This window comes from Muscardinus avellanarius, assembly GCF_963383645.1.
Source record: "Muscardinus avellanarius genome assembly, chromosome: 13".
Taxonomy (NCBI): Eukaryota; Metazoa; Chordata; class Mammalia; order Rodentia; family Gliridae; genus Muscardinus; species Muscardinus avellanarius.
The window spans coordinates 3,872,937-3,944,225 of NC_137799.1; the positions used below are offsets into that span (position 1 = coordinate 3,872,937).

The 71,289-nt window shown below is 51.2% G+C and overlaps 1 protein-coding gene across 1 annotated transcript; it reads left to right on the forward strand.

Annotated features, from left to right (window-relative positions):
• Positions 1–28,656: 28,656 nt before the first annotated feature.
• On the forward strand, positions 28,657–31,010 carry LOC308272067 (odorant-binding protein 2b-like; the record flags this gene model as incomplete). The annotated part of the gene is made up of 6 exons (XM_080708857.1): positions 28,657–28,752; positions 29,255–29,388; positions 29,615–29,685; positions 30,100–30,204; positions 30,757–30,858; positions 30,973–31,010. The coding sequence occupies 6 exons, from the start codon at positions 28,657–28,659 to the stop codon at positions 31,008–31,010; spliced, it is 546 nt and encodes a 181-aa protein (XP_080564983.1).
• Positions 31,011–71,289: the final 40,279 nt, after the last annotated feature.

Here is a 71,289-nt window from a genome sequence, read left to right on the forward strand (position 1 = left end):
AGGTCCAATTGCAGAGTCTCTGAGCAGCGCAGTACCACATCCCAGTAAGAAGAAACAAAGTACTGGAACCTTCAGCACTGTGGATTGCTCAAAGGCGTCTGCTGAAGGGCTGAGCCAGGGCACAGGCCGCGTGCTGGTGGGCTGCGAGGATGCTGGCAGCCCCTTCCCACCGGGAGGCAGGTGCCACTCAGCAGTTCTGCCACCCGGGGCCACCGGGGCCAGAGAGACACAGGACGCCATTGTGAGACCGTAGCGTCCTCTGTGGCCCCTAGCCAGCTGCGGGGCGAGCCCTGGGTCCCAGGACTGTCCCCCAAGCCCAGGAGCTGCACCAGCCCAGGGGGAAAATAGGAGCCACTAGCTTGGGGCCTCTCATCCATGGGGCCGGCCTCAGGGTCGGCACCCACCTCCTTGGAATGAGAGAGGAGGGGGAGGCCAGGAGGGGGCCCTGTTATGCGCATGCTCAGGGGGCAGAGGACAAGCCCCTCTTTCAGTAGCCTAAACACTAACAGGCAAGACAGAGACAGCAATGGGCCCCAATATGAAGACGTGAGCAGGTCATTCCAGAGAAGGATTCTTTTCTGTTTTTTTTGTTTTGTTTTGTTTTGTTTTGTTTTTTTGTGGTACTGGGGATGGAGCCCAGGGCCAGTCTACCTTTGAGCAATACCCCAGCCCTATCTTTTATTCTTTATTTGAAACATGACGGCATGGGTGAGCGGTGGCCCCCAAGACTCGTCACTGGAGCCTGTGCGTGAGAGCGCATTGGGAAAAGGATCTTTGCTGATGTCCTTAAGGATCTTGAGCAGCCTGGGCCAGGGAGGCCCTAAATCCCCTGACCAGTGTCCTTATTCCAAAGGCAGAGGGAGACCTGGGCACGGGGAAGAGGCAAGGCAGGGATGGGAGCAGGAGGGCGCCTCCAGAGGCCTCCGGAAGCACAGCTCGGCCCACACCTCCGGACTCCTGGCCTCCACCAGAGACCAACGTCAGTGCTTTTAAGACCTTGCTTGTGATCTAGGCTGCCTCAGGAAACTCTCCATGGGTCTGCAGAAATAAAGCGGGGAATGTGAGCTCGTGGGAGAGGGGCTGACGATGGTCCCTGAGTACATCTGGGGAGGACCCCAGGATAAGAAAGGGCGCCCTGCACAGGATCCTGGAGCAGCATCCCAGGCCCAGGGAGGCAGGAACCAGGCCAACCCTCAGGTCAAGTGGTATGGCCAAGGTCCAACTAGACTCACCTCCATCCCAGCCCAACTTTGCCATCACCTGTTGGGGAGACTTCTAGTTTTCAACGGAGCTGCTGAGCTGAGGCCAGCTGTGGGAGGGCCAGATGGGGGAAGAGGTCAGTTCCCTAGGGGAGCGCCAGGCAGACCAGGCTGGCAACCGGCATCATGGGAAAATGGTGGCCTGTCCAGCCCTTGAAGCTTAAAAGCTATTATTAAAGATGACGACATTTCCTGGTCATGGGTTACTGCCGGTTCAGAACTGGACAGTCGTCTGTGCCAAGTTCCCAGAGCCCTGTGCTGAGCCTTATAACGGGCAGCGGAGTGGAGGCCGGCACAGCCTCCCCAGGCCGTGAGTGACCAGCCCAGCGACCGCGCTCAGAGCCCAGACATGAAGGCCCTGCTGCTGAGCTGGGGCCTCGGCCTCTTAGCCGCCCTGCAGGCCCAGGCCCTGCCGACCCCGGCCTTGGGGGAGCAGGAGGTGAGGCTGGGCGGGGGCAGGGTGGGCTGCTCAGCGTGGGATGGCAGAGGCTGAGCCCTCTTCCCTCAAGGAGTCCAACACGTTATGGTCACAGATAGGCCCATTTTAGGGCCCTGGCTCTGACCACGAGCTATGGCCAGAGAGTAGCGAGCTGTGGAGCCAGAGGACTTTATCTTGTGTCCTCGGGCCGCTCTTAAGCACAGAGGTGGAGAATGTTCTAGAACACGGACCTGGGAGGGAGCAGGTCTCATCATGGTGGGCATGGCGGGTCCTGGCATTGGCTGCAAGGAAACGTGTCCTCCAGATTTTGGGGAAGTGGTACGTGAATTCCGTCGCGCTGAAGGCAGGGGTCCCGGTGGAGAAGGTCTCCCCCTTGACGATCTCCATGCTGGACAGCGGGGACCTGCTGGCCTCGGTGGAGCACACGTGAGTGCCGCCTGGCTTTCCGAGACCCCTCTTTTGTCCACTCGGCTCGGCCTGGGGGTCACTAGACACCCACTGACTGTGAAGGGGAAGGGTCCCGGGGTGGCACGGCTGGGATGAGGAGGCCCCAGTCAGAGTCGGGGTCCCTGCGCTATTCTGAGATCTGGTGCAGGGACCTGGTGTATCTCAAGACGGCATCTGATTTCCAGGGCCCCTGGCCATTGTCTGAAAGTGGAAAATGTTCTGAAGAGAACAGACGTCCCAGACCAGTACCTCATCTGTGAGTCGCCCAGCTCAGGGAGGCATCGAGGCTGACCTCCAGGGTGGGGCCTTCCTCAGATCCCCCTGTCCCATTGCCCTGTGCCTGAGAGAGGCTGTCCTGAGACTTGTGTGCCCGGATGTGGGGGCTCAGGCCAGCCAGGTGCAGCTGCGTCCCCGGGCAGCATGGAGGTGGGAGCCAGCACCCAGCCAGGGCCTAGAGTCGGATGAGACCTGTCTTTCTCTGTGGCCTCCACAGCTGGCGGCATGGGCTACCTGCAGGTGGAGGGCTCGTCTGTGAAGGACCACTGCCTGTTCTACGCTGAAGGAGTGTTTGAGGGGGAGAAGTTCCAAGTAGCCAAGCTCATGGGTACGTTTCCAGCCGCCTGCCATCTCTGCCCCGGGCTCTAGTGCTCTCTGGCTGTAGGGCCCACAGCTCGGGAAGGCGCAGTGCTGGTCCCCAGGGACAGACAGAGACCTCACCAGGGGACAGCCCAGTACCTCCCAGACTTGGGGTCCTTCCAGGTTAGGCCTGCTCAGGAGTCACCGAGTCCCAGTGGCTCAGGCTGTCCCCAGCCCAGAGCTCCTCACCCACTCCAGGGCAGAGCCTCCCTTCCCGGAGCCCGCGGGCCAGGGGGTGGCCATGGCTGAGAGGCACTGGCTCCTTGCAGGGAGGGATGTGAACCATCCTCCCTTCTGCTCACCTGGCCCCTCCCCACAGGGAGGAGCCCTGAGGAGAACCCAGAGGCCCTGGAAGAATTCAAGAGATTCATACAGCGCAAGGGATTGCCACAGAAAAACATATACAAGCCTGAGCACATTGGTGAGTAGATGCTCTGCCCACACCCCCATGTCACAGGAGGGTCAGCACTGTGGGTGAGACGGGGCTGGGCCTTGTCTGGGCGCCTCTCACCCTGGGTTTTTCTCGTTTCCTACAGAGAGCTGCAATCCCGGGCATGACTAGGGTAAGAGTGGCCCTCGAGGAAGACAGAAGCCTGGGTTGATGAGGCATCGAGGTCCAATGGCTGCCCAGGCGCACACAGGAGGGCCTGTCCTTTGCAGGAAGCCCTGTCTGCCCTGGTCCTTGTCCTCTGCAGGGGCCCTGTCTGCCCTGGTCCTTGTCCTCTGCAGGGGCCCTGTCTGCCCTGGTCCTTGTCCTCTGCAGGGGCCCTGTCTGCCCTGGTCCTTGTCCTCTGCAGGGGCCCTGTCTTCCCTGGTCCTTGTCCTCTGCAGGGTCCCTGTCAGTCTAGGTCCTTGTCCTCTGCAGGGGCCCTGTCTGCCCTGGTCCTTGTCCTCTGCAGGGGCCCTGTCTTCCCTGGTCCTTGTCCTCTGCAGGGTCCCTGTCAGTCTAGGTCCTTGTCCTCTGCAGGGGCCCTGTCTGCCCTGGTCCTTGTCCTCTGCAGGGGGCCCTTCCTGCCCTGGTCCTAGTCCTCTGCAGGAAGCCCTGTCTGCCATGGTCCTTGTCCTCTGCAGGGGCTCTGTCTGTCCTGGGTGTTGCCCTATCTGTCCCTGCATTTTAACTGGGACCCACTCTCTTTCCTTTAGTCATGGGCTGGGGGATCCGCTGTTTATATAACTCAGGGCAACAGGTCCGTCCAGCAGCACTGTGTCCCTCTCGCCCTCCCTGACTCCTGGGGGACCCTGGCCAGTGCACACTGCCTGGGCTCCCTGTTGTCCCACGTGTCCAGTCTCCCGGGTCCTGAGGCCCCATCCTGCAGCACTTGGGTCCACGCCCTGGGGCTGGAGCAGGGTAAGGCAGAGCCAGCTTTCCAGGGCCCTCATGGCTGCACCTCTCAGCCGCACCCTCGCCCTCTGCATAGACAGAACTGTGATGGTGGGGAGACACCAGACAGGACCCCTCTGCTCAGGCAGCCCGAGGGCCCAGCTCCCCACAGGGCAGACCTCTTGCCTCCCCCGCCTTACCAGCCCTCCCTCCACTCCAGGGCCAAGGACACCGAGGTCCGCAGCAGCCCAGGGAGGCACCCAAAACCCTGTCCTGCAGGACACTGAAGAGAACCCGCTTGGTCCTGCCAGTACCGGGCTACCCCCCTCCCCATCTCCTTCCCTGGCTTCCCTGTCCTAATAAAGAGCTTCAGCAGTGCTCCGGCCTCTCCCTGTCTGTGGGTTCCTCGGTGGCTGCCCTGGGTTTCCTTGGGGTCTGCCAGGGATTTGGGGTGGGGAGTGGGCAGGGAGGACGAGAGGGTCCAGCCCTGGCCTGGTGTTCACGGTGGGTGCTGCTGGCCAAGGACAGCACAGGTGCAGGGTGGGAGCAGCGGTTCCGCCTGAGGGTCCCGGGCGCTTTCCACTGGTGCCACCACAGTGCCAGGTTCTGGGTGGGGGTGAGGACGACAGGTGGGGCTCAGGCCCAGGGTGAGGACCCTGCACAGCAAGTGGGCGGCACTGCTTTATCCCCATCCACCTGGGGGCTTGGCAGGAGGGAGGGAGGGATGGGGGCACGTGGCCAGGCCTCCTGAGTCCATCAGAAGAGCAGCTGCAGGACACTGGGAGCCCCTAGGGACTGGGACTGTGTCCACCCGGTACAGCTCCAGCAGGGCCTGTCCCAGGGTTCTGATGGCGTGAGCACAGCTCCCCAGGCTCCTGGGCTGGGCCCATGTTGCCTCGGATCAGCCAGCAGAGGCCAGGGTCTGTGTCCTGGTGGGAGGGCGGGTCCTGCTCCGCTTCCTTGGAGACAGGTGGGGTGTCTTCTCCTGGAACTTCCCACTGGGGCAGGGTCTGTGTCCTGGTGGGAGGGTGAGCCCTGGCTGGCTTCCTTGGAGACAGGGTGGGATGTCTTCTCCTGGAACTTCCCACTGGGGCAGGGTTTCTGTTCTCCTGGTATGAGGAGGGAGCCCAACCCACTCCCTTGGAGATCAGGGGAGGAGAGAGGGGAACCCAGTAATGGAACGTCCATGTCCCAGGCATATGGGTAACAGCAGGAGCAGCCCACATCCAGGGACTTTCCTGGACACAAGAGGCCCAAACCCAGAGTACTGGGACTGGCAGACTCAATATCTTCTCTGATGAGGGTGCTGGGGTTTCTTCTGGCAGGGTCCTCAGCCAGGGAGGGGTGTGGGTGCTGGGCCATCGCTCCTTGCCCCTGTTCCCTGCAGTGTTGGCTATCAAGCTGGACACCCAGCTGGTCCCGCAGGTGGACATCCCCTGGCCTGGGAATCCTGGCCCAGTACACTTTGCCCACAGGACCCTTCCTGCCCCTAAGCAGCAGGGTCTCTGATGTGCTTCTGTCCCGGGACCTTTGGGACCCAGGGCTGAGCTGGCCAGAGCCAGGGTCCAGGGCCCCTCGTGCGGTTCGATGGCCTTGCCATAGTGGTGCCTGTCTCTGTGCTGGTCATCCATGCAGGGGACTGGACCCAGGGCAGGGCTTTAAGTTGGCATGGGCAAGAGGGATAGAACCAGAAGATTCTTAATAACATCCTGAAGGCAGAGGCCCAATGGGACAGGCTCCCTCCCCAACCCCCAGAAATTGCCGACTCTCTGACGTGCAGCTCAGGAAGGGGCTCTAGCAGCGCCCAGTGCCCCAGTCCACCTGCCTGGCTCAGATGGGCCAGTCCCCTGAGTGGACGCTCAGCAGGGGGCGTCAGTGGTGGCAATAGCCCTTCCCTGACTGCAGCTGGTGTGGGGTGAGACAGACCCTCCCACGTGCCCTCTAGGGTCCCCCTTGGGCCTTCCCCAAGACCTGAAGAAGGCTCCCTCCTGGGAGACCTCTGCAGCAAGAACTCACACTTGGGTTTGGGTCTCATGAGCCCTGGATCCCACTCAGAGGAAGGAAATGACCACAGCTGTCCTGCCGGGGCTCTCTGCCTCTCCCCTGCTCCTTCTGGGGTCAGCCTTGAGGGCCCCATCCCACAGTGGGGAGGTCCAGGCCACTTCGGCAGGTGTTGGGCACTGACCTCTGCACCCCGTCCATGCTGGGGCTCAGGAACCTTCCCCTTTCCCTTCAGGGAGGTGCAGCCCCACCCCAGGCCCTGTGGTCAGTGCGGCCCACACCCTGGCCTGGACACCTCCCTACACTTAGCATCCGATGCTCCAACCACCTTCCCAGGGAGTGAGGTGGTGCAGTGACCAGCTTCACCCTCTGCAGAAGCCAGGCCCTCAGGCTCCACTGGACACTGGACGGCCTGCCAGCCTGAGCCTCGGCAAGGAGGGCCAGGGACACGCTTGCTCTGCCCAGCGGTGGCCAAGGGTCTGAGCGCCTCAGAGCGTCTGCACTGGGAGAAATGGCCTCACAGGTAGCACTGCAGATGCACCAGCGAGCATCTCCCACGGCCAATGCCTTCCAACTCCACGCCCTGGACCCTGTCCTCTGTTTCTTTCCTTTTTTTCTTTTTAATCTTTTTAAAAATATATGAATACAGTGCACCAATAAAAATAAATTAAAATTAAATATATATATATATATATATGTTTAATGGTGCACTAATGTCTCCCTTCATATATAGTTCAGAATGAGGGGACATACCTGCACACCGCACCTGGGAGCTTCCCGGCTCCCTCTCCTTCCTTACACATGACACTGAGGTTCGTCATTGATAACTCCACGCACGTGCAGAGCATCAGTGGAAGTGTGTCCCTCACTGCTCCTCCTCCCCACCCTCCTCCCTCGCCCCTCGCTGCCCTCCACACAGGTGCAGAGCATCAGTGGAAGTGTGTCCCTCACTGCTCCTCCTCCCCACCCTCCTCCCTCGCCCCTCGTTGCCCACTAGAATGTCCCCTCCATTTCCTAAAGTTTCCCAGTTACTCTCTGACTCCGCCTTGAGAGAAAACCTGTGACCCTTCACTTTCTGTGCCCAGCTAATCTCTAAATGTAAAGTTCTCCAGGATCATCCATTTTCCTGAATTTTGTCTTTTTATTGCTGAGTAGAATGTCCTTGTGTGTTTATCTCATAATTTTATAATCCATCCATCTGTTGATGGATACCTAGGTTGGTTCCATGATTTGGCTACTGTGAATTATGCTGTTGTAACATGAATATGCCTGCATTTCTTTAATATTCTGATTTTAGCCCTTTAGAAGAGTTACCCAGGAGTGTAGAGCTGAATCTTATGATGGATCCACTTCGGTTTTCTGAGGACCCTTCACACTGATCTCCATATTGGCTGCATCAATTTGCAGTCCCACCACAATGTATAAGAACTCCTATTTCCCCACATCCACAGCAGCATCTGTTATTGTGTGTATTCTTGATGTTGCCGTTTTAATTGGGGTTACAGAGCATCTTGGTGCCGTTTTGATTTCCATCTCCCTGGCTGCTAATAATGTTGAACATTGTTTCATCTATTCATTGGCCATTTGTGTATTTTCTTTGTGAAATGTCTGTTTTATTCAGTTGCCTGTTTCTTGATTATTCTTGGTGTTGTCTCTGCAGTTTGGGTATATTCTCTGCAGTCAGTTTGTTTGTTTATTGTGGTACTGAGGATGGAACCCAGGGGCTTTCTACCTCTGGACTACACTCCCAGACCTATTTTATATTTTATTTGGAAACAGGGTCTCACTAAGTTACTGAGAGCCTCACTAAGTAGCTGAGGCTGGCTTCGAACCTGTGCGATCCTGTCTCAGTGGTGTGTGCCACTACTCCTGGCTTGACACGTTGTATATTATTATATACACATCCTGATGTAGTTCAGAATGAAAGGGACATGCGTGCACACAGCACTTGTGAGCTTCTTCCGCTCCCTCTCCATCCTTACACATGATATTGACACCGTGTATTTCATTATACACAACGAAATACATAATTTATAGCACTTTGCATTGAGATATAAATTATATATACTGTATTAGCATATGTGGGTAATACATATAATATATAATACATTGTATTAGTTAATAGTATTGTATATTCTACATATTATTATATAACAGAAGTGGCTGGCAAAGATCTCCCAGTCTGTAGGCTCTCTCTTTAGACTCTTGATGGTTTCCTTTGCTGCACAGTAACTTTTTAGTTTGTTTGTTTATTTATTTATTTATTTGTTTATTGTGGTACTGAGGGTGGAACCCAGGGGCTTTCTACCTCTGGACTACACTCCCAGACCTATTTTATATTTTATTTGGAAACAGGGTCTCACTAAGTTGCTGAGAGCCTCACTAAGTAGCTGAGGCTGGCTTCGAACCTGTGCGATCCTGTCTCAGTGGTGTGCGCCACTACTCCTGGCTTGACACGTTTTAGTTTAATGCCATCCCATTTATTACTTCTTGTTTTAATTTCCTGAGATTTGAGGGTCTGATTGAGGAATTTTCTGTAAGCGAGTATATGTTGGAGTGTTGGACCTAGGTTCTCCTCAAATAATTTCAAAGTCTCTGGTCTAATTTTCAGGTCTTTGATCCATCTCGAGTTGACTCTTGTGCAGGGTGAAGGGTTGGGGTTTAATTCCATTTGTCCACAAATGGATAGCCAATTTTCCCAACACCATTTGTTGAAAAAGCTGCTTTCTTCAGTGTATGTTTTCGGTAGCATTGGCAAAAGTCAGTTGACTAAAGTGTGTGAATTTATTTATATCTTCTATTGTGTTGCCTCTACATATTTTTAGGGATGAAATCTTTAATTGTCTCTAGAGCTCTTAAGGTTAAAGGGCTTAATTTCCTTTACATTTTTACTATAGGTTAGTCATTAGAACAAAAGGCAGGAGAGAGGAGCTCTGCAGGGGAACAGCTGCTTCCCCACCCCACAGAGTGCTTGTGTAGCACCCAGACTCTGACTGCTTTTTACATTTTGGAAATTAAAATGAGCAATTGTTCAATTGGAAGTTAAAATTAGCAATTGTTCAGTTAGCACACTGAATTCTAGGAAAGTTTTTATTTCTCCATTTCTTGTATGATCCAGTCCTCATTTAAAAGTGTATCATTCAGCCAGGCATAGTGGTGCACGTTTGTAATCACAGCCTCTGGGAGGCTGAGACAGGTAGATCACAGTTCACAGACAGCCTCAGCAACTTAGTGAGGCCCTTTGCAACTCAGTGAGACCCTATTTCAAAATGAAGAATAAAATATAGAGCTGGGAGTGTAGCTCGGAGGTAGACTGCCCCTGGGTTCAATCTCCAGTACTGCATAAAAAGTGTATCATTCAATTTCCATGTATTTCTGTAGTGACTTTGAGTTTCTATTGCTGATTTCTACTTTTATCCATTATGATCTGAAAAGATGCAAGAAATTATATTACTTTTTTGAGCTTGTGAGCACTTTTTTTTTTTTTTTGGTGGTATTGGGATTGAACCCTTCTACCTCCAGGCTACACTCCCAGACCTATCCTATATTTTATTTGGGAACAGAGTCTCTTAAGCCAGTGAGGCTGGTTTTGAACCTGCACAATCCTCCTGTCTCTGCCTCCCAAGCATGGGGGGGATTACAAGCGTGCGCCACCACGACAGGCACTAGCCCTTGTTTTGTGGCCAAGAATATGGTCTATTTTGGAAAAGCTTCCATGAGCAGCTAAAAAGAATGTGTATTCATCTGTTGTTGGACAGAGTATTTTGTGTATGTCTATCAGGTCCCTTTGGTTTTTAGTGTTATTTAGGTCTAAAGAATCCTTACTGATCTTTTGTCTGGAAGATCAGTCTAGTGTGTAAAGTGTGTTGAAGTCTCCCAAGATTATGTGTTGGGGTCTGAGATTTAATGTCATGAAGTGTTTGTTTCATTAAAAAGACTGTGCCCATGTTTGGGGCATATATGCTTACTATCATAATATCTTTGTTTTTAACTGTTCCTTTTATCAGTAAGAAATGAACCATTTTGTTTCTTCTGGTAAATTTTGGCTTTAAGTCCACTTGTCAGATATGAGCGTTGCTACCCCTGCTTGTTTTCAGTCTCCATTTGCATGGAATATATTTTTTCATTTTTTCATCTTTAGTTTATGAATATCTTTCTGTAAAAGGTGAGTATCTTGCAAGTAGCATATAGATAGATTGTAGTCTTTTCTCCAAATTGCCAATGTCTGCCTTTCAGTAGGAGGAGTGTAACCAGAGACAGCACAGGCCTACAGGAAGGAATCCCCACATCAGAAGTCTTACCCCAGAGAAGGGCCTGATCTAGTCAGGTCAGAAGATGACTGGGTAAGCAAAGATACAGGATAAAACTCTTTATAAAAATTGCGCTATAGCCGGGCGTGGTGGCACATGCTTGTAATCCCCGCGCTTGGGAGGCAGAGACAGGAGGATCGCGCAGGTTCAAAGCCAACTGCACTGGTATATATAGGTCTGAGAGTGTAACCCTGAAGTAGAAGGGTTTCCAGGAAACCCAGTACCACCAAAAATATATTGCACTGTATTCAGAAACTTCAGTCACTTATTTTCAAGTTACTCCACTGCATTTGATCCTGTAATGCAGTGCTTTAACTCTGATCTATCTTTCTTTCTTTGAAATAATAAAATTGCTTAACTTTACAGCAAAAGAAAGTTCAGGCTATTCTTTTCTAAGATGGCTAAGAACAAAAACCCATGCTGCATCTCACACTGTTACAGTTCAGAGCCCAACAGGGCCACCGTGACAGTTTCACCATACCACTGTACACAGACAAATTGCCCTGAGCTTTAAAGACATTAATAGTAATAAGAACATTAGTTGATATCAGTGAAGTCACATTTTTGAAATTTAATGTAAACTAATATATGCAAAGTGACTTAAAACATTGTCAGAAATTCTGGTTCCAAATTTCTCAATGATGGTAAGCATGCTGCTCTTGTTTATAGAGCCCACAGATCCTTAATCTCTAGTAAGCTCAGCACCATTCAGGTATTTGAAGTCAGTCTGGGGATTCACTTTCTCATCTTTACTGACTTTGGACTGAGACACAATTAGTGTTTATGGGACCTAAGGAGGTTTATTTCAAGCTGTAAGCTGCAGAAAATAGACCCTGACAAAGTCATGTTGAAGAAGAACACATTTTTCTCTAATTGCTGAATGATACTGATATTTGAATCTGAGTCAAAGTTCATACAGTAGTTTGTACAATTGATAAAACAATTTTACTGTAACTGGAGGTTTCTATCAGGCCAAACTGTCATGTAATTTGATATGATTTGGTTTGACACAGGGTCTTGGCAAGTTGCTGAGGCTAGCTTCAACTTGCAATCCTCCTGCCTCAGTTTCCCAGTAGCTTGGATTGCCCTATTTTTTGGTGGTACTGGGGTTTTCAGGAACCCCAGTACCACACAAAAAAATAGGGCAGGAGGTATAGCTTGGAGGTTGAATGCCCCTGGGTTCCATCTCCAGACCCACAAAAAAAATTAAAAAATTAAAAAATAAGGTCTGGGGGATTATATTTCCTGATGTAGAATATATTAATAGTGTACAATTGAGGGCTATGGAAAGGTATGTCAACATCACTTTGAACAATTTATGTGAGCTGGCAACAGCACAGTCCTGTGAGGAGAAATTGATGGGTGACACGTGGCCCATCTCCCTTGAGAGGATTGCTGGATTCTCAGGGCATGACTGCCCTTTGGAGGCCTGCTAAAGCATCTTGTGCAGACCTTGAGCAAAAGCTCGGCTGGGGGACACACAAAGGCTGAAGTCCCCGAGAGAAAAACTAGCCCTTCCCCCTTCAAAAGAATTATTTTAAAATTATTTGAATTAATATGTGTAATTGGAATTTTATGTATATGCATTATAACTAAAATAGATGGGCAACAACATGTGAGAGACTGAGTCAGCAAAGATCTTTTATTTCCCAAGGATAAAGTCTGGGCCAAAGATTAAGTTCAAGCTGACCTTAGTTTGGTCCAATATATAAGATTAAGTTCAAGCTGGCCTTGTGATGAGACAAAGCATACTTTCTATGATTTATTAAATGTCTGGCACCCTGTCCTGAAGTCTGTTAAAGACTTTTTCTGTCCTCGAAGTTTCTGCTTGCATGACTGTGGTTTTGTCTACTCTGCCAAGAAAAGAAAGTATAAAGTTTGTAACGAATCCTGAATAAAGTCGGAGACGCTACCATCTGGTCCTGTGTGTGAGAGTCCTTTCTCACTCAAAGAGTCCTGGACTCTTCTCTCACCAAAACATGACCCCAACTCCTGCTAGGGCTGGACCCTGGCAGAGGCCCAGCCTCCTGAGGATGGAGAGAACTCCAGTCACCTTGGCCCACTGAAGCCTGGATGCTTCTTGCGACCCATTGCCAGGAGGCCCCCTTGGCCCAAGGTGCAGACTGCCTGCCCCTTGGCGACTCTCCTCCCTGTCCTTCCTCCTCTCTTGAGCCTTACCCCCTGTGTCCTTGGGGCAAGGACGAGGGAGGTGACCAGATGGCACAGGGTGCAGAGCTGGGTCCTCCTGTGTTGATTATGACGGTGACAAGATGGGTCTGCACTGGAAACGCTGGATCCTACCAGTCCCGTAGTGTCTCAACATGCATGAGTGGCCAGTGGACACTGTGGGCATCATGTGGGGGTTACCCAGGACATGCAGGGGAATAGCCTCTTGGAGTCCTTCGAGGTCTTTGGGAGCTGGAGCAAGACTCTGTTGTGGCCAGCTGGTGGAAGCCCACGGCAGGGGTCCTGGTGGCAGAGCCTGCACCGAGGGCGGGTGGCTGGACTGGAGCAGGGCAGGGGCAGGGGCAGCAGGGCATTCCCGCTCAGCAGCAGGAAGGAGCATGGCGGGCCAGGGCACAGGGAGGGTGGTAGAGGCGGAGCAGCGAGGGCGCCCACCTAGAAAGTTGCCCCTTCAGAGCTCGGTAGAGCCTGATCCCAGGAGTGGAGGAGCTCGAGAGACCAAGAGCGCTCTCCTTCATCCCACTCCTTGGGACCAATGAGCAGAGTGGACCTGGCCTTGTGATGTCATCCTCGGGACACGTGGTGCGCATAGGGCGGGACTTCACAGTGCAGGTTCACGTGTCATCAAAGTCCTGTGTGTGTGTGTGTGTGTGTGTGTGTGTGTGTGTGTGTGTGTGTGTAGAGAAAGAACCAACAGATGATAGGGAAGACCTGTGCATAAAATAAAATCAAAGTTTTAAAACTTCTACTTACTAGTCGAATTTAAGATGTCATTTTTTTCTATTCTTTGTACGTAAAAATGTTATTACAAAGTAAGAATACCACCTGAAATCAAGTAGAATGTAACTAATTCCATGATTGACATGTGGCACATACTTTCTAGGAGAAATTCATTTATACTTTAAAATCCTCAAATGAACACATCTTTGGCTCTGCAATTCTGCTTTAGATTGAAGAGACTATGGACATCCATAAGAGAGATAACTTTCAGTTATTAAAGTCTGGGAATAATATTTCCTAATGTAGAAGATATTCATAGTATACAACTAAGGGTTGTGGGAAAGGTGCCACCATCACTTTAAAGTATCCTATGATGTGAGACTAAAACGCACAAACAAATGTATGAAACTAAAGGAAAGGAAAACTGCAGAAAAGAAACTACGTGTTCTTATGTAAGTACAAACATGAGTAAAACAAATCTGGGTTGATAGCACTAATAATATAGCCTTGGAAACAATATAATTGTGTGGGAATTATAGAAGACTAATTTTTTATTTCACTATCTAGAGTTTTCTAGTTTCATAAAGTCAACCTGCACTATTTTGGGTAATAAGGATTAAGAAAAACAAAGTCCTAGGCGTGGTGGTGCACACTTGTAATCCCAGCACTTGGGAGGCTGAGACAGGAGGATCACATAGGTTCAAAGCCAGGCTCAGCTACTTAGTGAGGCTCTCAGCAACTTAGTGAGACCCTGGGTCCCATCATCAGTGCTTCAAAAAAAAAGTTAAAACTCAAATGGCAGCAATTAAAAAACATCTCTCAATTATCACACTGAACACAAATGGCCTCAACTCCCCAATAAGAAGACATAAGGCGGCAAAATGGATTAAAAACTCAATCTGTCTATCTCTGCCTGAAAGAAACATACCTTTAAGAGAAAGAATGGGATAAACTGAAGGTGAAGGGCTGGAGCAAGGTGATCCATGCCAAGGGAACTCGAAGACAAGTAGGAGTAGCAGCTATGACACCAAACAAGTTAGACTTCAAGCCCAAGCTTATTAGAAGACACAAAGCAGATCATTTTTTACTGGTAAAAGGATCAATCCAGCAAGAGGAAATAACGACAGTCAATTTTTATGCCCCAAACACAGGTCCAGCTACTTTCATAAAACAAACTCTTTGTGACAGTAAGTCACACAAAAGTCCCAATACAATAATACTTGAAGGCTCATGGCATCCTCTCACATCCTTGGGGAAGTTTGTTTATCTTTAAAATGTAAAAGACCCTGGACATCCTCTCTTCTCTTGCTAATCACCCTTGGTGCCTGGGACTCTGCAGCACTTTCCCAATACCAGCACATTAATACATTTTGAAGCCCTTTCCCAATACTGGTACAAGTTTGATGTTTTTACCCCATGTTTGGGCCTCCTGTCCATTCTGAGGCAATGTTTGCAGTGGCCCAAGGACTGACTTCACTCTCTCACAGATAGATGCCGGTTGCCCCAGATCAGTTTGCTGAAGCTGGCTCTTCTCCACTGGCTAGACTTGGCCTTTGCACTAATTCTCCCCCTGTGCTTCTGGGTGTGGTTTCCTCTGTGGCCCAGGAATTGCTCTTTACCTCAGATCATCTTCCCTGGTCTTTGGAGTTCCACTCTGACCTGCGGCTAGGCATTTTGCCAGGTGCTCACGGCACCATGTGAGTTTCTGAGGCTTGTCCGCTCCATGGCACTCTCCTGTGTGGTGTCTGCCTCACACACTCTGTCCTCCCTGCGCACCCCAAGCCCATCTTCCTCTCGTCATTCAGTGAGGCTGTCTTGCCAGGTCAGGTTGCTCTCTGCAGGGTGTGACAATATCTTCCAGGCTTGGAGCTGCCTTTCTTCCTTTGTTCCTTTCCTTCTCTCTTTCTTTCATCTCTTTTTTAATACTGAAATGGAACCCAGGGTCATTCTACCTCTGAGCTACAATCCCATCCCTCCTTATTTTTTTTTTATATTTTGAAACAGGGTCTCAGTCGGTTGCAGAGGACCTTGGTACGTTGCTGGAGCTGGCTGGGAACCTTGATCCTCCTGTCAGTCTCTCAGGTGCTGAGATTACCAATGAGTGCCACCATGCCCAGACTGGAGTTGCTTTGCTAATGACTGACCTCCTTCACTTCCCTTGCTCAGGGATCACAGTCTACACTACCTGTGGCCCAACGTCCAAACACAGTCCTTGCACATGTTCTATTCTAATACCCTGTGACCCCTGATGTGAGGTACATGTGATTGCACCACCGTTCTGACCTGGGCTGTGGCAGTATCTTTCCAAATGGTTTCTCTGCTTTTATACTTAGACTTCAAAATCTTAAGGAGTCTTCTGAGAACATGGAAGACAATGTCCATAGACCCCTTGCATACAGGGAGAATATGGACATGCGGGTCAGCTTGCCACCTGGTATATCTTGAACCCACATCCTGTTATGCTCAGAAAAAGTCTACATTAGGAATTCTAATAAGTAATAGTCTAATATTGCCTTGCTTTAGGTGCAGACTGAGTTGCTTATTAACCTCCTCAAACCCTGACTCTCTTTGTTTAATTCACCTGATAAAAGTAACAGTGGGTGGAGTTTGGGGGTGTTGAGACCTCAACTCTGAATGAAACCTCATTCCTGTGTTTGTGAATTTTTCAGTTCTGACTCCAACAAAAAATCTGTCTCCAATGCTAGAGGGACCATTTAAAAGTGGAAGTCACATCCTGAGTCTTCAGAGTCCTCCAGGGTCTCTTCATCCCACTGGGATAAAGGCTAAAGTCCTGCAATGGCCCACAGCCCTCCGTGGTCACTCCCGCCTCTCTCTGACCTGTCATTGGCCAGCCCTCCCATGTCTGCCACTTCAACCCCCGGGCTGTTCCTGGCACATGCAGGCGCTCTCTCCCCACCTGCACTGGAGGTTCCTGCCCCTGCCATCTTCTTCCAGCTGACTGGTTCAGGGCTCTTTTCCTCCAGTGTCTTCCACTTTGTGTTCAAATGTCACCTTGGAGAGGCTGGCTCTTACCCTTCCCTTGAAACACAGACACCCCTTGTCCTCATGCCCATGGCCAACGTGTTCCATTTGCTTTTTCCCAAAAGCACCTATCACCTTTAAAATAATATATAATTACATGAAACACCATTCAGTCAGGAGGCAGGACCATACAAACAGGGCCAGTTTGTGTAAAGAACAATTAACAATAAAAGTGCTAGGAGACTAGAAACAGCTCTGGGTTGCAAGAGAGCAGCTAAGGGAGAAATCAGCTGGGCTGTGGCCCTTTGCACTAATGACTGGCAATTCTGAGGATCTTTTATGTGCTTACTAGACACCAGTGTATCCTCTATAGGGAAACATTCCTTCAGGCTTTGGCCATTTTCTAGTGGTTTTTAAACTGTTGCATTTTTAAAGCCTTTTATAAAGTCTAAAATCTAGTGGGGTTTTTTTGCCATAAAGGTGGTTTGTAAAAATGCAGATCTTTTTTATGTATTTTTTTATTTTTTAATTTATTTTTTTTATTGGTGCACTGTATTCATACATCATAATGGGATAAAAAAAAAAAAAACTTTTGTAGACATATATGCACACATCGCCCAATTAGCCCCTACCCGATCCCCACCCAGTTCCCTCCCCATCCTTCCTTCCCATGCTTGGCTTAGTGGTTGACATCTAGTATTATAGCAATTTATCCAAAATTAAAAATGATAATCTCACATAACAGTTTCATTTGTCTGATACCAAGTTTTTGATAACTTAAAGATAACATTTCAATATTTCTTTTTGCTTTCTTTCTTACCAGAGAATATTTTTAGGTGAAACTATCATATATTTATATATTTATTTTTCAGAAAAAAATCTATCCTAATATGGAATATGGATTCTAGATACCCAAAACGATCTTGAAAAAGAACAAAGCTAGAAGATATATATTTTCTGATTTTAAACCATATAAAGCTACAATAATTGAAACAGTGTAGTACTATTCTAAAGGCAGATATATAAAACATTGGAGTTAAATACAAGCCTAGAGCTAAATTCTTCCCTATATTATCAAGTTATTTTTGACAAGGTTTCCACGAACATTTGGTGGTGGAAATAATAATCTTTTAACTAAATATTGTTGAAAAATAATAATTACATGGAAAAGAATAAAATTGGACCCTTACCTAATCCCATATACAAATATTAACTCAAAATAGATAAAAGACCTAAATATAAATCTTAAGACTATAAACTTTTAGAAGAAAATGTGGGTCATAAAACCTCACAACATTGAAATTGGCAGTGATTTCTTGGTTATGATTTCAATGGCACAGGCAACAGAAGAGTATAAGTATACAAACTCCCTAAAAATAAAAAAAATTGTATATCCAAAGACAATGTAAACAGAGTTAAGTTACTAATAGAATTGGATAAAATATTTCCAAATGCTATATCTGAAGGTATATTAATATTCCAACTAGAAATCCTAAAAATTAACAACAATAAAGGCAAACAATACAATTTAGAAATAGGTAAAAGACTAACATAAATAATGAATCTCCTCAGATAACCAGTCTTAGTTGTCTGTTGGATAGAAAATCTTGTTTCTCTGGTTCTGGTGAGTGTTACCTATTTCTTCTTTGTAGTTAATCTCTTTGAGTATTTTCTCTAGTGCTGGTTTTGAAGACATAAATTCCTTCAGTTTGTGTTTGTCATGGAAGCTTCTTATTTCTCCATCTAATTTGATAGAAAGTTTTGCTGGGTATGGCATCGGAGCCTGCCGTGAGGCAAGGCCAGTACTGGGGCCTCCGAGGCCAGGACAAGAGCCTGCCGAGGGGTTAGGCCGCTGCTGGGGCCAGCGAGGCCGGCATCGGAGCCTGCCGTGAGGCAAGGCCGGTACTGGGGCCTCCGAGGCCAGGATAAGAGCTTGCCGAGGGGTTAGGCCGGTGCTGGAGCCAACGAGGCCGGCAGCGGAGCCTCCCGTGAGGCATGACCAGTGCTGGGGCCTCCGAGGCCGGGATCGGAGCATGCCGAGGGGTTAGGCCGGTGCTGGGGCCAGCGAGGCCGGCATCGGAGCCTGCCGTGAGGCAAGGCCAGTACTGGGGCCTCCGAGGCCAGGATAAGAGCCTGCCAAGGGGTTAGGCCGGTGCTGGGGCCAGCGAGGCCGGCATCGGAGCCTGCCGTGAGGCAAGGCCGGTACTGGGGCCTCCGAGGCCAGGACAAGAGCCTGCCGAGGGTTTAGGCCAGTGCTGGGGCCAGCGAGGCCGGCATCGGAGCCTGCCTTGAGGCAAGGCCGGTACTGGGGCCTCTGAGGCCGGGATCGGAGCCTGCCGAGGGGTTAGGCCGGTGCTGGGGCCAGCGAGGCCGGCATCGGAGCCTGCCGTGAGGCAAGGCCAGTACTGGGGCCTCCGAGGCCAGGATAAGAGCCTGCCAAGGGGTTAGGCCGGTGCTGGGGCCAGCGAGGCCGGCATCGGAGCCTGCCGTGAGGCAAGGCCGGTACTGGGGCCTCCGAGGCCAGGACAAGAGCCTGCCGAGGGTTTAGGCCAGTGCTGGGGCCAGCAAGGCCGGCATCGGAGCCTGCCTTGAGGCAAGGCCGGTACTGGGGCCTCTGAGGCCGGGATCGGAGCCTGCCGAGGGGTTAGGCCGCTGCTGGGGCCAGTGAGGCCGGCATCGGAGCCTGCCGTGAGGCAAGGCCGGTACTGGTGCCTCCGAGGCCAGGATAAGAGCCTGCTGAGGGGTTAGGCCGGTGCTGGGGCCAGCGAGGCCGGCATCGGAGCCTGCCTTGAGGCAAGGCCGGTACTGGGGCCTCCGAGGCCAGGATAAGAGCTTGCCGAGAGGTTAGGCCGGTGCTGGGGCCAACGAGGCCGGCAGCGGAGCCTGCCGTGAGGCATGACCAGTCCTGGGGCCTCCGAGGCCGGGATCGGAGCATGCCGAGGGGTTAGGCCGGTGCTGGGGCCAGCGAGGCCGGCATCGGAGCCTGCCGTGAGGCAAGGCCGGTACTGGGGCCTCCGAGGCCAGGATAAGAGCCTGCCGTGAGGCAAGGCCGGTACTGGGGCCTCCGAGGCCAGGATAAGAGCCTGCCGAGGGGTTAGGCCGGTGCTGGGGCCAGTGAGGCCGGCATCGGAGCCTGCCATGAGGCAAGGCCGGTACTGGGGCCTCTGAGGCCAGGATAAGAGCCTGTCAAGGGGTTAGGCCGGTGCTGGGGCCAGTGAGGCCGGCATCGGAGCCTGCCTTGAGGCATTACCAGTGCTGGGGCCTCCGAGACCGGGATTGGAATCCTGCCAAGGGGTTAGACCGGTGCAGGGGCCAATGGCCAGCATCGGAGCCTGGCGTTAGGCAAGTTCACTCCTGCGGCCTCCAAGGTCGGGACCAAAGCCAGCTTAGGGGTTTGACCGGTTCAGGGGCCAGCGAGACCAGAACTGGGTCCTCCCATGAGGCAAGGCCGCTGCGTGAGCCAGCGAGGTCTGGATCAGTCCACTGAGTAGCCAGGCCACTACTGGGACCATCAAGAGTGGGATTGGTACTTGCAACGCAGCATGCACAGAGAAATATCGCAGAAAATATAAATCAGACGCTTCTCTTAATCAGCAATAACTAGGAGGAAAAGGGCAACAGGAAGAGGTTGAGCTATAGAAAGGGCCCTATAGTGAAGCAACTAATGTGATCAATCAGAGGGTATGTAATACTGGAGGACGGAGCCTCTTTAAAATGCAGGAGGTACATAAACAAATGTATCAAAGTAAATCACCAAAGAAGTGTGGGATGGAGGGAGGGGGAGGGAATGGGACGGGGGCTGGAGGAGGGCTGATTGGATGATGTGTGCTTGTATATCCTCTCAAGTCTTGTACTCCAATGTGATTGATATATGACTACAATGCACCAATTTAAAAAATAAATTAATTAAAAAAAAAAAAAAAAAAAAGAAAGTTTTGCTGGGTAGGAAATTTTTGGCTGGAAGTTGTTTTCTTTCAGAGTTTGGAATATGTTACTCCAAGCCCTTCTGGCTCTCATGACTTGGTTTGGGAAGTCTGGAGTGATTCTAATTGGTTTGCCTCTGAATGTCACTTGGCCCTTTGTTTTTGTTGCCTTTAAGATTCTCTGCTTGGCTTCCACATTGGTCATTTTGACAATTATGTGGTGTGGGGATCCTCTTCTCCGATCCTGTCTAAAGGGAGTTCTATAAGCTTCCTGGATCTGTGTATCAACCTCTTGCTCTATGTTTGGAAAATTTTCTGCTATTACTTCCTTGAAGAGATTGTTGATCCCTTTGGTATCACTTTCTTTTCCCTCCTCTATTCCAATTATTCTTAGGTTAGCTCTCTTAAAATGGGCCCATATTTCTTCAATATCAGATTCCTGCTGTCGGATATTTTTTTCTAGATAGAAACTATGCGTTCATTTTTGGAATGATCATCTTCTAAGAGTGAGATTCTGTTCTCCATGTGGTCTAATCGGTTGTTTGTGCTTTGAATTGAGGCCTTTACTTCATTAATTGCATCATTTATCTCTTTTTGGCTCTCTCTGAGTTCTTTTCGAAGCACCTCTATTATTTCTACAGTTATTTTCCTGATTTGATCTTCTAGAAATCTCTGATTTTCTGTTTTATTGGGTTCTGATGTTGTGGGGTTGTGGGCATTCATTGCTCCAGTATTATTCCTCTTTCCCATGATTTCAGAAGTTTGTGCCTTCTCTGGGTTCTTCCCTTGGGTCACTATGACTTCACTTAAGGTGTTCTGGATCTCGAGTCTGTATTATCTCAGACCCCACTACTCCTTTACTGGGTTGTATCACAGAGTCTCCCACCCAGAGAGTCGATAGAGGCTGCTTTAGACTGTGGGGGGTGCCAGGTTGCACGTTCTCCTATGGTGTGATATCTCTGCCACCGCCCCTCCCCCACTGGGTCAAGTCCCAGGAAGTACAGTACTGGGATTTCTCCTCTGTGGCCCGCAATTTGACTCACTGTTCTTGAGTACGCAGATGTAGCTGTACTGGACTCGTTGAATTCGCTGCTGCTGCGCCGGTGGCAATATGGCGCCGCTGTTACGCCCTTGGCTGTAAGGTTGGCTTATTTCTTCTTGGTTTTGAATTCCACTCTGAGTTCTTGCAGCGTGTGCTGAGCTCAGCCACTGGGAGCTTTAGATGTTCCCTGCACTGAAAAATCCCGCCTGGCTGTTCCGCAGCGGCTCACCTCGCCTTGTTGTAGCCGTCCGGTGAAGTCGCCGCTGCCGCCGGCAGTATGGCGCTGCTGCCGTGTCCTCGGGCGTGAGGCCGGTGTATCTCCTCTGTGGCTCTGAGCTCTGTTCTCAGACCACTTTCTCTCTGGAGCCTGATGATTTTTTTGTTTCTCTGGTGATGGTGTTTTTGGCTATGAAAGGCGCTGATTTTGTGGTAATGGAGATTGGTTGTTAGCGAGGCTCTTAAGCCCCACTTTTCTCGGTCGCCATCTTCCCGGAAGTCTAGCGCTGGTTTTGAAGACATAAATTCCTTCAGTTTCTGTTTGTCATGAAAGCTTCTTATTTCCCCATCTAATTTGATAGAAAGTTTTGCTGGGTAGGAAATTTTTGGCTGGAAGTTGTTTTCTTTCAGAGTTTGGAATATGTTACTCCAAGCCCTTCTGGCTTTCATGGCTTGGTTTGGGAAGTCTGGAGTGATTCTAACTGGTTTGCCTCTGCATGTCACTTGGCCCTTTGTTTTTGTTGCCTTTAAGATTTTCTGCTTGGCTTCCACATTGGCCATTTTGACAATTATGTGGCATGGGGATCTCTTCTCTGATCCTCTCTAAAGGGGGTTCTATAAGTTTCCTGGACCTGTGTATCGACCTCATGCTCTAAGTTTGGAAAATTTTCTGCTATTACTTCCTTGAAGAGATTGTTGATCCCTTTGGTTTCACCTTCTTTTCCTTCCTCTATTCCAATTATTCTTAGGTTAGTTCTCTTAAAATGGGCCCATATTTCTTCAATGTCAGATTCCTGTTGTCAGATTTTTTTTTCTAATTTAGAAACTATGCCTTCATTTTTGGAGTGATCATCTTCTAAGAGCGAGATTCTATTCTCCATGTGGTCTAATCTGTTGTTTGTACTTTGAATTGAGGCCTTTACTTCATTAATTGCATCCTTTAACTCTTTTTGGCTCTCTCTGAATTCTTTTCGAAACACCTCTATTATTTCTACAGTTATTTTCCTGATTTGATCTTCTAGAAATCTCTGAATTTCTGTTTTATCGGGTTCTGATGTTGTGTGTTGTGGGCATTCATTGCTCCATTGTTATTCCTCTTTCCCACGATTTCAGAAGTTTGTGCCTTCTCTGAGTTCTTCCCTTGGGTCACTAAGACTTCACTTCAGATGCTCTGGATCTCGAGTCTGTGGTATCTCAGTACCCACTACTCCTTTACTAAGTTGTATTGCAGAGTCTCAGACCTAGGGAGTCGATCAAGGCTGCTTTAGACCATGGGGGGGTGCCAGGTTGGGTGTTCTCCTATGGTGTGATATCTCTGCCACCACCACTTCCCCACTGGGTCAAGTCCCTGGGAGTTCTGTACTGGGATTTCTTCTCTAGGGGCTGCAATTTGACTCACTGTTGTTGAATGCGCCGATGGAGCTGTAGTGGACTCGGTGAATTCACTGCTGCTGTTGCTGGTGACAATATGGCACTGCTTTCATGCCCTTGGCCGTGAGGCTGGCGTATTTCTTCTCTGGTTTTGAGCTGCGCTCTGAGTCCCTGCAGGGTGTGCTGAGCCCAGCCCCTGGCAGCTTTAGATGCTCTCTGCACGGAGAAATCTGCCGAATCCCACCCGGCTGTTCCGCGGCGGCTCACCTCGGCTCACTGTCCACCGCTCCTCTCTGGAGACTGGTGCACTGTTGAGTGCGTTCATCTGGAGCCATCTGGTGAACTCGCTGCTGCCACCAGCAGTATGGCACTGCTGCCGCGTCCTTGGGCGTGAGGCCGGTGTATCTCCTCTATGGCTCTGAGCTCCGTTCTGAGTCCCCCTCCTCTTTGGGGCCTGGTGCTGCAAGGAAAGATGGCGCCCGCCACTCTGCGCCATGGCTCCAGCCGCAGCACTGCAGTCTGGTTTCTTTCTGTGTCTCGTTTTTCCAGCCCTCTTTTTCTCTGTCCCTTGTAATTATATTTTTTGTTTCTCTGCTGAGGTGTTTTCTATGAAAGGCGCTGATTTTGTAGTAATAGAGATTGGTTGTTAGTGGGGCTCATAAGCCCCACTTTTCTCCATTGCCATCCAAAAATGCAGTTCTTAACTGGTCTTTGCAGGACCATAAACGGATCTCTTACAAAGCAAAAGGTTTATATTTTGGTTAAGGACATTTTATCACTTGTTTTATTCTATGGATTATACAAAAGGCAACAAATCTTGGAAACTCAACCTAGCTTCATGTCTCAGAGATGTTGTTTTGCAAAATTCTTACAGTTTCATGTTTGACCTTAAAGTCTCTACTCTGTTTTGAGTTATGCTTACATAATGTCTGCGGCTGAGGTTAAGGTTCTCGAGGTTCTCGGGTGTTTTCTGTCTGTGAATGTCCAGCTGCTCCAGCACCATTTGTAACCAAGGCTCTTCTCCTTCATTGAGTTGCTTTGGCATGTTTGTCAAAATCAGTCGGGTAAGTCTGTGCAGGTCTGTTTCAAGGACTTTCTTTTTTCCTCCCTTCCTTCCTTTCTTTCTTTTTTGTCTCATCAACCTACACATCTGTCCCTCTGTCAGCACCAAAGAGTCTTGATTACTGTAGCTACATGACATATAATGAAATGGATAGCTTGATTCATCCACTTGACTCCAATTTTTTAAATTTATTTTAGATGTTTTTAAATTTATTTTAGATGTTTTAGTTCCTTTGACCTTCTAGAACTTTTATAGGATTGTGTTAAAGCTTTCTATTATTTGGGAGAACTTTACATGTTGAATTTTCTAATTCATAAGCCTAGATCTCTTTCTATTTGGATAGATTTTTATTGATTTATCATTTTTGTACAGTTTTAGCATAGAGATCCTGTGTATGATTGTTTGGACTTATAACTAAATGTCTACTTGTCTTTAGTGATTGTCAATGGTATTATTTTCAATTTTAGTGTCCATTACTACTATAGCAACATGATTGAGTTTTGTGTATTTATCTTGTATCCTGCAACTTTGCAGAACTCGGTTATTAATTCTGGGAGGGTGTTTATTTGTTTGGATTTGTTTTTCAATTCTTTGGGATTTTCTACATGGACATATCATCAGCAAATAAGAAAGAACCTTATTTTGTTTTTTCTAATACATAGATATTTTTCTGTCTTTCTTTTTTAAAATGTTCGTTGCACAGGCCTTAACTGCTTGTATTATGTTAAAGACAAGTGGTAAGAATGAACATTAATTTCTTGTTCCTAAAATTAGAGAGCATTTAGTTTTTCACTGATAGAATAATCTTAGCTGTAATTTCTTGAAGATGCTTCTTATCAAGCTCAGGAAACACCCCTCTATTCTTACTTATCTGACATTATTCTGCTGAATAGATATTGAATTTTGTGAACTTCTTTTACTGTATTGATTAATATGGTCATGTAGATTTTTAATTAATATAATTTTTTGAAACTCTACAAATTTCTATTATAAGAATGAAAACCTTTCAGTCAGTGTGTGTGTGTGTGTGTGTGTGTGTGTGTGTGTGGTTGGCTAATATCTCATTAAGAAGTTTTCTTGTATATGGATGAAGGATATTGATCTACAATTTTTTTATTGGTTCATTGTAATCTCATATGACAAACTTCAGAGTGATAGAGAAATATATCGCACAGCACTCAGTAAGCCTCCACCAACTCCAGCACTTCCCTCACCCTCCTGTGCATGATATTAAGATTTGCACTGATAATTTTGTGTCTGTTCATAATGTCCATTGAGGGGTTTCCTTCACGGAATCTCTCTCCTCCTCCCTACCCCCTTCCCTGATGCCCCTACATCACTCCTCCTCTGTCTAGAGTCCCTTTTATATTCCAATTTCTCCCTAGCTTCCACATATGAGGGAAAGCATCTGATTTTTCATTTTTTGAGACTGAGAAATTTCTTTTAGCATAATATTCTCTAGTTCCACACGTTTTCCTGGAAATGCCATCTTTTTTTTTTTTTTTTTCTGACTGAGTAGAATTCCACTGTGTGCACAGTCAGTAACCTAGGCTGGTCCCATATTTTGACTACTGTGAGTTGTGCTGCTGTAAACATAGACGTCCATGCGTTTCTATAGTTGTCTGCTTTCACTTTCTTAAGCATCTACCCAAGAGTGGTATAGCTGGGTCAAGTGGTACATCCATTTTGGTTCTTCGGAGGAACTTTTACACTGATCTCCAAAGTGGCTGCACCAATTTGCAGCCCCACTTACAGTGTGTCAGATTTTCTACTTCTGCACATCCTCACCAGCATTTATTATTGTTTCTGTGTTTGATGATTGCCATTCTAATTGGGGCTAGGTGAAATCTCGGTGTCCTTTTGATTTGCATTTCCTGGACTGCAAGTGATGCTGAACATTTTTCATAGATTTGTTGGATATTTGCATTTCTTCATTTGTGACTTGTCTATTTAGTTTGCTGGCTCACTTCTTATTGTGTTATTTGTGAGGTTTTTAGTGGTAAGTTTCTCAAGTGCTTTGCATTTCTGCATATTACCTCTATCAGAGGAGTAACTGACAGAGATCCCCATTCTGTAAGCTCTCTGTTAAGATTCTTGATGTCTCCCTTTGCTGCACCAGGGGACATCGACGAGGAGCTGCCACCAGGACGGGGTGCCAAGAAGGCCCAGGACCACGGTTCAATAGGTCGGTGCCCATGACAAGCGAAGTACGCAGAGTCAGGGATATAGTCGATAGCAACCAGGAACAGAAGTCTGCCCTGATTGAAGACCAGCCTGTCCCCTGCTCTCTGCTGCTGAAGAGCAGGGATCGCGCCCTCCGCACCCCAAGGGCTAAATTTCCTGCTCACAGCTCCTCCTAAGCTGGGGTCAGGACCAGATGATGCCAGCACTCTGCATGACAGCCCACAGGGTAATAGAGAGTGCTCATTAGTACTGTCCATAGTCTTGGCTCAGAGACGTACAAGTAAAGTCATGGGGTGTTCAAGAGGAGAGCCTCTCCCCCTGCCCACCATCTTCTCACGGTATCTACCAGGGGTAGATCCACCCTCCGACCTTAACTCCAGTCCACCATGGGGGACCCCAACCTCCTACCCTGTGGTCTCCTGACCCTGGTCCTGCCACACCATCTCGTGACAGCATCTAACAAAGGTAGACCATGAGTTCCTGCTTTGCCCCCGTCCACCATGGGCCATCCGCAATCTCCTAACTTACCTCCTGTCCAGCACGGCCTGACCCTGACCTTCAGCCCTCTGTCCCTTGACAGTGTCTACCATCTGTTGACCACGACCTGCTGCTCTGTCTCCTATCTGCCGTGGGTTAACCCTAACTTCCTGACCTACCTCTGGTGGACCATGATTTAACCAAGCTTCCTACCCTGCCACTTCCTGATGGTATCCACGGCCACTGGAACTTAACAGCATCCAGGGAGAACACAGGTGGAGAACTACGTAGAGCTCAGCTTGCTGGGGCCCGGGGCCAGGTGGGCGCTGCTGGGAGGACCTGAACAGCACTAAAGGCCCCAAGCCCAGGATTCCTGGTGGAGGTCCTGCTCTGCCAGTCATCTGGGCATGGTCTTTGGCATCTCCTTCGAGGATGGAATTACATGTGGCAATGCCACAGGAGAGGTTGACCCACATGACAAGTGAACGCACACTGCCAGGGAGAGAGTCAACAGCCACAGGGGACAGACGTCTCCTGATGTGGAGACTCCAGCCTGTTCCCTGCTCTCTGCTTATACTAAAGAGCAGGGGCCCTGCCCTCCCTACCCCGGAGGCCAAGCTCCCGCTCAGGGCACCTCCAGGTTGGGGTCAGTGCTGGAACACGCCAGCACCCTCAGGACAACCACCACGATGACTAGAGGATGCTCATTAGTACTGTCCAGCAGTCTTATCCCTGAGAAGCACAAAGAGGCCATTGTGGGGCCTGCACCTCCGTCAGAGCCTGGGTCGGCTGGGTCCCAGCGCAGGTGACTCAGGCCCGGGAACTGCAGGTTCTGGAGGGGAAGTCCTTGCTGTGGAGGGCTGAGGGAGCAGGTGGGCACCCAGAGCAGCTCAGCTGTGAACTCGGGGTGCAGGTGGGCATGTGGCCTCCTGATGTCCATTTGTCCCCAGGGAATGGGATTTGAGCTTATCTTGGGCACCCTGGGCGTTCAGAGCTGACGAGGGAGAGAAGAGCCTCGGGAAGTCAGGGTGCACAGGAGTGGAGGGGAGGGAGTTGCGTGATGTGGGGTCATGACAGATGGTGACTGCCTGGTCCTGGTCCCACTCCAGGCCAGAGGGGAGGAAGAAACTGAGGTCCATAAGCCCCCGTCGTGCCAGGGGAACCGGGCTCCATGTGTCCCCTTGGGAAGTCCTCAAGTGACCAGAGCAACAGCGGTTGTCAGTCCCCTGGTAGGAGCTGAATCCCTGAGGTCCACAGAGGTCAAAGAACTTGGTTTGGTGGAAATGGACTCATGACCCCCTAACATGTGGCCGGAGCTTGTCCTACAGCCCTGATAAAACTGTGAGCCATTGAGTCAAACTATCATGTTGGGGACTTGAACTGTGACAGAGGAGAGAGGAGATGGACAGAGACAGGGCAGAATGGACGACATCCAGGGTAAGAGGTGCTGTAACGGGAGCTCAGCTGTCCTGGGCACAGATGGAGCAGGTCAGAGGCCATGACCTTCCTCACATGGCCTGGGGCAGCTCTGACCCTGAGCTGTATGTGGTGCCCCCAACCCAGGGAGCTCTGGGGGCATCCTGGGCAGGGACATGCAGAGAGGGGCCCCAGGCTGAGGGCTTGGTCTCTGGCACCTGTGCCAACTGAGGCCCTGGAGCTCAGTTCTTCTCAGCAGTGGGAGGTGAGAGGCCAGGTTCCCAGAGAACCTGCCCAGGCCAGCATGGCTGCTGGGAGGTGGACATGGCCTCCAGCCCCGCTCACTTAGCCAACAGGGGTGCCCACCCTGCCCACAGACACCCGTCTGGGAGCTCTACCCTTGGGTAGCGCCAACCTTGGTCGGCTTGTGTGTCTTTATCTGTAGGTGGCACTAAGTCCTTGTTCATCGGATCCCAACAATAACAACGTCCCACCTCCATGACAGGCGAGGACTTGGCCACCACAGATGGGCGGTGAAGTTGTTCCCTGCCCAGTGGGCACAGGCCACTGGCTGAGACGTACATAAAGAGCGTCCTGTGAGGAGCCGGCACAGCCTCGTCCTCACACCCAGGGACCTTCCTCTGCCGTGAGCCCTGAGCCTGGAGATGAAGGCGCTGCTCCTGCCCGTCCTGCTGCTCGGCCTGGTGGCCACCCTGCAGGCCCAGGACGACCCCCTGTCCCTCCTCTCTGAAGAAGAGAAAGTGAGTGGGTGGGCAGGTACCAGAGGGGATGCACCAGGACGGCTGTTGGGGTCAGCGGTCAGAGCCCTTTTCCAGGAGGTGCCATTTAAGGTGACCCTGCACTCTGGGTTCTCAGTGTCACAGATGGGGGCACTTGTCCTGCAGCAGGCAGCCCCCTCCTGGAGCAGGGCTGGGCCAGGAGCAGGTTTGGTTCCGGGTCCTGATGAAGTGATTCTGGGACCTGGACTCTTCTAAGGGCCTGGCCGTCAGGAGGGAGGACCCACCCATGGCTGGGTCCCAGCCCCAAACGAACAGATCCTCAGTGGCAGACCCCCGCTGCCTCACTGGGGCCCCGGGATACACGTGCCTGTCGCGTGCTCCCTGAGCACAGGGCTGCGGACCTGCGGGAGTCCAGCTCCACTGTGGGGCTCCAGCCGGGCTCTGGAGTCTGCTCTGGGGCACGATCCGGCTGGTGGGGGAATCTGGCTGAGCCCAGGTGTGCTCACAGCCCTGCCTACCCCAGTTCACAGGGACCTGGTACATAAACGCCATGGTGGCCAACAAGAACCCGCCCGATGGGAAGAGGCCCAGGAAGGCGTTCCCCACGACGGTGACAGCCCTGGACAGCGGGATCCTGGAGGTCAAGACCACCTTCATGTGAGTGAGGCCCTGTACCCCGGTGGGTCAGCCCTGCGCTTCTGCTTCCCATCATGCTTTGGGTGTGGGGCTGACAAGCCCTCACTGAGGGGCCAGGTCCAGGTGCATCAGGCTCAACAGGGATGGGGCGGGGTCCCCTGTCGAGGGCGGAGGCCTGCTCCCAGGCGAGCTGAGCACGGCTGGGGTGTGTGCGGAGACCCGCAGCCCATGTGGTCCCATCTTTCAGGTTTAAGGGTCGGTGTCATGAGAAGAAAATTCTGATTCACAAAACCGAGACGCCTGGCAAATACAGCGCCTGTGAGTCCCACCTGCAGGGGAGGACGCGCAGGAAGGGCCGCCTGCCCACCCCCAGAGGGCGCTCTCTCCACCCCAGGGCCCAGGTGTCTGAGCCTGTCCACCCCAGGGACTGACTGGGTTATGACTTCCTTCTGGGTTTTCCAAGCTATCGACCCACTGGGGAAACTGAGGGTCTTGGAACCAGGCAGGCAGGTGCTCCAGGCTGGAGCCTCCTTGACCTCTGGCCACCATGGTCTAGGCTCTGCAGCTGGGTGGGCACCTTCCCACAGGGGCAGTGACAGTGACCACCGCATAGCCTGGCGCTGGCTGATGCATCCCCTGGTGACTCCTGGAAGGTTCTAGATTGTTCCCAATGTGGTCTCCTGAGATTCTGGGAATGAAATCACTAAAGCTCCTTCCTCTGTTCTTCTCCAGTCGACGGCAAGAAGGTCTTGTACATAGAGGAGCTCCCCATGGAGGACTACTACGTGGTTTACTGTGAAGATCAGGGGAAAGGCTTCCGCATGGGAAAGCTCTTGGGTGAGGCCTGGGCCCATCTCCTGCCTGCTTCGCCTCTGCTTCCCGAAACAAAGATGTCCGGTCCTGCCCTGGCCCTAGCCCTGGCCCTGGTGGATGAATAGCCCTGGGTGGACAGGTGCCATGTGGTGCCCAGGCAGAGGCCGAGCCCTGCAGTAGGAGGACGTGGGCTGGGTGGGGATTGTCAGGGACAGGGCAGACATGGCCCTCAGCGTCCTGACCACGCAGAAGTGGCCAGCCACTGAGGCTACCACGGGCCACCTGCTATGATCTCAGGCCCCAGGACATGGCATATGAAGGGCGCATCCTGACAGAGACCTCCTTGGGCAGGGACTCTCCAGGGCAGAGCAGGGGCCTACAGGCCTCCCTGGGACTCAGCCGGGGCCTAGGTCACCCGGTGGCTGAGGCTGTCCCCACCCGAGGTCCTCATCCACACTCAGGACTTTCAAAGGCAAAGCCAAGGGCCCTGGGGGCTGTGTCCTCAAGTCATGGGCTCCCTCAGGCTGTGTGGCCATCCCCCACCCCCTTGGCTCACCTGGACCCTCCTCCACACAGGGAGGACCCCTGAGCAAAACCCAGAGGCCCTGGAAGAATTTAGGAAATTCACACAGCGCAGGGGACTCCTGGAGGAGAACATCTTCATCCCCCAGCAGGCTGGTGAGAGGAGGCTCTGCCATGTTCTGCCCAATGTCTCCAATGTCTCCTCTGTGTCCCACACATCTCTGTTCCCAATATTCCTCAGTGCCCCTAATCTCGCCCTGTGTCCCCCAGGACCCTGGGTCCCTCATGACTCCCTGGGTCCCTCATGACTCCCTGGGTCCGCCATGATTTTCTGTGTACGCCATCAATCCCTGGGTCCCTCATGACTCCCTGGGTCCGCCAGGACTCCCTGTGTCCCCCATGACTCCCTGGGTCCCTCATGACTCCCTGGGTCCGCCATGATTCCCTGTGTACGCCATCAATCCCTGGGTCCCCCATGACTCCCTGGGTCCCTCATGACTCCCTGGGTTTGCCATGACTCCCTGGTCCCCAATATTTCCCGGAGCCCCTATCTCACCCCGTTCCTCACAGGAACACCGGGCCCTGCTTCAGGTCTGGGTAGTGGGAGGGTCTGAGTGGGTGGGTGAGGTGGGTCTGGGCCCTTGTCCTTGGCAGCCGCCCTCTCAACCGTGGGTTTTCCCTTTTTCTACAGAGCACTGTGTCCCCGAAAATGACTAGGGTAAGTGGTCCCCTGCAAAACTCTGGGAAAGCCCAGAATGCCGGGTGCTGGGGCTCAAGTGTCCATCTCTGTATGCACTTCCCACCCACCATGCAGGGGACCCCCCAGACCTGGCAGGAGTGTCCACTCAGGAAGCAGCCTGGGTGTGGACCAGGACCTGGGGGCATCCTCTCCCTACCGAGGCCAGGCAACACCTCACCCACACACATCCTGGCCTCCTGGGTCGAGCCCCAACCCCAAGGAGGCCAAGAACCCTGGCTGGCCACGGGGGGTGGGGGTGGGCAGCACAGCCTGGGAAGGAAGAGGGCTGGCCCAGAACAAGGGCCTGCCCCGCTGCTCCCATGGGGGCTCACCTCTACTCCTCCTCTTACAGGAGCCGCCTGGGTCTGCCTCTCTGGAGCCCACCCTGCCATCAGTGCAGACCCTGAGTCCCACCTCCCTTTCCTTTCCTTCCCTTCCCCTCCCTTCCCCCTGCACCCCTCCTGCCCCGTCCTCTGCCCGCACCCTACACCTGACTCCAAATAAACAGCTCAGTAGCCACTCTGGCCTGGCCTGGCCTTCAGGGGTTGAGCCTGGGGAGCTGGGTTTGCAGAGGTTGAGGCCCCACAGGGACCCTGTGAGGCCCCGTGTTGAGCAGCTTGGGCTCAGTGCAGGGTGGGGAGCAGGGCCCAGCACCTGCCTTGTGGCCTCCACAGTCCTCATCCCACATCCACGGGGTGTGTCTATGTGGGCCGGGTCAGTGTAAACGCCAGGTCCACAGACCCGGGTGGCCACTGTGAGGGAGGAGAGGACCTACACCAGATGGTGAGGACAGCCCAGACCACAGCCCATGGACCTGGCTGCTCAGAGTGCAGTGTCCGTCTTTCCCTGAGGCTGGAGATCATGCAGGCTGAGACCCTGAGCTCAGTGGCCCTGTAGCCCACCCCTGCCTGCCCGCCATCCTCCCAGCCCTCATCTCTACCTGGACTCAGCTTGGAGGGATGGGGCCGCTCTTTGGTCCTGACACAGTGCAAGTAAGCAGGTGCCAGGTGGAGCCCAGGCAGCCTGGGCACCGGAGGATAGGAGCAGGCCTGGCCCTACAAGCAGAGCAGATGTGGGGTGTCTCCCCATCTGCACCCAAAATGAACTACAGCAGGATCCAGACTTTGGGTGAAAACATAAGAAAACAGGCAAGAGCCGGGCATGATGGCTCTTACCCATAAGCCCAGCACTTGGCAGGATGAGACGGGAGGATGGCAGGTTCGAGGCCAGCCTCAGCAACTTAGCAAGACTTTGTGTCAAAATTAAAAATGAGGAGCCAGGCATGGTGGTGCACGCTTGTAATCCCAGCGCTTGGGAGCTGAGACAGGAGATTCACACAGGTTTGAAGTCAGCCTCAGCTACTTAGCGAGGCTCTCAGCAACTTAGTGAGACCCTGTTTCCAAATAAAGTATAAAAGAGGTCGAGGACATAGCCCAGAGATAGAGGCCCCTGGTTCCATCCCCAGGATCACACATACCAAAAAAATAAATAAACAAAAGAAGAAATGAAATAGGGCTGGGAGTATAGCTCAGAGATAAAAGCCCCCAGATTCAATCCCCAATGCCTTTAAGAAAGGGAGAGACAGAAAAAGAAAGAAAAAAAAGCAAGAAGGAAAGAAAGAAAAAGAAAGCACACAGAGGGCCTCCCTGATCAGGGTAGAAAAGGGTTTGCATGGTGTTGAAGTTAAGGCAGGGAGGGGGACTGTTTTAAAGATAGAGATGACAGCAAGAAGTATAGAGTGTAGGTGTGGAGATCTTAATAAAGATTTGCGTGCCTGTCTAGTGAAGTTGGTTTTCTTTGGTATTTTTATGAATTTCAATGCATGCGTAAATCTGCGTCACTACCACCAGTCGGGACACCGTGCAATTTTGTCACCCACGTCCCCCTCCTGGGCTCACGGTCTTTCCCCTTCACCTCCCAAGCTCCTGAATGCAGGCCCCAGCTTTGTCTCTTGACGCCTTATGAATAGAATCCTGGGCTGGGAGCCTCTGGGGCACCAGCCACTGCTCAGTAGAACACCGGTGATTATCATGGCTTGGGTTGAATATGGCCCCCAAATCCTCATGTGAAGGGGGCCATAGCGGAAGGAGGGTCCCTGGGAGTGTGGCCAGTGACTGTGTAAGCAGCGTTTTCTGTCTGGTTCTCTCTCTCTGCCCCCCTTGCTGATGCCTGAGGACAGGTAGCCACAGCTCCCGTTGGGAAGTCAGCCCCCAAATGGACCTCTCAGATCTCCAGAACCGTCATGAGCAAATTAAATTCTTCTTCCTCTAAGTTCTGTGTCAGGTGTTGGGGTCAGAGTGGTGAGAAACCTGCTGTCCTCCCCCCAAGGCTGCCAGTCCCGAGGCCATCTCCATGAAGTTGAGGTCCATCCCAACACATGCATTTGAAGGACATAAACATTCAGACCATAGCAGAGGCCCTCTGATTTCGGTTTACGGTCTTGACTTAGACAAGCAAGTCTGTCCCTTTCTCTCTCTCTAGCACTTGGTGGCATGTGGCAATAGCCAACCAACTCCAAACTGGTCATAGTTCCTACTTGATGACCCCGTGGCCTAGAACACCAGAGGTGGTGTCCACGTGAGGACACCTGTTCCTCCTACTTGCAGCCGCCCGTTCCCCAGGCACTCGCTGTACACTAGCCTTGGAATCTCCTTCCCCAGCCCCCAGCCCCTTTTCAGTGAGGATTTAATTCTAGAATCATACCTGCAATTTCTGGTCCTTACTGCAATCCCAATACTTGGGAGGCAAGGGCTGGAGGATCTCAGGTTCAAGGCCAGCTTCAGGAACTAAGCCAAACTTTATTTCAAAATAAAACAGGACTGGAGGTATAGCTAAGAAGTAGAATGCTCCTGAGTTCAATCCCCAGTAACAAGAATATAGATAAATAAATAAATAAGTGGAATAGATAGCAAGACAACATATTTAAATCTAATCTTATCAGTAATCATATTCAATGTACATCTTCCAAAAACCCAATTTAGCCAGGCGTGGTGGTGCACGTTTGTAATCCCCGTGCTTGGGAGGTGGAGACAGGAGGATCACGCAGGTTGGAAGCCAACCTCGCTGGCTTAAGAGACTCTGTTTCCAAATAAAAAATATAAAGTAGGTCTGGGAGTATAGCCCAGAGGTAAAGGGGTTTCTAGGAACCCCATTACAACCAAAAAAACAAAAAACAAGCAAACAATTTAAAGGTAGAGGTTAGTCGAATATGGTGATACACACCTATAATCCCAGTACTTGGGAGGCTGAGACGGGAGAATTGCGGGTTCACAGCCAGCCTCAGCTACTTAGTGAGGTTCTCAGCAACTTAGTGAGACCCTGTATCCAAATATAAAATAAAATAGGGCTGGGAGTAAAGCCCGGAGGTATAAGGCCCCTGAGTTCCACCTTCAGCACCACACACACACACACACACACACACACACACACACACATACACACACAAAGTAAAAAATAAAAAATGAAATAAAATCAGAACTCTCTTTGGAAAGTTCATGAATATTCAAAAAGCAAGTAACAATATTTCTATATGATCTGTGGGACAAGGAAAAATAACAAAAGAAATGGAAATTTTTTCAACTGAATGAAAGTTGAAATACAACTCATGAAAATGTGTATAATGCCCATAACGCAGCACAACAGAGCAGATTCATAGTACTACCCACCTCTACCAGAAGATGGAAAGGTCTCAAGGTGAGGAGCTCCACTTGAGAATCCAGAAAACAGCAGAGAAAGAAGCCCAGAGTAAGTAGCACAAAAACAATGACCGGCTGAGAAGAAACTAATGAAAGTAAACAGGTAATAAAGAGAAATAAATGAAACCGAAAGCTTGGTCTTTGAGATCAATAAAATTGACCTGGAGAGAGAGAGAGAGAGAGAGAGAGAGAGAGAGAGAGAGAGAGAGGGAGAGAGAGAGAGAGAGAGAAGGGGAGGGGAGGGGAGGGGAGACCCCACATTTACATTTTTTTAAGGTACTATGATTGAACCCAGGGACATTCTACCTCTGATCTACACCTCCAGCCCTATTTTTTATTCTTTTTTTTTTCTTTTTTTGGAGACAGGGTCTCACTAAGTTGCAGAGGGCCTCACTAGGTAACTAAGGCTGGTTACGAACTTGCAATCCTCCTGTATCAGCTCCCCAAGTCCTGGGATTACAAGTGTGTACCACCATGTTCGGCTTTACGTGGCTTTTACTACAGTATATTGTTTTAAATTTTAATTTTATTATTGGTTCTTATTAGTAATTTCTAAGTATGCCCAATTTATAAATTAATCCTTAAGGCAAATACCAGTTCTCACTCATATGTGTAAGTTATAATGGCTGGAACCATAGGAGTAGAGAGTAGAATAGTGATTGCCAGGGTAAGGATCGGAAGGAGAAGGAAGGGGCACAGAAGGTCAGAAAACAGGCACCAAAATACAGCGTGACAGGTGGACTAAGTTCTAGGATTCTGCAGTAGGATGAGCATGGTTTACGTTGTGGTCAGCTTCCCTGACTTCAGAGGCCACTGCAATCCTAGTCCAAGAGGTCCAGCTACTGCTTGAGCTGGAAGCTCACCTTGGCATCCTTGATCTGGTACTGATTCAGAAAGAATGCATAATGCTAGAGCTAAGGGGTCACAAAGGTTCCCACCCAGATTTCAAAGGAGGCCTGGGAATCCAAGCAATGTGTAGCAGGATCAGAATCCCTGCGAGCAGGCCCAGAGGGGACAATCTGTGAAGCTCTGAGGCCAAAGCCAAGCTGCAATGAAGAACACAGATTTGAGAGATGAGAGGAATGTGAAATGTCTTCCAAGGAAATCTGCAAGCTGCAGGCAGTGGAACCAGGCTGAGAGCAGCTGCACCAGCTGCAACCAGCAAGGCTGGAAGAACAGGCTTTCTGGGGCTCTTTGGAGATTGTATCTCACCACCATGGGCCCCCATGCCAGATACGTAGCCACAGGATTTAATGTTTGCCCTAGTGCCTTTTTGTTGGGGTCTGCTCAAACTGCCTGACAGAACTAGCTACGTGTAGTGCCAAGCACGTTGACATCTGCACAACTGCCTGACAGAACTTCCAGTGAATCCACCACATGTAGCGTCAAGCGCAGGTCTGCACAACCGCCTGAACTTCCCATGAATGAATCTGCAACATGTAGCGCCGAGCGGATATGGAGGGCGTGACTACTCTCCTTGCCCCCGCTAGCCCAATCTGGTAATGATAAGCCTTATTGGCTCAAATAATGCTTTCGTGCTCGTGAACCCCTCGTGCACTAGATAATGATTGGCTGCAAGTTATGTACTTTACACGTACAAGAGTGACCTTTAGCTTGATAGGTTAGAATAGTTTCCTGTTGGAAATGCCCCTTGTGGTTTTTTGCTTTAAATTGGGTTGCCTGAGAGAAATAAACGAGATCCTGCTTGACTCGACTCCCGGCTGGTGTGTTTCTGTTCCGGCTGTCGACACTCATTTTCCTTCTCAGCCCCACCGCTGACGGGCTGGACCCATCACCTCTTGGCCTTGCTTTGGTCTTATCCTTTCTTTCTATGCCACTGTTTCTTCATTTTGGAATTGGAATGTTTACTGTATGCTATTTTATGTTGAAAGCATGTAACTTGCTTTTTATTTGTGTGTGTATGTGTGTGTGTGTTGTAGTGCTGGGGATCGAAACCAGGAGCATTCTACCTCCAAGCCACACCCCCCCACACTCCATTTTTTAGTCTTTATTTTTGAAACAGAGTCTCACTAAGTTGCGAAGGGCCTCCTTAAGAAGCTGAGGCTGGCCATGAACCCAGACCCTCCTGTCTCAGCCTCCCAAGTCCTAGGATTACAAGCCTGAGCCACCATGCCAGGAAGACTTTTATTTTTTACAGGGGCTCACAAGTTTTACTTGAGTCCCAGAGGAGATATTAGACTTTTGAGCAATGCTGGAACCGCTAAGACTGCAGAGCCTCTTGCAGATGCACTGAATATACTCTGCCTGGTGAAATGGGCATGAACTATTGGAGTCAGGGGCAGAGTGCTATCGTTTGAGTTTGGACTGTTTCCCCAAAGATACAGATATTGTTGCAGGTCCCCCATGCAACAGTGTTCAGAGGTGAAATTATTGTTTGTATCAGGTATTTTGATCATAGTGGTGGGAAAATTGATGAAAATGCATGTCCTATGTCCACTGTGCTTGGGCTCTAGCTCACTATGACCCTGTCCCTGGGAGCAAGCCACCTGCCCTCCCTATGAAAGCTGCAAGTAACAAGTCTTCTCTCTCCCATCAACCTAGGTATCATCATATTGCATTGTGTCATTGAAACGGTTTGGATTTAGAATGTCCTCCTAGCCCTCAAGGAAACAAAGGAGCAATGTTGGAAGTAGGGCTTGGATGCTAAGGAGAGGTTCCGGGGGGTGTGGCCATTGGGGTTATATAAGGTCTCTCTGCCCCTTGGTCTCTCTCTGGTTTTGGCCTCCATAATGTGAGAGCAGAGACCTGTCTTCTTTCTCTGTCTCCTCATGCTGCCGAGCCCTGAGCTCTGCACACCTGGCCTCACATGGGCTGCACCTGCCAAGCCCTGAGCTCTGCACACCTGGCCTCACATGGGCTGCACCTGCCAAGCCCTGAGCTCTGCACACCTGGCCTCACATGGGCTGCACCTGCCAAGCCCTGAGCTCTGCACACCTGGCCTCACATGGGCTGCACCTGCCAAGCCCTGAGCTCTGCACACCTGGCCTCACATGGGCTGCACCTGCCAAGCCCTGAGCTCTGCACACCTGGCCTCACATGGGCTGCACCTGCCAAACCCTGAGCTCTGCACACCTGGCCTCACATGGGCTGCACCTGCCAAGCCCTGAGCTCTGCACACCTGGCCTCACATGGACTGTGCCTCTAAATCTCCAAAAACTGTGAGCAAATAAATCTTCCTTCCTCTATGTGTGTGGTCAGTTCTTTGGGATTATAGCAATTAAAATATTGATCAAGACAGTCCTCAAAAGAATATTTATTTCTTTAAAGACCCTAGGACCTGCCAGGCATGGTGGTGCACGTTTGTAATCCCCACTTGGGAGGTAGAGACAAGAGGATCGCACAGGTTCGTAGTCAGCCTGGCTGGCTTAAGAGACCCTGTTTCCAAATAAATAAAAAAAACATAAAAAGTAGGTCTGGGAGTGTAGCCCGGAGGTAGAAGGGCTTCCAGGAACCCCAGTGCCACCAAAAAATAAAGAAAAGACCCTAGGACCCTAGGAAAGTACGTGCAAAGGGGACACCTATGGGTATTTCATCTAAACTGACAGTTTCCCAAACATGCCCAGGCACAGACGGGATGCTTCACACCAGGGCTTGGAGGGGGAGCTGAGGATGAGATTTGCCTCCTTGAAAGGCTGGAGCTCTGGCCATGCTCTATCCTGAGCTGCTGTCCCCACCCCACCGCCATGTGCAGCCTGCTCACACAGGATCCGTACTAGGAATCAAAGTGACCTGCCCAGTTCCACCAGGGACAAAAGGGACCAACATCCTTTCCAGGACTGATAGGCTCAGCCTTGCTCAGCCACCTCACGCAGCCCACAACCTGCACCCGGACTGTGGCTTTAGGTTAGACACCCACACAGAATCTAGATAGGGCTGGACCCCCCCCCGTTCTTCCCCCTGCCCCCCTACTCCCAGAACATCCCCAAGGGAGCCCAGGGCAGCCCACCAAGGGAACCCACAGACAAGCAGAGGCACTGAAGACTGCTAAAGCTCTATTTGGAGAACAGGGAAGCCTGGGAGGGGGGGAGGGGGAGAAGGGCAGCAGGGGCACTGGCCGGGCCCAGGCAGGGCCTCCTCTGTGTTCTGCAGGTCGGGGAATCTGGTGGTGTTGCCCTGGGGCTGCTGAGGACCTCAGTATCCCTGGCCCTGGAGCATAGGGGAGAACTAGTGAGGCAGGGGAGACGAGAGGGGGCTGCCATGGAGAAGCTCAGTTCTCAGGGATATGAGCACCGGACCAGAGCAGAGGGAGGAGGCTCCTCCCCCCAGGTTGTCCACAAAGGTCCAAGTCGTGTGGGAGGAGAAGACAGGTGACTTCAGGCCAATAGGACAGAGAAGGAAGGGCAGGGAGGCTGTGTGGAGCCTGGCTCTGCCCACAGGGGCAGCGTCCCTGGATAGGGCTCTGAGCCTCCAGTTCCCCTCCATGACACGGCAGTGAGGGCCCGGGGACCCGAGTCCTGTAGGCACGGTGTCCACATTTCACTAAAGCAGCTCACGGGGCCAATGGTGTCACCGCCAGAACTGAGGGCCAGGGAGGTGCTGGGGAGTTCTCACCTGCCAGAAAGTACCCTAGCAGATACAGAGAGGCACTGTCTCCACCAGCAACCTGACCTGGGGCACCCACATGGCAGATCCCTCGTGCCCAGAAATGACACCCAGACAGAAATCTGAAGGCAACACCCATGGCCCAGGCAGTTCCAGGCACAGGCACACCTGCTGGCCGACCAGGGATTCTCCTGCCCAGGTAGTAGCATGGCTAGGTGGACAGACCACCAGCCCCTGGAATCCCATCAATTCTTGGCTGGGATGTGCTCAAGGGACCCCTGAAACAGGACTCTTACCAAGCTAATTGCTTCCTGGAGAGCAGGATTCTGTCAAGAAAGAAAAACACAGTTCAGAAGCCCCTGGGGATTCCCTCGAGCCCAGGACCTGGCCACCTACCGATATTTCCAACCGCCCAGAAAGACCAAAGCCACAGTGAGGCAGTTGTCCCATAGATGTCCCCCACTGGGGCTCCTGGTGGGCGGGTCAGTTCGGCAGGTGCACCCTCCCTACCCCTTTGCCTGGGGATGAAGATGTTCTTGGAGTCGAAGCCTCTGGCCACTGAGGCAGTTTCAAAATCCTCCAGGGCTTCCTGGTTGACTTCGGGGTCTCTGCCTGTAGATGGCCGAGGAGACAGGGGCTTGAGCAACAGAGCTGGAGCTGCTGGCATCTCCACCCCAGCCTGGACGAGGGACTGGGCACTGGGCTGGGGAGTGGGACCCTGCTCTCACCCCTGTGGGAGCTTGACCCGGGGCCTGGGGCTGGATGGAAAGCCTGGTTAGGAGGTGAGAGCCAGGCTATGGGCATCCCTACAGGTGCCCACAGTGCTATCTCAGGCAGGAGCAGGCACCCAGGACCATAGAGCCCTACAGGAGCACATCTTCTTGGGCTTGGAGCACCACAGCATCCAGGGCTCTGTGGGAGGCGGGGGCAGGAGGCAATGGGGAGGGATGAGGGATGAAGTCCCCAGTGACCTGACTCACCCAGGAGCTTGGCCATCTGCACCATGTGCCCATGGACCTTGCCCTCGCTGTAGAGGATGTAGTGGTCCTGCACCTGCGACTCCACGATGTGCACCACGTAGTTACCCCAGTCTGCAGAGAATGGCGGCACCAGTCCTGAACAAGCCTCCTGACCCTTCAGCAAGGATCCCAGGGGCCTGGCACCCCGCCCGGCAGACCCCTTGGCCTTCTCGCCCTCCCAGTTGTCCCAGGCTCCCCCCAGCCCCGAGCCCCAGGTCTTAGATCTCCAATTCCCAGGGCCCCAACACATAGGAGAGATGGTCACCCCAAACCCGTGAGTCTCAGGAGGCTTGGGACATGAGATCTTGGACCATGGCAGTGGCTGGAGCCAGGGCAGCTCAGTCCCCACCAGGCCATACAGCCCCGCCCTGACCCTGCCAGGCACGGCCAGAGCCAAGGGAGAGCCTGGGACAGCCCAGTCCTCCTGGGCTGGTCCTCTACACCTGCCCAGTACTGGGCGTCAGGTGTTCAGATTCTTCAGGCAAATTGACCATGGGGTTATATAAGAGAAGAAAGGTCCTCAGGCCCAAGGCCCCCGACAGCCCTGCTGCCCCCCAGTCCCACGGGTGACCTGGTACAGCTCAGGACTCACAGGCTGTGTATTTTCCTGGTTCCTCTGTTTTCTCCAGGACAGTGCTGATCTCCCGACACTGAGTTCCAAACCTAGAAAACAAGTGCTGTGTGCCACGCGCCCTGCTGTAAACCAGCCTGCTCGGAGCTGCCGCAGCACCGGCCCTTGAAGGCGGGTCAGAGACAGACCAAGGAACGGCAGGTCTCTCGCATCTCAAGTCCAGGCCCCAGCTGGCCCCGGTGTGGCATGTGGCATCCCCTGGGCCTCGCAGGGCCAGAGCTCTGTGCCCAGCCCTGCTGGATGCCCCCACCACCCTCGCTGGCTGCCAGAGGGACCCTGCAGCCTGGTCTGCAGCCTGCACCTGTGTGACCTGTGCCCCACTCCTCCCTGCAGGGGCCTCTGCCTTGGAGACACTCGAATACCACCCACGTTCACTGTCTCCTGAGCCAGAAAGCACCAGTTAGGGGCTTTGGTCAAGAAAAAAAAAAACATAAAGCAGCCAACAGGCCATCGGCAGGGATGGCAGCTAAGTGAGGGTCAGCTCCAGGACGAGAGCACAGACTTGGCCAGGCATTTGGTGGGAGCCAGGTGGAGCCGCACAGGTGGCAACTGCTTAAGTGGGCTTCACACAGGTGTGAGCTGCACAGGAGCAGGCCGCACAGGAGAGCCCGCAGTGTGACCCCACATGGGGCAGCCGCTTAGATGACATTCACACTGGTGTGGGCTGCACAGGTGTGAGCTTCATGGGAGCCGCCTGCACAGGTGGGAGACACTGGATTTCAAGGTGCCAGTGCTCCGCCTGCAGCCCTCTCCTGGTGTCTTCACACCCCTTGGTCACTCTGCAAACCCCGTCCCTGCAGGTCTCCAGGTCACTAGGAGGGCACCAAGCACAGAGTCCCCAGGCCAGGCCTGCGCCTCTGGCTCTGGTCTAGGCTGAAGCTCCTGTCCCCGCAGGGCTGCCCGGCACACAGAGCTCCTCACACCAGGCACTCTGGCCAGGGTCCCTGCCCCCAAACCCTGCCCATCCGAGCAGCCCCCACGGGTGCCCGAGCTCAGGTGCTGACTCCACAGGTGTCAAGGGCAGCCAGAGGTCTCACCCTCAGCCCGGCCCTCCTGTGTGGGAGGGAGGCCGAGGAGGCCCCTGGGTGGCTGACGACACTCACGGGACAGTGAAGTTAACTTGCAGGCTGCCGTCCTCCAGGGTCTTGATGGTCATGGGGGTCACAGGCACAGAAGCCAGCCTCCGGAAAACCTGCTTGTCTCCTACCATGGCCTTGAGGTACCACGTGCCTGACACCTGCAGAAGCCCCCTGTTTCAGGGCTCAGGCCCCTCCAGGGCTTCCTTCCCCTGCTCTGCAGCCTGGGCTCTGGTGCCCAGGGATGGAGGATGGAAGGGGGCCTTTCCCATCCCCCACCTGCCCCCATGCACCCCGCACTCCACCAGGCCCACCAGGTGCTGCTCCAGCCCTGCACTCAGCCAGGAGCACAGAACCCTCGCTCCAGGGAGAAGGGTAGTGTGCTGCACCCCAGTCTCTGCACCCCATCTCCCACCCAGCCTCTGCACCCCAGCCCTCTGTACCCCAGCCTCTGCACCCCAGCCCTCTGCACCCCACCTCCCACCTACCTTCTGCACCCCACCCTTTGCACCCCGCCCTCTGCACCGTGCACCCTTCTGACCCAGGGGCATTCTGCTCTGTCCCATGTTCCCTTGGATTTAAGATGTGACCCTAAAATGGGGGTCCCTGAGTGGGGAGGGACGAGGCCGCCCTGGCACTCTCAACCTCACTCCCTGCAGCACCCCTGCCCATCGGAGCCTCACTTCCTGCTCTTCTCTGTCTGGGGTCGGCAGGGCCTGGGCCTGCAGGGCGGCCAAGAGGCCGAGGCCCCAGGTCAGCAGCAGGGCCTTCATCACTGGGCTCTGAGCACGGTCGCTGCACCGGTCACTCACGGGCTGGGGGAGGCTGTGCCGGCCTCCACTTCGCTGCCCTTTATATGGCGCAGGGTCCCTGGGAACTTGGCAGGGAAGCTGACCGTTGCTTCCTGGGCATAACCGTGGCCGGTTCTGCAGTGGAGTGGATAAATGTCAGTATTGTTGGAAGTTGCTGAATACTAGCGTGTCCTGTCCCCAGAGGGGCATCAGGACAGGGCCGCTGTCCAGAGGAGTGAGCGAGCTGTGGATCTTCCTGCAGGAGGCAGGTCCTAGTGGAGGGTGCAGCACTCGAGGGTGCTTTGGGACAGCAGGCCCTCTGGACCACCCCAGGGGCCCTCTGCAGGCGGATGTGTTCCCTGCCATGGGGGTTGCAGACAGCCCCGGGCTCCAGCAGTGATGACCTTCCTGCGTCCCTGGGCAGCTCACTAACCTCAGATCCATCTTGCAAGAAGAGGAAGCCCAGCCTGGCACAGTGACACATGCCTTTAATCCCAAGGACATGATGAGATGTGGAGTCAGGAGATCGCAGGTTCAAAGCCAGCCTGAGCAAGACTTTGATTTTTTTTTTTTTTTTTTTTTTGGTGGTACTGGGGGTGAAACCCAGAGGCTTTCTACCTCCGGGCTATACTCCCAGACCCATTTTATATTTTATTTGGAAACAGTCTAAGTTGCTGAGAGCCTCACTAAGTAGCTGAGGCTTGGAACCTGCGCCATCCTCCTGTCTCAGCCTCCCAAGTGCGGGGATTACAAGCGTGCGCCACCACGCCCGGCTTAATACTTTGATTTAAATTTTAAAAAAGAGCTGGAGATGTAGCTTAGTGGTTGAACCCCTGGCTTCAATTTAGTACTGAGGGAAAAGGAAGAAAGAAAAAGAGAAACCTGCTATGTGCCCAATAAAGGTGCACATTCCATCCCATGTGCTCCTGGATCATCATGTGCAGCAGCGTGTGTGTGTGTGTGTGTGTGTGTGTGTGTGTGTGTGTGTGTGTGTGTGTGTGTGAGTGTGTTTAGCCTATGAAGGCCATGTGGTCCCCCGGGCTGTAAGTAACAAAATCTTCATTTCATCCCTCTCTCCTGATCATGGAACAGGTTCTCCATTGCTGAAAGTTCCCAAATTAGACCAGTGTTCAGCAGAACAGAAGCCTGGGGCAGGGGCAGGGGCAGGGGCTGGGGCAGGGGCAGGGGCTGGGGCAGGGGCAGGGGCTGGGGCAGGGGCTGGGGCAGGGGCTGGGGCTGGGGCAGGGGCTGGGGCAGGGGCTGGGGCTGGGGCAGGGGCTGGGGCTGGGGCAGGGGCAGGGGCTGGGGCAGGGGCTGGGGCAGGGGCTGGGGCTGGGGCAGGGGCAGGGGCTGGGGCAGGGCTGGGGCTGGGGCAGGGGCTGGGGCTGGGGCAGGGGCTGGGGCAGGGGCTGGAGCAGGGGTTGGGGCTGGGGCAGGGGCAGGGGCTGGGGCAGGGGCTGGGGCTGGGGCAGGGGCTGGGGCTGGGGCAGGGGCTGGGGCTGGGGCTGGGGCAGGGGCTGGGGCTGGGGCAGGGGCTGGGGCTGGGGCTGGGGCTGGGGCTGGGGCAGGGGCAGGGGCAGGGGCTGGGGCAGGGGGTGGGGCTGGGGCAGGGGCTGGTGCTGGGCAGAGCCATGAAGAGCCTTAAAGAGTCCATTCCACACCTCGAGAGCCTGACACGCTCATGGAAATAAGAATCGAAAGGAGATGAAGCCTGAAGATGCAAAGGGCAAGCAAACACATTTAGAGTTGGCTAGAACATTTGAGAAAACAAGGAAATGTGAAACAGAAATTATTCTAAATCTTCAAGATGGAAAATAAAATAGAATGCAACTCCATGGGAAGGACTGAAGGGAGGAGGGAGCACGGATGGCAGGAGGGGGAGGAGCGATGCCAGGTCACCATGGACAGACGGACGGAAGCAAGAAAAAGGGACACCGGCTCAGAGCCCTGAAGAGGAACTCAGGGCAAAGGAGGCAGACGCTTTGATGAGAAGAGGGGCCCTGCAGGCCTCATCCTCATCCCGAGAGTCCTCCTCACATCTCCAGAGTCCTCGCCCTCATCCCCAGAGTCCTCATACATGTTCCAGGAGTCCTCACACATATCCCCAGAGTCCTCACCCACCTCCAGAGAGTCTTCACCCACATGCCCAGAGTTCTCACCTACATCCCAAGAGTCCTCCCCACATCTCCAGAGTCCTCACCCACAGGGGCAGCTGGGGCAATGGGCCGGCAGGCCACGGCAGTGTGCGCCCCTGTGCATGGAGCCCACCATCCCTTATGTGACTTTCATACTTTTAAAGGTATTTGAAAAGTAGATGCCGCCAATCAGCAGAGGGGGATGGGGACCAAGGGCCCCCTCAGGTGGGGTGTAGACAGAGCTGCCCCACCGCTCAGCAACTCCTCCTCTGTCCAGTGAAGGTGAGACCCCTCCTCGGGCACCTGCAGGATGCCTCCTAGTGCCGCTAGGAAAGCCAGGGCCGCCAGGGCAGCCGACCCCTGCCCAGACCCCGCAGAGCTGAAGGAGCACAGCCTTCCTGTCGCTGTGTGACCTGAGAGGAAGGCAGATGTCTGTCTGAGTCATGGAGGATGAGCCACCCTCCTGTCTCCAAGAGAGCGGGTTTGAATGAGAACCGACCTTGCTGAGGACGAGTCACAGGTGTGAGACCTCCCCTTCCCCCAGGTGAAACAGAGCCCTGGTCAGGTGGCTTCTTAACATCACATTGAACCAGCGCACACAGATTAGAAAACCTTGCGCAGCTGGAGGAGAGACGTCGAGCCCCCGCCACCCCAGGGAGTCATCCCGGGCTGGACAGCCTCCTGTCCAGTCTACCAGAGCCTTGTGGGATGCCGCGGCCGCAGACACATCGTCTCCACGTTTGACCAAGGACGGCCTCGGGATGGGCATCAGGAACCATGCCCAGGTCCATCCTGTCCCCTCCGGGTTGACACTGAGCCAAGCGAGGACTGGAGCTGAGCTGGGCGAGTGGCCGGCCCTCGCTCCCTGCGGCTCCTGTGACAAGGCCCCTCGGTTCTCAGCTCCACCCAGTCTGCCCGTCCCCGCTGAGTGTCCTGTTTCCTGACCGCCCCAGAGGGACAGGAGCTGACCCCGCGGTTCCCACTGGCTCTCAGGCCTGCCCGGCCCTGCTCGACTCCCCATTACGCCCTTCTGCCCCCGACATCCTCTGGAGCCCAGCAGAAGCGGGCTTTCCTGGGGTGGGAAGGGCCCTGACTGCCGGGCACCCAGGGGCCTCTGGGGCCAGGGCAGTCACAGCTGCCCCCCAATCCCAGACACACAGGGGCCTCTGGGGCCAGGGCAGTCACAGCTGCCCCCCCCAATCCCGGGCACACTGGAGCCTCAGCAGCACAAGGTCCAGTCACACCTGCCCCCCTCCAATCCCGGGCACCCAGTGGCCTCCGGGCCAGGTCATCACAGCTGTCCCTGCAGATCCCGTCACAGGTCAGGTGTCTGACCCAGGAGCGATGCACGTGGACAGCTTGGGGCTGGCATCTCCCCACTCCCAGGCTGCTGGTCCTGCCAGCCTGGGCTCCATGGAGCCTGGCCAATGTGCCGAGGGAGTGCGGGCAGTGGGGTGGATCCGCACTGGCCTGCCAGCGGGCGTCACTTGTTTGCAGAGGGGGCCGCGTCCGGGCACTTGTGCTGGTTCCAGCCCTTTCTTCCCCATTTCCTCCAAGGCCCAGCTTATCTCAACACTGGATACTTTGTCCCCTGCTGGCTTGTGTGAATGTCACCCCAACAGGAACTTGCCTGGGGCCACCTGGACCTGTGTCTGCCCTGAGGACCTGGCCCCCAAGGTGGACAGGTGGATGTGGCCCCCCGGAGTAGTGTGGCCAGCCACCCCAGGCCCGTGCTGGGAGCTGCGCCCAGGCTCCTCTGCGCTGTCCAGAGGCTGCTCACAGGAAGGGGCCGTGGGCTCCAGAGGCCACAGTGGGCCTCCCTGTGTGGTCAGCAGGGGCCCTGGCAGAACCACGGTGCCAGCGTGGTCCCCATGAGCCAGTGGAGAAGGGGCCTCACAGTGGGGAGCACACTCAGCTGGGGCCCAGCACTCCTTCCTGGGGGCCCCTACACCTCCCCTGCAGTTGAGGATGGGTGGGTGGAGCGGCAGCCCAGTATTCACCCCAAACACTGCTACCAGGGAGACCCTGTCCTGCAAGACCCAGTGAAAGAGAGAGGAAGAGTGGGGAGGGAGGACCGATGGAAGGGGGATCTGACACAGTGCCACCAAGTGGGGCCAGAACTGGCTCCTGGCTGCCAGCCACCCTGCTCCCTGAGGCTGAAGAGGGCCGGGACCCCGTGAGGGAGCCTCCTGCCCAGGTGAGTTCCCGGGCCTCTCGGGGCAGGTCGCGCCAGGCTCTGTGCAGCTGTCCACCTGGACGGCCCTGTGGCTGAAGCCAGAGTCGCCCACGAGGCCTCTGAGCACAGCTGCTCTGCCAGCCTCGTCCTCGATAGGGCAGCGCCTGCTCCCTCTCAGAACAGAAGGCCAGGTGAAGCAGGACAGGTGAGTGAGGAGCCGGCCCTCAGAGGCAGCTGGAGCCCTAGACTTGCCCCTGTCTCCCTGGACCTGGGGCTCCCACTGCGGGACAGTGCAGACCTTTACCCGGCATCCAGGACCTGAGGATGGCGGGGCCCTCGCCCCTCTCGGGCTCACTCTCCCGTGCCTGGGGCTGGGCGGTCCCCACGCTGCCCTTTAAAATGGCCCCTCTGCTCTCCTGCTTCTCTGCTGTTTCCTGGGTTGTGATTGTCCATCACGTGACCTACCATGTCCCCGTGGGAATGGAGAGGCCGCCCTGGACCTGGGGTGGGGAGGGAACTTAGAATCCTTGCTGCGCGGCTTCCAGTATTTTCTGATCATCTGTACAATCAAAATCAGAAGAGGCTATTTGCACTATGTAGAACATCATAATTCCATCGTAGATAATCTCACATTTTAATAAAACAAAAAATTATCTATAATCTCAGACCCCTGTGCTTCCCATTCTGTCATCGGTGCCCCCACGGCTACCCCGGGCAGGTGGGTTGGGCCTCCATGCACCCCTCGCTCCCTGGGGTCTCCTGGGCATCTTACAGGCTCGGGAGCCAGGCTGCCACACAGCACCTCTGGGCAGCTGTGCCCAGAGATGACGCCAGCGCAGGAAGGCAGGGCTGTCAGGGCCGTGGGGGGCCTGCTGGGGACTGAACAGCACCTCCCTCCCTCTGTCCTCCAGCTCAGACCTGGGTCCTCACAGCAGGTGACCACCCTCCAACTCCACGGCAGGGCTGACCGCTGCACAGAGACCCACCCCGCTGGTCAGAGGTGGCTGGAATCGGGCCACGGAGACCAGGAGAATGACCTGCAGGGCGTCTGAGGCCACAGCAGCAGCCCTGTGGGAAGCGCCCACCTGTGGACCCTCTGGTAGAGGCAGGAAGCCCCGGGCCCCGCGTGATACACAGAAGCCTGCTCATCACTGGACTCTGGCCCCGGAGCCCACATGTGGCCAGGCGGCCCAGCTGTGAGGCACACAGTTACTAGGGTGCAGGGGCAGCGCTGTGGGCCTGGGACAGCAGCCTGGTGTCTGGAGAGAGAGGCGAGGGCAGTGAGAAGCCGGGGCCCACGTGGGGCTCAGAGCGGCCCCCACCGCCATCAGAGGCAGCACCACTGTGGGTGCCAGCCACGGGGTGAGGGACCTGACTGCCACCAGGATGTGTCCTGAAGACTTAGCACCTGACCTTTAAACATCAGAGACAAAGCACGCTTATCTCCCAGCGGCCAAGTACTTGCCCCTCACGACTGTGCAGCGCCCTAGACCCATGAAAGCCAGCCCGATCCTGCGTCACGCCGGCTTCGCTGGCTTGGCCCCTCCACGGGGAAGTGGGCTCCCAACTATTGCCAGCTCCGTCCCATGCCAGCCACAGCCATGCCTGCTCACCTGGCTTTGCTGGCCTGGCCCCTGTGAGCAGGTGAGCCGGGAGCTGGCTCTAAGCCCCCACGCTGGCTGCCAGACAGACGGACGGACCAGCCCGGGAACCTCCAAGGGTGGTCAGCACCCAGCACCCTGCTGCGCCAGGGCAGGCAGAGCTTCCTCCTGTGTTCTCACTCACCTCCTCCTCCCTCTCCTCTCCTCTTTTCTTCTCTCTTTCCCTCTCTCCTCTCTCTGTTTGGTTGTGGGAAGCGTAGATGTGACAGGTTGCTGACCAAGCTGGTGGCTGAGCTGCGGCTCCCCAGGGCAGCACTTTGACCAGAACTCTGCTCCAGCCACCGTGGTGCAGCCTGTCTCAGGCAACTGCCGCCCTGCTCTGCCCTGGACGTTTCTAAGTCATGGCACAGAGAGGAAGTGAGGGTATTTCTGTAGTCAGGTCTTGGGGGTGGAGCTAGTGGCCGGTCTTCTCATGACATCAGGAGTCTCGCAGCATCTGGAGTCTCCCACGACCTGTCTGGAGTCTCACAATGTTTGGAGTCTCACGATGTCTGGAATCTTGCAATGTCTCCACTCTGGCTTCCCGGTTTCCACCTTGCGTCCCCACTGTCAGGTCCAGGGGGAAAGGGAGGGAACTGACTTATCATCTCAGGTTTTTGGTGATATTGGGTGACTACTGAGTCGATAACTACTTCCTGCTCTCAGGGAGTGTCACAGGGGGACCCTTGGCCAGGAGAGGTCGAGTCATTCGGAAGTGGGCAGATAGGAGTATGGCTTCAGTGGATGTTGATTGGAGGGGTTTTTTTGTTTTGTTTTGTTTGTTTTGTTTTTCAGTAGTGAGGATTGAACCCAGGGGCATTCTACCTCCAAGCTACATTCCCAGCCCTATTTTTATTATTTGTTTTGAAACAAGGTCTCGCAGAGCTGCAAAAGTCCTCACTAAGTAAGTGCTATCCTCCTGTCTCAGCCTCCCAAATGCTGGGCTGGATGTGGTTTTGAATGTGTGCTGCTAGTATTTTGTCTAGCAGTTTTGCAAAACTGCAAAACTGCAAAATGCAGGATCAAATGCAGTGGAGTAACTTGAAAATAAGTGACTGAAGTTTTTGGATACAGAGCAATTTTTATAAAGAGTTTTATCCTGTATCTTTGTTTACCCAAGCATCTTCTGACCTGAATAGATCAGCCCCTTCTCTGGGGTAAGACTTCTATGTGGGGATTCCTTCCTGTAGGCCTGACTTGTCTCTGATTACACTCCCCTACTGAAAGGCAGAGGTTGGCAATTTGGAGAAAAGACCACAATCTATCTATGTGCTACTTGCAAGATACTCACCTTTTACAGAAAGATATTCATAAACTAAAGATGAAAGAATGAAAAAATATATTCCATGCAAATGGAGACTGAAAACAAGCAGGGGTAGCAACGCTCATATCTGACAAGTGGACTTAAAGCCAAAATTTACCAGAAGAAACAAAATGGTTCATTTCTTACTGATAAAAGGAACAGTTAAACACAAAGATATTATGATAGTAAGCATATATGCCCCAAACATGCACACAGTCTTTTTAATGAAACAAGCACTTCATGACATTAAATCTCAGACCCCAACACAATAATCTTGGGAGACTTCAACACACTTTACACACTAGACTGATCTTCCAGACAAAAGATCAGTAAGGATCCCCCGTGCTTGGGAGGCAGAGACAGGAGGATCGCACAGGTTCAAAGCCAGCCTTGCTGGCTGAAGAGACTGTCTTCCCAAATAAAATATAGGGCAGGTCTGGGAGTGTAGCCCGGAGGTAGAAGGGTTCAATCCCAATACCACCAAAAAAAAAAAAAAAAGTGCTCGCAAGCTCAAAAAAGTAATATAATTTCTTGCATCTTTTCAGATCATAATGAATAAAAGTAGAAATCGGCAATAGAAAGTCAGAGTCACTACAGAAATACATGGAAATTGAATGATACACTTTTTATGCGATACTGGAGATTGAACCCAGGGGCATTCTACCTCTGAGCTACACTCCCAGCTCTATATTTTATTCTTTATTTTGAGATAGGGTCTCACTGAGTTGCAAAGGGCCTCACTAAGTTGCTGAGGCTGTCTGTGAACTGTGATCTACCTGTCTCAGCCTCCCAGAGGCTGCGATTACAAACATGCACCACTATGCCTGGCTGAATGATACACTTTTAAATGAGGACTGGATCATACAAGAAATGGAGAAATAAAAACTTTCCTAGAATTAAGTGTGCCAGGATTGAACAATTGCTCATTTTAATTTCCATAATGTAAAAAGCAGTCAGAGTCTGGGTGCTCCACAGGCACTCGGTGGGGGTGGGGAAGCAGCTGCTCCTCTGCAGAGATCCTCTCTTGTTCTGCCTTTTGTTCTAATGACTAACCTATAGTAAAAATGAAAAGGAAATTAAGTATTTTAATCTTAAAAGCTCTAGACACAAAGACTTCATTCCTAAAAATATGTAGAGGCAATCAGTGCCTCTGTTTACCTCTTCTCATTTGTGACCCAGCCTGAGTATAGGAAAAGTAAAATCCATGTGCTGCTTCAAAGCTCTCATAGTTGATGAGCAACCAACACAGCCTAATATGATACAGGTGGAAACAAGGTAGATTATTGATGCCTGCACTTAGTAGGTGCACTGTCCCGAGGTAAAAAGGCACTGCTTGGCAGAAGAGTTAACATCCCATTGCCTTGGTAACACTGACCAAGACATGCCAATAGAGCCGGGCATGGTGGTGCTCGCTTCCAACTTCAGCCTCAGGAGGCCGAGACAGCAGGATCACAGTTTTCAGCCAGCCTCAGCTACTAATTAGTGAGGCCCTTTGCACTCAGTGAGACCCTTTTCAAAATAAAGAATAAAAAATAGGGCTTGGGGTGTAGCTCAGAGGTAGAATGCCCCTGGGTTCCATCCTCAGTGCCACAGATAAAAACAAACTAACAAAAAAAGTAGTAACAGAAAATCTATTTATGGAGAGAGGGCAGAGTTCCCTGTGGGGCTCTGCAGCATGTCCCAGGCAGGCTCCTTTTTTATCTTCCCCTTCTACTTCCTACTGCTTTTGTAACATAGACTTGTTGAAGCCGCACAAAGCTGCCTATTAGTTTTTAATTTCCCCATTCAACAAATTCTAGTTGAATAGAGGAAGAAGAGTCCACCATTACAACTATAATTAATATTAGATGAAAATAAAGATAGGCATACCAAAAGCTATGAGATACTTTGAAGGTTGTTTTAAGAGGAAAATATAGCATTGAGTGCCCACGTAAGAAAAACAGAAGTCACCAAATAAACACCCTAAAATACATGTTCAGACCCTCAAAAAATAACAGGCTAATCCCCCAAACCAGTAGAAGGCAGAAAATAATTAAAATCAGAGCAGAATTCAGTGAAATAGAGAACAAATAAAAAAATACAAGAAATCGACAAAACAAAAATCTCTATTCTTAAAAAGATAAAAAAAAAAATACTGGTAAAACCTTAGACAACCTAACCAAAAGAGAAAACCAACCCAAATTACTAAAATAAAAAATGAAAAAGGAGACATCACCACAGACTGGGGAAATCCTGAAGATCAGAAACCATTTTGAAAATTTATACTCTAATAAACTGAAAAACATAGAAAAAAATCAACAAATTTCTAGGCACATACAACCTACCTAAATTGAACAAATAGGGTATATAAAACCCAAACTTACCAATAGCAAGCAAATAAATAGAAATAGCTATGAAATGCCTTCCACCAAAGAAAACTCCATGTCCAGATTCCCAACTGAATTTTACAAAAGCTTTATAGAAGAATTAAACCAAATTATTTACAAATTATTCCATGAAATAGAAATGGAATTCTTCTATGAAGATAATATCACCTTAATACCCAAACTGAATAAAGATACCTCAAAAAAAGAAAATTACAATCCAGGTCTAGTGACACACGTTTGTAATCCCAGAACCCGGGAAGCTGGGACAGAAGGATCACAGTTCGCCAACAGCCTCAGCAACTTAGGCCCTTTGCAGCTCAGTGAGACTCTGTTTCAAAATAAAGAATAAAAAATGGACTTCCGGGAAGATGGCAACGGAGAAAAGCAGCATTTATGAGTCCTGCTAAAACTCGATCTCTATTGCCACAAAATCGGCACTTTTCATAGCCAGAAAACACTAGCAACAGAAAAATAAAAAATGTAAACACAAGAGACAGAGAAAAAAAGACTAGAAGAACAACCAAAAACCAGAAAAGAAATTAAGCCTGCAAAGCAGTAGCGGAGCCACGCTGGCACCATCTTCCCTCACAGCACCAGACTCCAGAGAGGAAAGGTAAACAAGGAGCTGAAATGAGCAGCTGCGGATCATTTGGGTGTAATTCAGCAGTTCTTTCAGCGCAAAGAACGACTAAAACTCCAGTGGCCAAGCTCATCACACCTTCCAGGGACTCAGAACGGAGCTGAAAACCAGAAAAGAAATACACCAGCCTCACGGCTGAGGGTGTAGCAGCAGCGCCATATTGCCAGCAGCGACAGTGAGTTCACCATGCCCTGCAACAGCTCCTGATCAGCACGCACAATAACCGTGAGTGAAATTGTGGCCCCCTACAGGAGAAATCCTTGTACCGCACTCCCAGGGACTTGCGCAGCTTTGATAATCTCCTTGGGTCTGAGATTTTGCAATCCAACCCAGTGAAGGAGTAGTGGTGGAAGAGATACCACACCCTAGTCGCAGCTCCCCGTGGGAAAACACCTAGCCCATCACCGCCATGGTCTCACGCAGCCTCGATTAACTCCCTGGGTCTGAGACTTTGCGATACAACCCAGTAAAGGAGTAGTGGCAGCTGAGATTACCACAGACTCAAGATACAGAACACCCTAAGTGAAGTCATAGTGACCCAGGGAAGGCACAAAATTCTGAAATCATGGGAAAGAGGAACAACAATAGAGCAATGAATGCCCACAACCCCATATTATCAGAACCTGATAACACAGAAACTCAAGAAGATAAAATCAGGAATATAACTGTAAAAATAATACAGGATCTTCTAAAGAATTCAGAGAGAGCCAAAAAGAAATAAAGGATGCAATCATTGAGGTAAAGGCATCAATTCAAACTATAAACAATCGATTAGACCACATGGAGAATAGAATCTCGCTCCTAGAAGATGATCACTCCAAAAACCAATGCCTAATTTATAACTTAGAAACAAAAATCAGACAGCAGAATCTGACATTGAAGAAATATGGGCCCATTTTAAGAGAGCTAACCTAAGAATAATTGGAATAGAGGAGGGAAAAGAAGGTGAAACCAAAGGGATCAATAATCTCTTCAAATAAATAATAGCAGAAAAATTTCCAAACATAGAGCAAGAGGTCGATATACAGGTCCAGGAAACTTATAGAACTCCCTTTAGACAGGATCAGAGAAGAGGATCCCCACACCACATAATTGTCAAAATGACCAATGTGGAAGCCAAGCAGAGAATCTTAAAGGCAACAAAAACAAGAGCCCGCTTGACATTCAGAGGCAAACCAATTAGAATCACTCCAGACTTCCCAAACCAAGTCATGAAAGCCACAAGGGCTTGGAGTAACATATTCCAAACTACAATAAAACAACTTCCAGCCAAAAATTTCCTACCCAGCAAAACTATCTATCAAATTAGATGGAAAAATAAGAAGCTTCTATGACAAACAGAAACTGAAGGAATTTATGTATTCAAAACCAGCGCTAGAGAAAATACTCAAAGAGATTAACTACAAAGAAGGAATAGGCAACACACACCAGAACCAGAGAAACAAGATTTTCCATCCAGCAGACAACTAAGTAAAGAAGAATAAACAGTATTTCAAATAGAAATAAAATCTTAACTTGTTAGGAATTAAAAGTTATCTCTCAATAATCACACTGAATGCCTCAATTCCCCAATAAAAAGACACAAAGTGGCAAAATGGATTAAAAACCAGAATCCATCCACCTGCTGCTTACAAGAAACACACTTTACAAGTAAAGAGAGTAACAAACTCAAGGTAAAGGGCTGGAGCAAGGTAATTCATGTTAAGTAGCCATCCTAACAAATGTGAAGTAGTATTTCACTATAGTTTTTATTTGTATTTCCTTAATGATTAGTTATATTATGAAATGGTGAGTGATATTCATGTGTTTACTGGTTATATAAAAATCTTTGGAGATTCATTATTTACTTTAGTCTTTTACCTATTTCTAAATTGTATTGTTTGCTTTTATTGTTGATAATTTTTAGGATTTCTATTTGGAACATTAATATACCTTCAGATATAGCATTTGGAAATATTTTATACCATTCTATCAGTAACTTTTAACTCTGTTTACATTGTCTTTGGATGTACAATATTTTTTCATTTCTTAAGAAGTTTGTTTATTCTTTTGTTGCCTGTGCCTTTGAAATCATATCCAAGAAATCACTGCCAATTTCAGTGTTGTGAAGTTTTATGACCCAGGTTTTCTTCTAAAAGTTTATCATCTTAAGATTTACATTTAGGTCTTTTATCTATTTTGAGTTAATATTTGTATATGGTGTTAGGTAAGGGTCCAATTTTATTCTTTTTCATGTAATTATTATTTTCAATAATATTTAGTGAAAAGATTATTATTTCCTTCACCAAATGTTCTTGGAAACCTTGTCAAAAATAACTTGACCATATATAGAAGAATTTATTTCTAGGCTTTTTATTTTACTCCAGTGGTTTATATATATGCCTTTATAGCAGTACTACATTGTTTCAATTATTATAGCTTTATAAGGTTTGAAATCATAAAATGTACATCTTCTAGCTTTTTTCTTTTTTGAGAATGCTTTGGGTATTTAGAGTTCATGTTTCATGTTAGGATAGATTTTTTTCTGAAAAATACATAAATGTATAATAGTTTCACCTTAAAAAATATCCTCTGATAAGAAAGAAAGCAAAAAGAAATATTGAAATGTTATTTCTAAGTGATCAAAAGCTTGATATCAGACACATGAATCTGTTATATGAGATTATCATTGTTAATTTTGGATAAATTGCTATAATATTAGATGTCAAACACTAAGCCAAGAATGGGAAGGAGGGATGGGGAGGGAATGGGGTGGGGATTGGGTAGGGGCTAACTGAGCAATGTGTGCATGTATGTCTACACAAGTTTTTTTTTATCCCATTATGATGTATAAATACAGTGCACCAATAAAAATATTTTAAAAAGCTGTTCAATAATGACAAATCAGTAAAGATCTATCCAAATAGAAAGAGAGCTAGGCTTATGAATTAGAAAATTCAACATGTAAAGTTCTCCCAAATGATAGAAAGCTTTAACACAATCCTGTAAAAGTTCTAGAAGGTCAAAGGAACTAAAACATCTAAAATAAATTTTTAAAATAGGAATCAAGCGGATGAATCAGGCTATCCATTTCATTATATGTCATGTAGCCACAGTAATCAAGAGTCTTTGGTGCTGTCAGATGGACAGACGTGTAGGATGATGAGACAAAAAAGAAAGAAAGGAAGGAAGGAAGGGAGGAAAAAAGAAAGAGCCTTGAAACAGACCTGCACAGACTTACCCGACTGATTTTGACAAACATGCCAAAGCAACTCAATGAAGGAGAAGAGCCTTGGTTACAAATGGTGCTGGAGCAGATGGATACTCACAGACAGAAAACACCCGAGAACCTCGAGAACCCTAACCTCAGCCGCATAACTCAAAACAGAGTAGAGACTTTAAGGTCAAACATGAAACTGTAAGAATTTTGCAAAACAACATCTCTGAGACATGAAGCTAGGTTGAGATTTCCAAGATTTGTTGCCTTTTGTATAATCCATAGAAGAAAATAGCTGATAAAATGCCCTTCACCAAATTTAAGCCTTTTGTCTTGTAAGAGATCCTTTTATGGTCCTGAAAAGACCAGTTTAGAACTGGATTTTTTAAACCACCTTTATGGCAAAAAAAAAAAAAAAACCACTAGATTTTAGACTTTATAAAAAGCTTTAAAATGCAACCGTTTAAAAACCACTAGAAAATGGCCAAAGCCTGAAGGAATGTTTCCCTATAGAGGATACACTGGTGTCTAGTAAGCACATAAAAGATCCTCAGAATTGCCAGTCATTAGTGCAAAGGGCCACAGCCCAGCTGATTTCTCCCTTAGCTGCTCTCTTGCAACCCAGAGCTGTTTCTAGTCTCCTAGCACTTTTACTGTTAATTGTTCTTTACACAAACTGTCCCTGTTCGGTTTTTGTATGGCCCTGCCTCCTGACTGAATGCTGTTTCATGTAATTATATATTATTTTAAAGGTGATAGGTGCTTCAGGAAAAAGCAAATGGAACACGTTGGCCATGGGCATGAGGACAAGGGGTGTCTGTGTTTCGAGGGAAGGGTAAGAGCCAGCCTCTCCAAGGTGACATTTGAACACAAAGTGGAAGACACTGGAGGAAAAGAGCCCTGAACCAGTCAGCTGGAAGAAGATGGCAGGGGCAGGAACCTCCAGTGCAGGTGGGGAGAGAGCGCCTGCATGTGCCAGGAACAGTCCGGGGGTTGAAGTGGCAGACATGGGAGGGCTGGCCAATAACAGGTCAGAGAGAGGCGGGAGTGACCACGGAGGGCTGTGGGCCATTGCAGGACTTTAGCCTGTATCCCAGTGGGATGAAGAGACCCTGGAGGGCTCTGGAGACTCAGGATGTGACTTCCACTTTTAAATAGCATCGGAGACAGATTTTTTGTTGGACGTTGGAACTGAAGAATCCACAAACCAAAGAATGAGTTTTGTGCCAAAGTTGAGGATTCAACACCCCCCACAAACTCCACCCAGTGTTACTTTTATTAGGTGAATTAAAGGGAGTCAGGGTTTGAGAAGGTTAATAATCAACTCAGTCTGTGCCTAAAGCAAGACACAATTAGACTGTTACTTATTATAAGCCTTAATGGAGACATTTATCTAAGCATTACAAGCGTGGGTTCAAGATATACCAGGTGGCAAGCTGACCCGCACGTCCATATTTTCCCTGTATGCAAGGGGTCTATGGACATTGTCTTCCATGTTCTCAGAAGACTCCTTAAGATTTTGAAGTCTAAATGTAAAAGCAGAGAAACCATTTGGAAAGATACTGCCACAGACCGGTGGTGCAATCACATGTACCTCACATCAGGGGTCACGGGGTATTAGAATAGAACATGTGCAAGGACTGTGTTTGGACGTTGGGCCACAGGTGGTGTAGGCTGTGATCCCTGAGCAAGGGAAGTGAATGAGGTCAGTCATTAGCAAAGCAGCTCCAGTCTGGGCATGGTGGCACTCATTGGTAATCTCAGCACCTGAGAGACTGACAGGAGGATCAAGGTTCCCAGCCAGCTCCAGCAACGTACCAAGGTCCTCTGCAACCGACTGAGACCCTGTTTCAAAATAAAATTTAAAGTGCCGGGCGTGGTGGCGCACGCTTGTAATCCCCGCGCTTGGGAGGCGGAGACAGGAGGATCGCGCAGGTTCGAAGCCAGCCGCGCGCGCTGGCTTAGGAGACCCTGTTTCCAAAAATGAAAATGTAAAAATAGGTCTGGGAGTGTAGCCCGGAGGTAGAAGGGCTTCCAGGAACCCCAGCACCACCAAAAAAAAAAAAAATTAAAAATTTAAAAAAATTTAAAAAAATTTAAAAAAGAATAAAATAGGGCTGGGAGTGTAGCTCAGAGGTAGAATGTCCCTGGGTTCCATTTCCGGTATAACAGAGAAAAGATGAAAAAAAGAGAAAGAAATGAAAGGAAGAAAGAAAGAAAGAAAGAAAGGAGGAAGGAAGGAAGGAAGGAAGGAAGGAAGGAAGGAAGGAAGGAAGGAAAGAAGGAAGGCAGGCAGGCAGGCGGGCAGGCAGGCAGGCAGCTCCAAGCCTGGAGGATATTCTCACACCCTGCAGAGAGCAGCCTGACCTGGCAAGACAGCCTCACTGAATGAAGAGAGGAAGACGGGCTTGGGGTGAGAGGGAGGACAGAGTGTGTGAGGCAGACACCACACAGGAGAGTGCCATGGAGCGGACAAGCCTCAGAAACTCACAGAGTGCCGTGAGCACCTGGCAAAATGCCTAGCCGCGGGTCAGAGTGGAACTCCAAAGACCAGGGAAGATGATCTGAGGTAAAGAGCAATTCCTGGGCCACAGAGGAAACCACACCCAGAAACACAGGGGGAGAATTAGTGCAAAGGCCAAGTCTAGCCAGTGGAGAAGAGCCAGCTTCAGCAAACTGATCTGGGGCAACCGGCATCTATCTGTGAGAGAGTGAAGTCAGTCCTTGGGCCACTGCAAACATTGCCTCAGAATGGACGGGAGGCCCAAACATGGGGTAAAAACATCAAACTTGTACCAGAGTTGGGAAAGAGCTTCAAAATGTATTAATGTGCTGGTATTGGGAAAGTGCTGCAGAGTCCCAGGCACCAAGGGTGATTAGCAAGAAAATAGAGGAAGCCCAGGGTCTTTTACATTTCTATGATAAGCTAATATTTGCCAAGGATATGGGGGGATGCCATAAGGCTTCAAGAGATCCCAGACTCCTATAATCAATGAACAGATTTTAGGGTGGAACAAAAGGCTTGGGGTCTGTGCTGGAGATAGGGCAGGCCTACAGGAAGGAATCCCCACATTAAAAGACCTGCCCCAGAGAAAGGGTGGATTTAGTCAGGTCAGAAGACTTGGTATAAAGCTATTGTGTGTCCAAAAACCTCCGGTTACCTCTTTTTGAGTCGCCCCCCCATACTACCTCTGGTACAGGGCTTTATTAACTCTGTCCTGTCTTTCTGTCTTTGGAATTACAAGACAGTTTAAGTTTACAGGCTCTGGGCTATTGTTTCTAGACACAGCTCACAACGAGAACCCGAGGATACTCCTCTCACTGTTACAGTTTGGGAGCCCAACAGGGCCCCCGTAACAGTTCACCACCATAACAGTTTTTGGCTCTCAACACGGTGCTCTCTATCTTTGGAGCCAACGGCAGTACCAGCCAACGGTGGTTCTAGTACCACCGCACCCCAAAAGGTATGTAGCTTCCTAGAGCGATAAGGGGTTCCCTCAGAATGACCATGATCACTAGTGTCTGAAAGGCAATTCTGGTTCGCGGGGATCCCCTGGACAGTCGAATCCCTTCAGGAAGTAACCCCTTTAAATACTGCAGAGAGACAAGAAGGAACTTTGAACCTCCTCCAAGCTTACTAAAGGGACTCAATGGCCTCAGTACACAATTTAGGATCTTTACGCTTCGGGGATATGATCCTCGTGGCCTATTGCCCACTTGTACCCAGAGAAGGAGGTAGAGAGTCCCCACCGCACCTGAGGGGGCACGCTGGGGTCCTGGAGAGCCAGGAGGACCAAGGCTGGGAAAAGGTTGGGGCACTGGGGCCTATTATGGGCTGGATTGTGTCCCCCAAATTTTTATGTTGAGTCCTCATCCCAGGACCTCACAGTCCAACTGTGTTTGGGTACAGGACCTTTAAGAGGTCGATACGGTAAAACGGGGTGGGGGGGCACACCCCAAACCTATGTGCAGGTGACCTTATAAGAAGAGACACAGAGGCACACAGAGGGACGGCCAGGGAGGGCACGGGAGGGGACAGCGTCCAGGAGCCAAGGACGCAGCCTCAGAGGAGCACAGCCACCACACCTGGACCTCAGATTGGAGCCTCCAGCCCCGTGGAGAACGAATCCCTCGCCGGGAGCCCCCCACCTATGGCGGTTTGTTAGTGTTACCTTGTTTCTTTCCGAGTTCGGTCTATACGAAGTGGAGGAATGACATCTCCAAAGAAGGCGGTTTATTATGGAGGAAGAAGCAGATCAGCCCTGGGGGCCTCTGCCAGCCCCAGAGTCCGACTGGCTCCTGGCACTACCCGAGCATACCCCAGGCCACGTACCATCGACGCGAAGCCCTTGCCCCCAATCCCATGCGATCCGCCAGAGAAGTAGAATGCTCCCACGCAGGGCAGGGGTCCTGAGTGTGTGGCCCTCTGAGGCTGGCTTTTTAGGGTTTTATATACTTCTTTGAGTTTCCCTCTCCAAGTCTGGGGTCCCAGCAACATCCTATACCTGTTGATTTTTCTTTGGAATTGGTCGATTCCTCGTCTTGAGTGGCCTTGCCCAGCTCAAGTAACTCATTTGCCCTTCATGGCTGAGCTTGTTTCCTGGGATTTAGATAGTGTCCACCTATGGCCGGGACTGGCTGGGGTCTTGAGCACATCTCGTGGACACTCAGGAAGTGTGATCTTGTGGACACTCAGGAGGTTTTAATCTTGTTGACCCCTCTGGGGAAAGCCGCTATCTACCGCAGGACCAAAGTGGGGCTGGCGGCTGGAGGCCCTTGTGGGCTGCCAAGTGAAGCGAGCTGGAGGAGAAACTGGAGCCCAGGGACCTCCTGCCCTGCACCTTCCCAAGTCCTCCCTGCGCACAGAGGCTCAGCTCTCTCTCCCTCCTGTCTGTGGTGGAGCAAAGACAGGCAGGCGCGATGGAATCGCCAGTGTGCGCGAGCCCCTGGGTTCTCACAGAATTGAGGCGCGGGGCCCGGCGTCCTGACCACGGCCACCTGATCTCTGCCCTGCTGGGCTGCCACTCCCCAAAGACTATGTCAAGACGTCACGGGCCCGGGGTTTTCAGCCAGGGTGCACTGGCAGGTCAGATATTACGTGCACAACACTTGCACACAGAGTTCATTTGAAAAAGAAAACAGACGTCCCCAAATATGGCAGAATGTATAAACTCCCTGGTGCTCACGACGCCTTGACTCTAGTCAGCGCTCTGGCGATACGGCAAGATGCTCTCTGGTTTTCAATAGTTTCATGGCCATTAACCTTTCTAAATGTTTAAAAAATCAGTCCTCTGGTTTCTGTGAACTAGTCTACTGGGTACGTTTGCATATGCACGGGTTGGTAGGTTTGTTTTGAGAAAAGTGTGTATGTGTGCATGTGTGTGCGTGCGTGCGTGCGTGTGTGTGTGCGTGTGTGTGTGGCAGGGGTTAGGGGGTACTGGAGATTGAGGCCGGAACATTCCATGATGCACTCCTGGCCCTCTTTTTAAATTTTGATACAAGCTCTCCCTCAGTTGCCGAGGCTCGGCTGCGAGTGGTTTTAAGCCGTCACTGGTGACTCCTATCAAATGGTCGCCCAGTGTCTACCAAGATGACCATGGGTATTCTCCTTCAACTTACTAATGTTGTGCGCTTGATGGACAGAGTTTCTAGCTCCAAGGAAAACACAGCGATGGCCACTGTGGGAGCCCTGGTGTCGCGACCTCGGCCTTGGTCAGCACGTCCAGAGCTCAGAGGGACTCACGTGTGCAAAGAGGAAGGAGCAGGCTCTCCTCTGGGGTGGGCAGGGCATGGTGTGTACGCAAGGTTGTGCCCCAAGGACTGGTCCTCCATGTGGCAGCACCAGGAGCAGGGGGCATCATTAGGAGGTGCACGTCCTGAGGTCGCAGGGGCTGTGCCCTGCAGGGGTGAAGACAGTCCTGGGGGACCCCTCCGCTCTCTCCAGAGCATGTGGTTATGAGTGAGCTCATGACCATCTTGCACGGGGTTCTGGGTTTGATTCCCAGCACTACATATAAAGATGAAAGAAAGAAAGAAAGAAAGAAAGAAAGAAAGAAAGAAAGAAAGAAGAAAGAAAGAAAGAGAAAGGAAAAAAGAAAGAGACAGGAGGACTGCAGATCATGACCAGCCTCAACAAGTTAGTGCAGCCCTCAGCAACTTAGCAAGACCCTGTTTAATAATACAAAAACTAAAGCCGGTGTGGGGCACATGCCTGTAATCTCAGTACTTGGGATGCTGAGATAGGAGGATCACAGGTTCAAGGACAGTCTCAGCAAGTAGTGAGGCTCTCAGCAACTTAGTGAGACCCTGTTTCAAACATAAAAATGAAGTAGGGCTAGGGATGTATCTCACAGATAGAATGCTCCTGGTTTCAATCTCCAGTACATAAATAAATAAATAAATAAATAAATAAATAAATAAATACTAAATAATAAAAATAAAACAGGCTGGGGGTATAATTTGGAGGTAAATATCCCTGGATTCCATCCACAGTACCCATACAAGACAAAAAAATTTAAAAATAAAAAACATTAATTTATGCTCTAACCTTAATTATTTCCTACCTTCTACTGGCTTTAGGGTTAAAATTAAAGTCAGAAAACAGCCTGGTGTGGTGGTGCACGCTTGCAATCCTCGTGCTTGGAAGACTGAGACAGGAGTATGGCACAGGTACAAGGCCAGCCTCAGCTACTTAGTGAGGTTTTCATCAACTTAGCGAGACCCTGTTTCCAAATACAATAAATATAAAATAGGTCTGCAAGTGTAGCCTGGAGGTAGACAGCCTCTGGGTTCCATCCCTAGTACCACCAAAAAATAAATAAATAAATAAATAAAAATAGCCGGGCGTGGAGGCACACGCTTGTAATCCCCACACTTGGGAGGCGGAGACAGGAGGATCACATAGGGTCAAAGCCAGCCACGCTGGCTTAAGAGACCCTGTTTCTAAATTAAAAAGTATAAAAATGGGTCTGGGAGTGTAGCCCGGAGGTAGAAGGGTTTCCAGGAACCCCAGTACCACCAAAAATAAAAAAATAAAAAACCACAAAGGGCTGAGAGTGTAGCTCAGAAGTAGAATGCCCCTGGGTTGGATCTTCAGTCTAAAAAAAAGAAAGAAAGAGAGAAAGAAAGAAGGAGAGAAAGAAAGAAAAGTCAAGGATTATGTTTTCTCATATATGGAAGGTAGGGAGAAAATAGGATCCTGGAGGGACTTTAAATAATGTGGAGAGTCGGGCGTGGTGGCGCATGCTTGTAGTCCCAGCATTGGGGCGGCTAAGACAGGAGGATGGCGGTTCCTGCCAGCCTCAGCCACTCTTTCTTTTCTTTCTTTTCTTTCTTTCTTCCTTTCTTTCTTTCTTTCTTTCTTTCTTTCTTTCTTTCTTTCTTTCTTTCTTTCTTTATCTTTTAGTGAGGCTCTCCGCAACTTAGTGAGACCCTGTTTCAAAATAAAGAATAAAAAATTGGGCAGGGGGTGTAGCTTGGAGGTCAAATGCCCCTGGGTTCCATCCCAGACCTGCAAGTAATAATAATAATAATAATAATAATAATAATAATAGTAATAATAATGATAATAATAACGTGGAGAGCGGCCTGTGGAACAGCAGAAGAGGACTGGGGGAGAGAAGGAGGGGGGAAGAGGGAGGGCTGGAGAGCACTACGCAGTGAATATCTGAGGGCTAACTCCTGGTTTCACTAGCAACAGGGTGGGATATGGAGAGAAATATATCAAGAGCTGTGTGTATGACTGTTTCTTTTTTGTTTTTCTTTGTTTAAATTTTTTTTCTGTAGTAATGAGGATGTAAATCAGGGACCTTCTATTTCCAAGCTATGCTCTCAGCCTATTGTTTATTCTTTACTTTGAAACAGGGTCTCACTAAGTTGCAGAGGGCTTCACTGAGTAGCTGAGCCTGGCCGGGAACCTGCGATCCTCCTGTCTCAGCCTCATAAGTACTGGAATTATAAGCGTGCGCCCCCACGCCTGAGGGTTGGGGTTCCCCCTGGGCCCCGCTCAGCGTTGCTCCTCTTTAGAAGTTTCTCATGCCATGAAAACACACTGTCTCTTAGCGTTGTGTATTTGAGTAGGCACTAAGGATAAAGGCACCCCGCCTTCTCAGAAATGCCCAGAAGGCTTTTCACCTGCCTGAGCTGGGGTCCCCCAGGGAGGGAATGAACCACGGTGGGCAGTGGCATAAAGCTAGACTAGTCGTGCTGCTTCCTCGGGGGACGTCACTTTATTAATTATGCCCATTACAGGTGATTCAGCGCGGAGCTGGCCGGCAGGGCTCACTCTCTGCCGACCACTCAGTTCCTCTTTCCAGAAGCCTCTGTGGTGTCTCCTCCATCAAGAGGGATCGCTGGCCAACTTGCAGGATTCTGCAAACCCCACAGGAGATGGAGGTCATCGTCTCACGGTGGGGAAGTTCAGCCCCAGGTGAATGGAAATCAGGAACCAAAGGGCCAGAGACCCGGGCGCCCTCCTTACCGACGTGGGGAGGGTTTATGATGTCGGTCACGTTCAGCCCTTTCCACTTCACTGTCCTCTCGAAGACATTCAGGGCGTCTGGGTGGTCATCCAGGGTGCGGCCTGCAGGGGAGAGGGTGGGCCGGGGTAGGCGTAGAAGGCGGCCATCCACTGGGGTGGGGGCGGGGTCCCTCCAGGCTGGAGAAGGAGCCCCCCGGGACCCTGAGCTGAGAAGGGGGTCCCGCCACGTGCGCTTGGCCTTAGTCACGATTTGGAGGTGGAGCCAGCCCTGCGCCGCGCTGGCTTCTGCCCATCTCACATCAGGGCCTCACCTAGCCAGGTCTTATAAGAATGGAACCCAGGGGTACAAAAGAAATGGGGCGCTGGGAGGAGAGCAAACCCAGGCGATGTCAGCAGATGGCAGACCCCGTGGGCTGGGGCTTGTTGGGGACACCCACGCAGAGTGGCCTGGAGAGGCAGGAAGTGGGCCCTGGCCCGCGGGGCCCCTGAGATGGGTGTCAGTAACGTCAGGGTGTTTTAAAATTGTGGGGTGAGTCCAGGGTGGGGTGGGCAGAGTTATGTTTTGAGTCCGAGTGACCCTGAAAAGCTCATGTGTCGGCAATGCAAGAATCTTCAGAGGAAGAGGATTGAGTCGGACGTCGATCTCATCAGGAGATAAGTCCAGGGAAGCATTCCTAATTGTAACAGATTTCCTGGGGGCAACGTAGGCATGTCTAGAGGAGGAAGGACACTGGGCTGGGGTCTGGGGAACCATATCTGCTCCTGGCGGCTTCCTCTCTCTCCTCCCCTTCCCTCTGGCTCTTCTGGATGCCACGAGCTGAGCGACTCTCCTTTGTCCCACACTGCGCCGCCATGATGTCTGCCTTGGAGTTGGCCGACTGTGGACAGTACCTCTGAAACCAATCAACCTCTCCTCCTCTAAGCTGTTGGGTACAGTGATGGAACAGTAAACTACAACGGGCAGGGCGAAGGAGGAGGGGAGAGAACCTTGGCCAGGCGGCCAGGGTCAACGCTGGAGTGAGCGTGAGTGGTGGTGAGCACGCGTGCAGGTTCATGGGCGTGCGTACACCCACAGACGTACACACCAGCTCCTGCGTGGACGTGTGCACATGCACCATCAACATGCCTGCAGGCACACATCTACACACAGGCACCTGGTGCACAAACAGGCACGTGCCCCCCAGGACCCCTGTCCCCTGGGGCCATACCAAAGAGCATCATCATTTTCATATCCTGGTTATTTATCTTGTCCTCAAAGTAGGCGATGCCGTAGCCCCTGGGTAATATCATCCAGATGTAGATCATGTGCTTCCACCCTGGAAGGACACGGGCTAGTGAGGGGCTGGGCTCGCGGGCCCATGGCGTCCTGGAAGATGTCCCACTGCCCGGTGAGGGGAGTCGAGGTGGGGAAGAAGCTTGGATCTCAGGACGGACCCAGGATCCAGGACAAGTTGGTTCTTGGGCACAGAGAATCTTAAGAGCAGGAGACAATCATTTGGGACCAGCTGGGATGCCTGGGGTTTAAAAAGAAGCCAAATCAGCCTTCCCAGGGAAAATCAGGTTTGCAGGGGACCACGAGAGCTGAGTCTGTGGCAGGGGTCACAGGTAGGTTCCTGGAGGGCTGGAGGTTTGGGGGCCCTGCGTGGTCTCGTGCCCACTTACAGGTGAGGAAGCCATCGTCATAGGACACTTTGATAAAGGGCAGTTTGAGCAGCTGGCACCCGCTGGGCTTCCTAGAAGACAGAGCAGCCATGGAGCTGTTTATGGTGGGCTAGGCTTTCCCCAAGACTGCAGGGCGGGTGAGCAGGTCTCCTTCGCCAGAAGTCTCCCTCTGAATTCTCTAGATAACTGCCCTGCCTCCCCTGAGCCTGGGATGTGACTCCTAGCCTGGGTCCTTTGGTCCCATTCAGCGGCACCAAGGACCCTGGCGGGGGACCTTGCCCAGTCTTTGCTAAGACAAAAGGATTGTTTTAATCCATATCACCCTGCCCTGGCCTCTGCCCACATCCTCAAGGGCACTAGGATTCCACAGCCCCCAAGCACGCCCCAGGAACTCAGCCTCTTGAGCCCAGGATGCAGGCCGGGGCCAGGTACAAGCCAGACCTTCTCCCTAATCTTTGTGCCCCCTGAGCCCAGAGTGCTCCCACCCAGGCTTCTAGCACTGGGCTTTGGCAAGTGGGAACGAGCCCTTTGCAGTCAGCCCAAGGTCTCCGTGTGCAGCTGTGAGGCAGCTGTCGTCCTCACAGTCTCCTGGGACAGCCAGCACGTTATCAAAAGATCATCATTAAGATGCTTTGGGCATCAGAGCCAGCTTGAGAGACGGCTAGCGGTGAAGACTAAGCATGGCGGCGGCTTAGGGCCCAAGGTGGCTGCAGGGTGGGGACCGGCAGGCGACTCACCGGATGTGCATTCTGAACTCCAGTTTCCCATTGTAGTTAATCACGAAGCTGAAGGGAGGCAGGGGTTCTTGCTTCTTTTCCTTGGGGATGGGGATGGTCCCAATCCAGCGATTTATATACCATTTTCCTAAAAGCTGTGGGAAAGTGTGTCTACAGTCAGGGCTTCGGGGATGAAAACCAAAGGAAGGAAAGGAGGAGGGGATGAGTGGGTGGATAATGGAGACTGGGTTGTTTGGGATTAACAGGGGGGGGGGTGATGAGATGAGTGGGGAAGACACGGGAGGCAAAAGAAGGATCCAGAAAGGAAAACGGAGCAGGATGTCCCTGGCCTTAGGCGCCTTCTCACACAGTCAGTGCGGGAGGCCGGCACCAGTGGAAGGATTTCTGTGAAATTTCCACAGGAGCTGCCACTGCCCTACTGCCCACCGAGAGGAGAACCGGGACGGGTTCTAGACTCTGGTCAGTAGTGGACAGTCATTGAGCCAGAAGCAAGGACTGGGGTGGAGGCGCAGGCGAAGACAGGAGGGAGCAAAGGCCCTGGAGCTCCTAGCCAGGGTCAAGTGGATTCGACTCTTTTACCTTAGAGGTGTCCTCGTGTGTCTTGTGAATCCTTGTCTAATGAACGTCCAACCATCTCTTCATCCATCCACCCATCCATCCATCCATCCACCCATCCATCCACCCACCCATCCATCCATCCATCCACACACCCACACACCCATGCACTCACCATCCGGGCTGCTCATGCATCTTCCATCCATCCTTCCACTCATCTACCCATACACCACCTTTACATCAAACTGTCCATCCATTCTTTATTCCATCCATCCATCCATCCATCCATCCACCCATCTGTCTATCCATTCACTCACCATCCACTCACCCATCTTCCATCCACTCATCTACCTATTCTCTATCCTCCATCCATCCATCATCTATCCATCTATTTATCCACCAGTCTATCTATCCACCCATCCATCCATCCATTCTCTGTCATCTGCCCATCCAGCTACTCACCCACCACCTGACATCTACCCACTCACCATCCATATATATAACCATCCTCCATCCATCCATCCACCCATCATTCACCAACCACCCATCCCTCCACACATGCACAGATCATCCTCCATCTTCATCAGTCTCTCCAACTACCCACCCATCCATCCACTCATCATTCATCCACCAGTCACTCACCTTCCACATTCCCATCCATCTATTCCCCACACATACATACGTATGTACATACATCTACCCACCCATCCGTCTATCATCCATGCAGTTATCCATCCATCCATCCCCCATACATACATACATCATACATACATACATACATACATACATACATACATATCCACCCATCTGTCATCCATCCACCTATCCATCCATCTGTCCATCCATCCATTCCCCCATACATACATACATACCCACCCATCTGTCATCCATCTATCCATCTATCCATCCCCCATACATACATACATACATACATACCCACCCATCTGTCATCCATCTGTCCATCCATCCATCCCCCATACATACATACGTACATACATACATACATATCCACCCATCTGTCACCCATTCACCCATCTATCTATCCATCCATCCATCCATCCCCATACATACATACATACATACATACATACATACATACATACCCACCCATCTGTCATCCATCCATCCATCCATCCATCCATCCACCCACCCACTAGAGCTCTGGGCAACATGGGGGAGGAACTACCGTGACTATGTGGCAGCCCTGCATCTTCAATGATGCCCCTGGGAGCCCCAGATGCTCTCGCCATCACTGCCACCAAGGCTCGCGCCTGAGGTCAAGTGCAGATTCCTCCTGGGGGCAGGCATCTATGGCGGTGTGCAATGATCCCCAAGCCCGCCATCAGGTTGTGATTCCCCAGCACCCTTCTGTCTCATCCCCGAAGGTCCTGACCTCATTTTCCTTGACCTCAGGGGTCTCCCTTGCTGAAGATGAGGCGTCCATGGGCCCAGAGGCTGAAGATGACTCTAGGGCTGAAGAGCCGCTGTCCCCTTGGGTGGAGGAGGAGGGACCACGCACTGGTGTTGAGCAGGGACAGGCAGAGGAGGAGCGCAGTCCTCAGTCCAGGTGAGTGTGGCTAGCAGCTGACCACCTCTCAGAGAGGAGAGGAGGGGAGGGGGCTCAGGGCCTGGGGAGGCGTGGAGCCAGGACCAGCAGTGCGCACGCATGGACCGAGTTCCTGGAGTGCTTTGTGGACAGGCGATGTAAACCCAAGGAGAGGCACTGGGGCCTCCAGGAGGAGAGTGAGACGGGCCCTGAGGCCAGCGCAGGGCCAAGTGAATCGCTATATCTGCAGACACTCTTGTTCCAGCAGCGCTGCAGGGTTTTGACGTCTGTAGCATGTTTGGTGATAAAATGTTTACTTTTTAATACTGACCCTAATATGGTAGTCTTATAGAATAAAAACACATAATAGAGAAAGCATGCCTCACTTATAGAGGGGCTTAAGATAGGCAAAATTCCTTCCAAACAATGACTTTGACATCTGAGAAACCCAGTCTTAGAAAGGCTACACAAGCCAGACGTGGTGAGCTCATCTGTAATCCCAGTATTTGGGAGGCTGTGGCAGGAGGATTGCAGGGTCAAGGCCAACCTCTGCAACTTAGCAAGACCCTATTTCCAGATTTAAAAAAAAAATTAAAAGAAGCTGGGCGTAGTGGCACACACCCGTTATCCTAGTACTTGGGAGCCTGAGACAGGAAGATCACAGATCTAGGCCAGCCTCAGCGATTTAGTGAGACCCTGTTCCAAATAAAAAAAGGAAAGTCTGGGGTATTACTCAGAGGTACAAAGCCCCTGGGCTTAATTCTACTAAAAAGAAAGAAAGAAAGAAAGAAAGAAGAAAGATAGAAGAAAAGAAAAATGGAAGGAAAGAAAAAAGAAAGGAAGGGAGAGAGAGGAAGAAAGTGGTGCACACCTAAAACCCCAGTACCTTGGAGGCTGAGACAGGAGGTTTGCAAGTTCGAGGCTGCCTTCAGCAACTCAACAAGACCCTCAACAATTTAGCAAGACCCTGTTTCAAAAAATAAATAAGAAGGGTGGGCAATGCAAATCAGAGGTAGAATGCCTCTGGACTCAATCCTCAGTTACACACACACACACACACACACACACACACACACACACAGTCCAAGGCTTGTCCTTGTGTCGCCACCATAAGTATGAACTGGAAAGCCCCCAATGTCAGCAAACTCTGTCCCAGCTTTCACTAAACCCTTTGCCCCGCTGGGCAGGGAGACACTGCCGTCCCACGGATGGAACTGAAACCAGTCCAGGTGCCTGACCCAAACGCCCCAGCCCACGCCAGGCCTCCCAGGGCCCTCACCATCTTTGAGGTGGCACTGAGCAGTAAGTTCTCCGGGGACTCCTGAGCTCGCACTGCCGAGAGCAGGCTGAGCCCCACCAGCAGCAGGAGCCGCTGCATGGCGCCCCGAGTCTGCTGCGCTCCCGGTCTCCTGCCACAGCTGCAGCCGCCACCACTTTTATTCTGCTGTAGCGGGCAGGCGGCCTGGGGGCAGGACCCCCGCCACCCTCACCCTCACTCACAAAGGGCCACAGTGTGGGCTGCAGGCTGACTCGTGGGTTTTCTTTGGACTGGGGTGAATGGAGGAGGCGGTCTGTGTAACTGGCCATCATGACTGCGCTGGACTGCTCCTGCTGGCGCCCTTCTGCCTGGCTGGGACA